This window comes from Schistocerca cancellata, chromosome 1 (genome assembly GCF_023864275.1).
Source record: "Schistocerca cancellata isolate TAMUIC-IGC-003103 chromosome 1, iqSchCanc2.1, whole genome shotgun sequence".
In the NCBI taxonomy this organism is placed as follows: Eukaryota; Metazoa; Arthropoda; class Insecta; order Orthoptera; family Acrididae; genus Schistocerca; species Schistocerca cancellata.
This window is the reverse complement of record NC_064626.1, coordinates 249,936,052-250,008,140: the sequence shown is the minus strand read 5'-3', so window position 1 is coordinate 250,008,140 and position 72,089 is coordinate 249,936,052. Positions and strand designations below refer to the sequence as shown.

The 72,089-nt window shown below is 42.5% G+C and overlaps 1 pseudogene; it reads right to left on the bottom strand.

The window, feature by feature from the left end:
- Positions 1-40,231: 40,231 nt before the first annotated feature.
- Positions 40,232-40,349, bottom strand: LOC126105374 (5S ribosomal RNA; annotated as a pseudogene).
- Between the last annotated feature and the right edge of the window lie 31,740 nt (positions 40,350-72,089).

The following is a 72,089-nucleotide window of genomic DNA, read 5'->3' as shown; positions in this document are numbered from 1 at the left end:
TTCATTCCATCTTCAGATGTTAAAGCACTATAAATAATTTACCCAAAGACGCAACACAACACAACCTACATACAAGTATGTGGGCCGTGACAGCATGGATGTCTGGTCGCTGTCTTTAATAGACTGAGTTTCCAAATCATAAGCGCAATAATAGGGACGCCTTAACTGCTTCCTCGTAGTTAATGTGCTCTCTTCTGTTGGTGTCAGGGTCACTATTATGAAATGGAAAATCGACCTATCGAAATGTACTGTCCAGATATTTGTGGAGCAAGCGCCTCGTACCTGTATGTAAATTGATTTGTGCTTGAGCGATAATATAAGACGGAACGAACACATTTCTCAACTGAATTAAGAAAGATATTTCAGTAGAAACACAGAGATGGCCTCTTGATAACATATTCCAAATTGCAAATCGGTTCTATGACGGTTTTGTAAAGCTGTGACATCGCGGTGAATTAGGATCTTCTCTATCTCTCTCCCCCCAAATGAATTTACACGCAATATGCTGCATGTGTTGGTGTTGGGTGGCAACTGTTAATTTCTGCATTCACTTCTTTTCCTCTATAGAAATTTCTGCATTCCATTACAATTTTCTGCCCTTTAGACTTTCTTACGTTCGACAGTATCGTCAACGAAGGACCTCATAGAGCCGTCACTGCTATTCACCTGGCAGTTTATATACGTCGTGAACTGTAACGATGCTATAACAGTCTCTTGAGATACCACCGAAGATTTCATCACACCTGACCATACCTCCCTAACGATATCTCCCTTCTGAGAAGAGGGTAAAATGAAATTTCGCGAGGAGGTAGCTTCCTTCTGGGAATACAGCTCACTTTAATACCGGTTAAGTGTCAGTATGAGAGCCAGTAAGGTTCTTACCCTCATATGAGAACTTCGCTTCCTAGGAACGACTTCCCGTTTCGGATCCTTAGAAATATCTCTGCAGATTTCGACATTCACTGCACACTCTTCTATTAATGCAGCGGTTGCTCTGACTGAGATGTTAACTTTAAAGAACAGCACAGGAGGAAGTCAGAACGATTTAGATTCAAATATGATAAAAAATAGCTACTACTATTTAAATGCGGTTCACGCTTTGACACTCCCAAATCATCTACAGTTATACTGTGGAAGACAAACGCAACGTGATCAGTATGAGATGTATCACATTAGATAAAGGGTTGTGGTGAAGTGGAAATTTCGACTTAGAGAAAGTAAACCTCAAATTCATTTCGTAACTTATACAAGTGATCAAATGTATTTTCTCAATGAAGACAGTGAGCCCGGCGATTACATCGCTGAATGAAGCCACCTTTAGCCGCCACAGAGTCTTTGGGAGACATGTAGACTATTTAAAAGTGTACTTCTAATTTATCTGCAGCCTCATTTCAACGAATATTTGTTGTCAAGTCAGACGATCGGAGTTTTGTTTTTCGCCTACTCCAAGGGCATGTTATAGACTCCTGACACTATCACCTGGAGTCAGAATGTGTATTCAACAGCTACGGAATGTGTTTGGGATCACTGTGAAGTACTGTCAGTTAGTTAATTTCATGTCGCACACATCATTAGCATGATTACGCTCTGCACTATATAGAACTAATACAGTAAGCTTACATCTACGATAACTGATAACTGACGCGTTTTTTTATGTTCCCTTATGTGATCCGTATAATGCTAGTTTTCCAGGATACTGCATTTAGTTGAGATTTATTATTTCCTTACTACTGTGTTGCTCTGGAAATGGCCGGCAGAAGTGGCCGAGTGGTTCTAGGCGCTACAGTCTGGAACCGCGCGACCGCTACGGTCGCAGGTTCGAATCCTGGCTCGGGCATGGATGTGTGTGATGTACTTAAATTAGTTAGGTTTAAGTAGTTCTAAGTTTTAGGGGACTGATGACCTCAGAAGTAAGTCCCATAGTGCTCAGAGCCATTTGAGCCATTTTTGAGCTCTGGAAATGATCAAATATTTTTGTGGCTGCACTCATATTTATGAACCACTGACACCTTATCAGAGGTAATGTTTCTCGTGAGTGCACGTACAGACTCTTTTCAAATTGTGACAGATTGTTTATACCGAATGTCGTTAGATAATATATTTGGAGTTTGCGGATAGAGTGATTCACTTCTTGAGGGTACGCCTCTGAATAAGCACTGATCGCTTTCGTACCACAACTTTTTTTATTTATAAACGATAGGATAGTCCAGTGGAATTATGCAGTCACTTCTCTCGTCAGAAGGGCCAGGGAGAGGATGGTACGGCATATAGGACATGTATTAAGACATCAAGGAATAACTTGCATGGTACTAGAAGGAGCTGTAGAGGGTAAACACTGTAGAGAGAAACAGATGGGAATACATCCAGCAAATAGCTGAGGACGTAGGTTGCAAGTGCTACTCTGAGATTGGCACAGGATGCATTCGTGGCGGGATGCATTAAATCAGAGACTGAAAGAGAGAGAGAGAGAGAGAGAGAGAGAGAGAGAGAGAGAGAGAGAGTGCAAAGGTGCAAAGTAAATTAAAGTGAAACTGACAAGTATACGAAAAACTGGACCACTGCGAGCAAGACTCGCTCACTGAGATTTCCGTACGACCTTAATTAAGTATATGAACAGTTCACCCATTCCGAGAATCTAGGCTCTCGACAATATTTTCCGGTTATCGAAATTGATACTGGCAAGATATCGGTGCCAGGGTTTCCAAGACTTTAGAGAATGTTTCAATTTCAAGTTAACACTCAAATTTTTTACACCACCAGACGTAGACGTACACTGTAGACGTAAGTACGTGGCAATAAATTTGAACTTGAGACGTCTACCCGTTCCTGAGAAAAAGAAGTTTTAACAGACGGATAGGCAGATAGTCTGATAACAAATGATTAAAAAAATTCTTGTGATACAATTACATATTCACAATTTTAGGATTTTTCCTTCGATTGTAGTGTGAAACCTTGTTTCTTGGCAAATTTCATCACTCTAGGTCAACGAGAAGTATCCTGAAGGTTTTGATGAGAGACTTAGCGAGTATCGAAATATGTGACATAAATATCTGTAACTTTTGATTGCACTGACTTAGAAGGTTACATTTGTTACACCGCCAAGTATCTATAGACTGTCGTATTTCAACTTGTTATATCTACCCATTCCCGAGAAGAAAAGGGCTTAACAGACGGACTGACAGACAGTCAGATAACAAATGACGTAAATTCGAATGATATAAGTACAAATACACAATTTTCAGAAATTTTTACTTTACTTGTACAATGAAACCTTGCTTTTTGCCAATTTTCTTGATTGTAGACCAACTGGATGTACCCTATAGGCTTTGATGAGTGAGTTTGCAAGTATCTGAATATGTGCCATAAATGGCCGTATCTGTTGATGTTATTGAGTTAGAAACTTCACTTTTGTACGCCACTAAGAGACTGTAAACCTTAATATGTGACATAAATTTCAAGTTGATACTTATACCCGCTCGTGAGATAAAGGGTTTTCAAGGGTCGGACGGACGGACAGAGAGGCAGACAGACGGACAACAAAGTGATCGTGTAAGGGTTACGTTTTTACCGGTGTTGCTGCTGTTGTGGTCTTCAGTCCAGAGACTGGTTTGATGCAGCTCTCCATGCTACTCTATCCTGTGCAAGCTTCTTCATCTCCAAGTAACTGCTTAGCCTACATCCTTCTGAATCGGCTTAGTGTATTCATCTCTTGGTCTCCCTCTTCGATTTTTGCCCTTCACGCTGCCCTCCAGTACTAAATTGGTGAGACCTTGCTGCCTCAGAACATGTCCTACCAACCGATCCCCTCTTCTAGTCTACTTGTGCCACAAATCCCTCTTCTCCCAAATTCTGTTCAGTGCCTCCTCATTAGTTACGTTAACTACCCATCTAATTTTTTCGGTATTCTTCTGTACCACCACATTTCGAAAGCTTTTATATCTTCTTGTCTAAACTATTTCTCGTCCATGTTTCACTTCCGTACATGGCTACACACCATACAAATACTTTCAGAAAAGACTTCCTGACACTTAAATCTATACTTGATGTTAACAAATTTCTCTTCTTCGGAAACGCTTTCCCTGCCATAGCCTGTCTACATTTCATGTTCTCTCTACTTCGACTATCATGAGTTATTTTGCTTCCCAGATTGCAAAACTCCTTTACTACTTTAAGTGTTTCATTTCCTAATCTAATTCCCCCAGTGTCACCTGATTTCATTATCCTAGTTTTGCTTTTGCTGATGTTCATGTTATATCCTCCTATCAAGACTCTGTCCATTCTACTCAACTGCTGTTCTAGGTCCTTTGCTATCTCCGACAGAATTACAATGGCACCGGTAAAACTCAAAGTTTTTATTTCTTCTCCACTGAATTTAGTTCCTACTCCAAATTTTTCTTTTGTTTCCTTTACTGCTTGCTCGATATACAGATTGAATCACATTGGGGCTAGGCGACAACATTGTCTCACTCGCTTCTGAAACACTGTTTCCCTTTCATGCCCCTCGACTCTAACAACTGCCACCTGGTTCCTGTACAAACTGTAAATAGCCTTGCGCTCCGTGTATTTTAACGCTGCCACCTTCAAAATTTGAAAGAGAATACTCGAGTCAACATTGTAAAAAGCTTCCTGTAAGTCTACAAAGGCTAGAAACGTGGGTTTAGTTATCCATAATCTACCTTCTAAGATAATTCGTAGGGTCAGTATTGCCTCACGTGTTCCAACATTTCTACGGAATGCAAACTGATCTTCCCCGAGGTCGGCTGCTACCATTTTTTTCATTCATCTGTAAAGAATTCATGTTAGTATTTTGCAGCCGTGACTTATTAAACTGATAGTTCCGTAACTTTAACATCTGCCAACACCTGCTTTCTTTGGGATTGCAATTATTAAATTCTTCTTAAAGTCTGAGGGTATTTCCCCTGTCTCATACATCTTCTTCACCAGATGGTAGAGTTTTGTCAGGGCTGGCTCTCCCAAGGCTATCATTAATTCTACTGGAATGTTGCCTACTCCGGGCTTTCAGTGCTCTGCGAAATTCTTCAAGCAGGATGATATCTCCCGTTTCACCTTCATCTACGTCCTCTTCCATTTCCATAATATTGCCCTCCAGTACATCGCCCTTGTATAGACTCTCTACATATTCCTTTCACCTTTCTGCCTTCCCTTCTTTACTTAGGACTGGTTTTCCATCTGAGCTCTTGATATTTATACAAGTGGTTCTCTTTTCTCCAAAGGTCTCTTTAATTTTCCTGTAGGCAGTATCTATTTTACCCCTAGTGATATATGCCTCTACATCCCTACATTTGTTTACTAACCATCCCTGCTTATCCATTTTGCACTTCCTGTCGATTTCATTTTTGAGACGTTTGTATTCCCTTTTGTCTGCTTCATTTGCTGCGTTTTTATATTTTCTCCTCTCATCAATTAAATTCAGTATCTCTTCTGTTACCCAAGGATTTCTACTAGCCCTCGTCTTTTTACCTACTTGATCCTTTGCTGCCTTCACTATTTCATCTCTCAAAGCTACCCATTCTTCTTCTAGTGTATTTCTCTCCCCCATTCTTATCGTTCCTTAATGCTCTCTCTGAAACTCTCTACAACCTCTGGTTCTTTCAGATTATCCAGGTCTCATCTTCTTTAATTCGCATCTTTTTGCAGTTTCTTCAGTTTTAATTAAATTTTTACCGATTGAGGTACGGAATAGTAGGAACAGTAGTTGATGAACTAGACTGTTTGAGAAGCACAATAATATGCCTCTTCTAGTTTATATTTTCATCAGCATGTCTATCGTTGGTGCTATTCTGCTTGCTTTTGTTGTTAATATGGCTCTGCCAAATGTTTCCCATTTCTCTACAAGACTGCCATATGAACACGTTCAGATGTCGCTTCATGGCTGTCGGTTACGCTTTATTGTTACGAGGAATGTGTAAATGTGGCACTCGAATAATTTTTCATTTATTCACATTGTCTGTTTCTTCGAATATTTAGCATAAACAAGTGCAGGATTTTATTCTCTCATTGAGCTTAATGTAAAAAGTCAGCTCGACGCTGGACCTTCCTTTCAGTGATACGCAACAGAGGATGTGGAGTCAATGCATTTTACGTATGTTACAGCTTTGCGCGTGACACCCTGTAGTTGTTAAAAAATAACAGAATTGATCGACAAGGCCAAGAAATGCTTAGAACTTTACGAAGGTGACCTAAAAAGAACACGTCTGCAAGACGAAGGGCAATGATGGCGTTATTGTTTCTCATGAGACCCTGTGGCAGTAGAAAGGCTTCCGTTATCCTTACACGACGTTTCCCCAAAGAATGACTGACGCGTGTCCCTGCTGAAGCCTCGGACAGCAAGTCTGACACGGGCACTGGTACATGGTCGCCTCAACACTTTGCTACCACGATCATTAGGCGACAGACCAGTCCTGCTGTCGTCGGTGGAGAGAACCCGGTGTCACTGATGGAAGTTCTTCCTACACTACTGGCCATTAAAATTGCTACACCACGAAGATGACGTGCTACAGACGCGAAATTTAACCGACAGGAATTAGATGCTGTGATATGCCAATGATTAGCTTTTCAGAGCATTCACACAAGGTTGGCGCCGGTGGCCACACTAACAACGTGCTGACGTGAGGAAAGTTTCCAACCGATTTCCCATACACAAACAGCAGTTGACCGCGTTGGTCGAGATCCAATGACTGTTATCAGAATATGAAATCGGTGGGTTCAGGAGGGTAATACGGAACGCCGTGCTGTATCCCAACGGCCTCGTAGCACTAGCAGTCGAGATGACAGGCATCGTATCCGCATGGCTGTAACGGATCGTGCAACCACCTCTCAATCCCTGAGTCAACAGATGGGGACGTTTGCGAGACAACAACCATCTGCACGAACAGTTCGACGACATTTGTAGCAGCACGGACTATCAGCTCGGAGACCATGGCTGCGGTTAGCCTTGACGCTGCATCACAGACAGGAGCGCCTGCAATGGTGTACTCAACGACGAACCTGGGTGCACGAATGGCAAAACGTAATTTTTTCGGATGAATCCAGGTTCTGTTTACAGCATCATGATGGTCGCATCTGTGTTTGGCGACATCGCGGTGAACGCACATTGGAAGCGTGTATTCGTCATCGCCATACTGGCGTATCACCCGGCGTGATGGTTTGGGGTGCCATTGGTTACACGTCTCGGTCACCTATTGTTCGCATTGACGGCACTTTGAACGGTGGGCGTTACATTTCAGATGTGTTACGACCCGTGGTTCTACCCTTCATTCGATCCCTGCGAAACCTTACATTTCAGCAGGATAATGCACGACCGCATGTTGCAGGTCCTGTAGGGGCCTTTCTGGATACAGAAAATGTTCGACTGCTGTCCTGACCAGCACATTCTCCAGATCTCTCACCAACTGAAAACGTCAGGTCAATGGTGCCCGAGCAACTGGCTCGTCACAATACGCCAGTCACTACTCTTGATGAACTGTGGTATCGTGTTGAAGCTGCATGGGCAGCTGTACCTGTACACGCCATCCAAGGGCTGTTTGACTCAATGCCCAGGCGTATCGAGGTTGTTATTACGGCCAGAGGTGGTTGTTTTGGGTACTGATTTATCAGGATCTATGCGCCCAAATTGCGTGAAAATGTAATCACATGTCAGTTCTAGTATAATATATTTGTCCAATGAATACCCCTTTATCATCTGCATTTCTTGTTGGTGTTGCAATTTTACTGGCCAGTAGTGTACTTCTTGTTGTAGAAACTACAATTACAAAACAACACGTAGAATAGATATGATCGGAAACAGACAACATGGAAGGGAGTGACATCGATGTGAAATAGACTCGCGTAGGTCGTGGAGATACCATCAAGTCAAGAAATAGGTAGGTCACTGACGTAAATATAGTTTGGGATACTTGTACCCAAGTATATTTCGTGAAGTTACGTACACCATTTTGAGAGATGAGTAATAATTGTTTTATGATATAACTTGGGACCGATCAAGAAGATTTTTACTTGTATTTCACTTCTTGAGATCTCTAAATAGGGGCCAGTTGTGGAGAATTATAAACTGTTTTACCAAGACCAGTTCCAATAATGCTTCTAGTGAGGAGTTGATTTCGCAGGACGCTATGTAGTATACGGGGAAGATATTTTAAGCTATCGAATATATTAGTGAGTATTTGCTTCATTCTCGTTACTGATAACTTCCATGTCGCCTTTTTCCAACAGCTTGTCTCTATCGAGCGCTTTCAGGAGCTGCTGTTAAAATCGACTGTTTTGTCGGCTGCCAGTTCGAGCGCAGATGGTTGACAATGACCTCGTTCCAATTCTGAATTTCGCAAACAGTCAGCGCCTAAAGAGTCTGAACATTAATTGCTATGTAATGCAGCTCCACGTCCAAACCCTGGGGACCGAGCAATACTTGCGATCGACAATTGCTCCGAGCTGTGGCCTGTTGTAGCGGGTAATCGACGAGTGTTATCCCATTACGATCCGGTGGACGGAACAATGAGGTCACCCACGGCCATGTATGGAGTAGCCAGATAGAGTGGATGTAGGCTATCGGAACACGCCAATGGGATGTGCACCAGTCAGCGCTTTAACGTGTTTCAGGCAGCTGTGCAGGGAAGCAGAGGTAAATGAGGACGCTGGTCTATTCTGCTTAAACGAACACTGTTAAAGTAACGATTCATTCAGAAACTGCACAATTTTCTGAATGTATATTCTGATATGGACTACTGTAAAGTTATTTTCAAATGAGTTTAACTACACAGTGTCGATAGTTACCGATTTCAGTTCATTCTGTAGGACGATTTCTAGATGTGAATTCATATTAAGTTGCCATATTATGTTGCCTATGACATATATTCCATTTAACACGATTAACAAGCTGTTTGTAGCAATGTCGAATTTTATCTCATTAAAAACTTAAGATGTAAAAGTACAGTGCTTATGAAATCCAATACCGACTTGAGCAGCACAGTAGCTTACTAAAAATAACCCTAGCCGTTTTCGGACCTGTGAGCGATTTCACCTAGCTGACGGGTGGAAGTTCGACTAGTTCATGTGACATGCGAACCACGAAGTACTGTAATTCGAATTTCATGTAAACTGGCGGAAAAATCGTAGAAATGAGTGTTGATCACAGCCCATACTGTGAGCCACTAGCTGCACGTGGTATATTAGGAAAAAATTATCTTTGTCATTTACAGATACTTTCGATAAAAAAAAGTGAATTTTTGTTCCTTAGGGAAAGCGCTGTCCACTTTGTTATGCGTAATTATATACCTTAGCTCGGAAAAATTGCTGGCTAACACAGGAAACTACGAAATCCGTTACTCAGTTTTGCGCAGTGTATACTTAAGTTTATTCACTCTAATGCATAACACTCGTTGCAAATCTATTGCTTGTCTAACCGTTAGCTGAATACCTAAAGGTCTTAGTGGTCTGTGAATTCATTCTCTGTGTAAAGGTTTTACATCTACATCTACATCTACATTTATACTCCGCAAGCCACCCAACGGTGTGTGGCGGAGGGCACTTTACGTGCCACTGTCATTACCTCCCTTTCCTGTTCCAGTCGCGTATGGTTCGCGGGAAGAACGACTGTCTGAAAGCCTCTGTGCGCGCTCTAATCTCTCTAATTTTACATTCGTGATCTCCTCGGGAGGTATAAGTAGGGGGAAGCAATATATTCGATACCTCATCCAGAAACGCACCCTCTCGAAACCTGGCGAGCAAGCTACACCGCGAAGCAGAGCGCCTCTCTTGCAGAGTCCGCCACTTGAGTTTGTTAAACATCTGCGTAACGCTATCACGGTTACCAAATAACCCTGTGACGAAACGCGCCGCTCTTCTTTGAATCTTCTCTATCTCCTCCGTCAACCCGATCTGGTACGGATCCCACACTGATGAGCAATACTCAAGTATAGGTCGAACGAGTGTTTTGTAAGCCACCTCCTTTGTTGATGGACTACATTTTCTAAGGACTCTCCCAATGAATCTCAACCTGGTACCCGCCTTACCAACAATTAATTTTATATGATCATTCCACTTCAAATCGTTCCGCACGCATACTCCCAGATATTTTACAGAAGTAACTGCTACCAGTGTTTGTTCCGCTATCATATAATCATACAATAAAGGATCCTTCTTTCTATGTATTCGCAATACATTACATTTGTCTATGTTAAGGGTCAGTTGCCACTCCCTGCACCAAGTGCCTATCCGCTGCAGATCTTCCTGCATTTCGCTACAATTTTCTAATGCTGCACTTCTCTGTATACTACAGCATCATCCGCGAAAAGCCGCATGGAACTTCCGACACTATCTACTAGGTCATTTATATATATTGTGAAAAGCAATGGTCCCATAACACTCCCCTGTGGCACACCAGAGGTTACTTTAACGTCTGTAGACGTCTCTCCGTTGATAACAACATGCTGCGTTCTGTTTGCTAAAAACTCTTCAATCCAGCCACACAGCTGGTCTGATATTCCGTAGGCTCTTATTTTGTTTATCAGGCGACAGTGCGGAACTGTATCGAACGCCTTCCGGAAGTCAAGAAAAATAGCATCTACCTGGGAGCCTGTATCTAATATTTTCTGGGTCTCATGAACAAATAAAGCGAGTTGGGTCTCACACGATCGCTGTTTCCGGAATCCATGTTGATTCCTACATAGTAGATTCTGAGTTTCCAAAAACGACATGATATTCGAGCAAAAAACATGTTCTAAAATTCTACAACAGATCGACGTCAGAGATATAGGTCTATAGTTTTGCGCATCTGCTCGACGACCCTTCTTGAAGACTGGGACTACCTGTGCTCTTTTCCAATCATTTGGAACCTTCCGTTCCTCTAGAGACTTGCGGTACACGGCTGTTAGAAGGGGGGCAAGTTCTTTCGCGTACTCTGTGTAGAATCGAATTGGTTTTACGATTTTGTTACATTTGGTCTATTCAATTGTAAGATGGCAAGAACTATGCCCCTTACATGAAGTCATTAAAGATCACCTAACTCACATTGAGCGAACAGTAGGGCTGAACAAATTGACTGACAAGGCACAATGCATCTTGTAGATAGTATAGTATGGACGTATTGGAATAATTAATGTCAGGTGATGGTTTTAAGGTAATTCACACGACATGAAAACTTTGTGGAAACGAGTCGACAATAGGCAGCTTAGGGCAGCTCAAGCTCTGAGAAAGCGGTAACGCGGTGCGGCCTCCAGCCACCTTAAGATGAGTGACAGCATGGGTGGTTGACCCCGACCCCATGCTGTTGTACTGGCAAACAGACGGAGAACTTGTACGCCTGTTGATAAATTTCCGTCGTCCCGTTTTCTGTGAAACATGCGAGAAAGCCACGCAAAGCTATGGTGAGCGGTCAACAGAGGTCAAAATATGCATGTTCGTGACTATAGCAACTTCACGCTGAATTCACGGTCCGTAGAGTCTGAAGCAAATCAGGTGAAGAGCGACAGAATATAATACGCTGGCCTCCGATGGGAACGTAGGACCAAGGAATTTGAAGTACTCTCCTGGGAGTCAGAATTCCGGAAAACTTGGTGTTTGTGCAGACGCTATCCTTGATGGGTGGCCTGGGAGGAGCAAAATAGAAGTTGAGAGGAAGGGAAATTTTGTGGGACTTTGTTCACTTTCCAGAGCAGGCATTGGTCGGTGCTGAGAAGCGACGCATAATTAACGCGACTTGTGCTGCAATTGGCGTAAGTGATTTTGCTGGAGGGGAAACCGAGGCAAAGGGCAGACTGTGAGAAGTTTCCGTAGAGGTCTTCCATTCCCAGCTTGCCTAGTGCAGACGTGGCATTCTTTACTCAGCTTGCCTGAGAAAGAGTAAGCATCTCTGCAGTTTAGGACTTAGCAAATGGAACAATTGAGCTTCGAGATAGGAAGTTTTGGTTCAGCTATGTACTGAGCAAGATAGCTAGGAGTGAATAGACGAGCGCAGCCTTGCAGCACCATGAGGTCGGCCGACGTCTGCACAACGACACCGGTCCGCCATGCTGAATTCGGTGATATTGCGCCCGCTCTGGCCACTGATTAATTTGTTAGATCACGTCGGCAAAGTTTCCATGAGGGTTTCATGGGCCGTGTAGTGTAGAATTCTTCTCGCACTTTGCATTACGCCTGGGTCAGTCGAAAGGAATTACTTTTGATTTATCGTGCTTTACTCTACGCAAACGCAATTTATTACCACTGCCTGTTAGGAGAGTCATGTAATGTGTTGATTGAAGGTCGTGAGTTAAAATAAATCTGTGCTAATCGACTGCATCTGTTTTCAATCAAGTAGTTGAAATCCCAAGTCACTTTCTTAATTAATTTTATGTTCAACATTTGCATCTGGTGTTCAACAGCTGAATATAACATCAATGTGCACACCTTTTTAATTAAAAGGGATCAATTCTGAGCCAATTAATGTCAACAGTGCCACCGCAGTTCAATCAGGAGTCACAGGGCCTTATTACTTTCTTTGCGTTATCCTACATTGCGGCAGTTTTGCACTCTCTGTTGATCTGTTAGTCAATTACCTAGGGTGAACACACACCAAAACCAGATAAGTGACGGGTGGGGTGTTACACAATTACTCAAAACGTTTCCGCAGGCAGTAAAGTTCCTGAACGCTACTGGGCTGACTTTCGGAATCATCAATCTGGTGGCTGTTTTGTGAGATAATTGATACATCGCACGTTAAATCTTCTAATGTGAAGAAGCAGTAAGGAATATAATATATATGAAGTAGTAAATGTTAACGTATGTAACGCGACGTATAAAAATTTTACAATTGACCATCAGTGCCTTCTCTTTCACAGATGTATACAGAATCGTTCTTTAGTATTTTTCAAGGACATTTATAGTGTTTCATCATTTTTGATTACTCTGAGCTGGCATATGTATATTATTTGTGCAATAAAAAATAATATTTTTGCGTTGAAAATGAATCCAAAATGGTAGCAAATAAACATTTTTTAGCTGAATCGTGGAATATCTTTTTCTTATACAGCAAATACAAGCAGCATTGACTTTAGCGCACTATCCCACAATCTGGAATAATTTCAAGATCTTTAGGTGAGCTTTCGAGGTTAATTAAAAGCGAACGTAATTAGTGACCAGTTGAATGCAACAGAAAACGGTGGCCACTATGAAGCAACGTGTGTACATTGTCGAAGTTACGTCTAGCACCATTAATGCAAAACTTTTGCGGAAGGGTTTGCGCAAGAGTTTAAAGTGAAAGTGTTTGGAAAAACCTTCCACAAAGTTGTCAATACAAAACTTCGTAGCAAGAGGATACGAAACGGGCTCTGTACAGAATAAGAACCGTAACTATCAGACAAGAGTTTAAACACGAGCAAACGTTACTCGAGAAAAGGAAAGCATGGAAAAAAGTCCGACGAAATACCGACGCCGTTAATCTATGCAAATGGGCAATAAGAGATTTTCATGTCGAAATGCAAGGGGTGTCCTGAAAGTAAGTTCCGATCGGTCGCAAAATGGAAACCACAGTTCCAGTAAGACGGAGCAGCACTGTGTGTGTGGTGAGGAGACACCAATCAACAGAGGCAGTGCAGTTTCCTGGCCACCACCATCACGATTTTACCTGGGCGTAAATCGAAAGTTCAGGTATACTTCAAAAAGGATTCTCACAGAATGGAAAAGCTTCAACATAACGTTATTCAAAGCGCAAAGTTGTTACACATGTCACGCCTTTGATAAATCGAGCAAAGTGCTGCATCGACATCAGTGGTTGATCTTTCCAGTATATCCTGTGATATTCGTTAACAGGGGTGAAACGCACGGCAGTCCTGTTGTAAATGTTTTTCGGATCTATGCCCACACTGCATAATCAATATGTATCGGAGCATATGTGAAAGCGACCTACTTATTATTGAACAGTTAATGTTATTATATACACTCCTGGAAATGGGAAAAATATCACATTGACACCGGTGTGTCAGACCCACCATACTTGCTCCGGACACTGCGAGAGGGCTGTACAAGTAATGATCACACGCACGGCACAGCGGACACACCAGGAACCGCGGTGTTGGCCGTCGAATGGCGCTAGCTGCGCAGCGTTTGTGCACCGCCGCCGTCAGTGTCAGCCAGTTTGCCGTGGCGTACGGAGCTCCATCGCAGTCTTTAACACTGGTAGCACGCCGCGACAGCGTGGACGTGAACCGTATGTGCAGTTGACGGACTTTGAGCGAGGGCGTATAGTAGGCATGCGGGAGGCCGCGTGGACGTACCGCCGAATTGCTCAACACGTGGGGCGTGAGATCTCCACAGTACATCGATGTTGTCGCCAGTGGTCGGCGGAAGGTGCACGTGACCGTCGACCTGGGACCGGACCGCAGCGACGCACGGATGCACGCCAAGACCGTAGGATCCTACGCAGTGCCGTAGGGGACCGCACCGCCACTTCCCAGCAAATTAGGGACACTGTTGCTCCTGGGGTATCGGCGAGGACCATTCGCAACCGTCTCCATGAAGCTGGGCTACGGTCCCGCACACCGTTATGCCGTCTTCCGCTCACGCCCCAACATCGTGCAGCCCGCCTCCAGTGGTGTCGCGACAGGCGTGAATGGAGGGACGAATGGAGACGTGTCGTCTTCAGCGATGAGAGTCGCTTCTGCCTTGGTGCCAATGATGGTCGTATGCGTGTTTGGCGCCGTGCAGGTGAGCGCCACAATCAGGACTGCATACGACCGAGGCACACAGGGCCAACACCCGGCATCATGGTGTGGGGAGCAATCTCCTACACTGACCGTACACCACTGGTGATCGTCGAGGGGACACTGAATAGTGCACGGTACATCCAAACCGTCATCGAACCCATCGTTCTACCATTCCTAGACCGGCAAGGGAACTTGCTGTTCCAACAGGACAATGCACGTCCGCATGTATCCCGTGCCACCCAACGTGCTCTAGAAGGTGTAAGTCAACTACCCTGGCCAGCAAGATCTCCGGATCTGTCCCCCATTGAGCATGTTTGGGACTGGATGAAGCGTCGTCTCACGCGGTCTGCACGTCCAGCACGAACGCTGGTCCAACTGAGGCGCCAGGTGGAAATGGCATGGCAAGCCGTTCCACAGGACTACATCCAGCATCTCTACGATCGTCTCCATGGGAGAATAGCAGCCTGCATTGCTGCGAAAGGTGGATATACACTGTACTAGTGCCGACATTGTGCATGCTCTGTTGCCTGTGTCTATGTGCCTGTGGTTCTGTCAGTGTGATCATGTGATGTATCTGACCCCAGGAATGTGTCAATAAAGTTTCCCCTTCCTGGGACAATGAATTCACGGTGTTCTTATTTCAATTTCCAGGAGTGTAGAAGCGCAAAACAACTGAATTCAAATTAATATATGACGTGTCGCCTGGGTGCACGTTCTATTGATCAGTAGTGAACAGTAGGAACACTGAGGTGCTGCTGCTGCTTGTACGTACGTGATTCAGTAGTTTTGATTTGGGTAGTTGTTTATGTCATCCGTATTTTGTTCTGAGCTGTGCGCAAATGATCAGTGGATCTTAGTGTCATAATAACTAATAGAATCTAGACGCTCTCGAGTATGAGATTCGTACAGTAACTCTTTCTACGATGTGCGCAAGCGAATCATCGAGCAAAGCAGCGGTTTGTAAGAGGATGACAGTGTTGAGCCGTGGACGTAGATAATTTATAGAGCTAAGCGTGTGACCATAAAAACTTACTAAATAATGAGTACAAAGTGTTGTTGCAGCGATTAAGACGACCAAATGTTTGGCTTCTTTCTGATGTTGTAAATAATCAGTTATAGGCTGGTAATGATAGCCGGCCGTTGTAACCGAGAGGTTCTAGGCGCTTCAGTCTGGAACCGCGAGACCGCTACGGCCGCAGGTTCGAATCCTGGCTCGGCAATGGATGTGTGTGATGTCCTTAGGTTAGTTATGTTTAAGTTGTATGGGACTGATGACCTTAGATTTTAAGTCCCATAGTGCTCAGAGCCATTTGAACCATTTGGTAATGATACTTCACCACTCCTATCCCGTCAGTCCAAACTGTTAACAAAAAGTTGTCAAAAATTAAGACGGTCGTTTTAACGCTTCAAGTCGTTTTGCGTAGTCTCTACCCCCCCCCCCCCCCCTCCCTGCCCCGCACTAGAGTAAAAAAATCCAGCACGTTCAACAACCACGTGAAACTGTCAGGGACTTTTATACGTCTTTGCTATATTGTTCAAATAAAGGTTACAATGTCAAATATTTGACCCTTCATTTGAATTTCTGACCTTTGTCATTTTGTCTTAGGTTGGCATTGATAACACCAAGTATTCAGCTGTGACGAATTCTTCCAGACAAAAAAAATTGTCCACGTTTTGCAATTCAGTTAGGTCGCGGCAGGCGTTCACCAGTTATTGTTTTTATTCAGAAGTCAAGAGCTGCGGAAAAATTTTGCAGACAATTTTCTCTTCTTCAGAACGCTTTGTGACGGAAATGTTGACACATTGCGATCTCTACTTAACATAGTCTGCTCCCAACTGACAGGTCGAAAGCACGTATGTTGTTCACAGTTGGTAGTCCGAGCTGCCACCATAGTTACTTTGCTGACGTCGCTCATACACGAGGAATAAAATCACACTCGGATATGGGCTGCAAATATTGAAGATGGCGATAAAAGCTCTGCTGTTAACGTATGACTGTTGGTTATCTTGTTGAGTGATTTTGTGAAATTGGCGCTGGGCTTCGATGAAACCTGCGAGTTTTATATCATGCGATCTTGCAGAGAAAGACAACGTGATAAACGCTAGGATTAGTTACTCTGTTGGCAATTGCCTAGAACGCTTGTAGAAAGTATGAATTTGCATGTACAATAAATGTAATTAATGTTATCCAGCCTCAATTATAAGCCGTGTTAGGCGCTTCACGCATTACTCTAACAACTGCTAACTGTCATCCCAAAAGCATACAAGAATGTAAATACCTTGGCCAAAATCTCAGTCGTCAGTTTTCCATAATGGAAGTAGTGCGATTGTCACTTGTAACAGGTAATATATTTACGTAAGGCAGTAAACTCTGCAGGAAACGTTCCTTTGCCGCGCGTCTGCAAGCAATATCGTTTGTTTCTGTGGCAGCAGACTAACGTGACTGAGGGAGACGAAACTTTGTCCTCACGTGATGTGCTCGGTATGGCCGGGCAGTGTATCTTCTGCCGTGTGCTTTGAGGTAATTTCTCACAGCGCTCACTTAAGAAATGAAACAACGCAGCTACTGCTTCCGTCGCTTTTGGACGGCGCGATTTGTCTTTCGCGTTTAATTCACAAGAGGCGGCCGGCAGCGGTACATCTACCTTATAACCAGTCTCAGGACTCTAATGCGTTCAAGCCGCTTTTCATGTTCGTTTACTAACACTAGTTTTTTTGCAGTTACTCCAGTGTGAATTACTGGTGAGAAGTAGGTTCTCTTTTTAAGGTTTGCCACCCAACACATGCTTACATGTACGACAAGATCCAGTTTGCAGATTTAATGATAATATCAAAATTTCACCAGTTTTTTTGGATGGGGTCTCAGTATTTCCTCTGTTGGACCACCGGTCCGAAGAGTATTTATAATGTATGTTAGCAAAAAATTTATACCGAAATCTCGAATCCAGAATATGTATCATAACGGACAGATACAGTATACCGTAACTAGTTATTGTTTCGCGTCCCACAGGAATTGCTTGTCACACTTGCTAACTGCATTACAACTAACAGTGAAATTTGAGTTGTGGCGAAATTAAGGCAATAGAATCACCGTGTCAGTATTGATGGTGCATCAATCAATGGAAGATAGTTAAATCTCGTAAAAGTACTTTAAATCAGCAAGAGATCAAATACTATTACTGCAGAACTAATAGTAAATGCACTCAGTTAATCAATCAACAAACAACACCGAATACTTTGGATTTGTAGGCGGAGCTCTCAGAGAAATGGGGATGATATACGTGAAAAAGAGGGTAATATAGAATATGTGCAAAGACTAAGTCGGGACAGTAAGAATATTTATCTTTTTCCGTGCTTTCCTCTTAGTACATTTATTAAATTTCGTGAATATTTTTCTGTTTAAAAGGTTGAATCTCGTGTTTTGTAAGTTTGAATTTATTCAGTCTGTAGCGCAATACCTGCTCACTAAACAGCCAGCTACATAGCTCATTAACGCATCAGCGTCCATTAATCACACATCAGGAGGGTAGTAAGTTGTATGTCTAGGATTCTATCTGCTTTTATAGTTCACTTCTTCAGTTAGTCTTGGTAGGATAGATAAGATGGGTGTATGTTGTGTACGGATGCAGGAGGAGCTGGATGGAGTTCGCGAACAGCTGAATGGCCTGTTGGCTACGGCCACTCAGCTTCAGGCTGCTACCTCGAGCTGTAGCAGTGGAGGAGAATCTGGAGCGTCGCATGGGACACCTCAGGTGTCGGTCGTTACGCTCACGGGCTCTACTTCCGATCCACCTAGTGTACACGACGAAGTCGATCCACTCTCACAGCACAGTGAGTGGCAGATGGTAACGCGTTCGCGTCGCTCGAGGCGGAGGGCTGATGTGATAGTGGAAATTAGCCACCTGGCCTTGACCATTCACCTCGAGAATGGACAGGTGGCCGCTCCTTCATCAGTCTACGAGCAGGCATTTGGGAGGAGGGGCTTAATAGTTATCGGGAACTCCAACGTTAGCTGCGTTATCGAGACCCTTAGCCGACAGCGTTCAGGGCTGGAAAAATGTGCATTCGATAAGTCTGCATGGGGCTCATCCGAGATGTGGAGGCTGCCTCGCCTGTGGCTATGGAGCGTGCAGGGTGCAGTCAAGTTGTGGCTTATGTCGGGCACCAATGACGCCTGTCGCATGGGTTCTGAGGCCATCCTCAATTCCTACATCCGACTGCCAGAGGTCGTGAAGACTGTTGGCCTAGCGCACAGGATGCAAGCAGAGCTCGCAATTTGCAGCATTATTCCAAGAGTTAATCGGGGTCCTTTGATTTGGAGCCGAATGGAGGGGCTCAACCAAAGGCTTCGTCGGCTCTATGATGTTCTTGGCTGCAGATTTACAGACATGTATTATACAGAAGTTGGGAAGGAAAACATAGGTACAACGAAAGTAACTTCGAAGAAACCATGGGTAACAGAAAAAATATTTCAATTGATCGATGAAAGGAGGAAGTACAAAAATGTACCGGGAAACTCAGGAATAGAGAAATACAAGACGCTGAGGAACGAATTAAATAGGAAGTGCAGGGAAGCTAAGACGAAATAGCTGCAGGAAAAATGTGAGGACATCGAAAAAGAAATTATTGTCGGTAGGACAGACTCATTGAACATTAAGAGTTTAACGGGAATTCCACTGTTAAATGTAGAGGCGAAAACGGATAGGTGCAAAGAATACATTGAAAGACTATATGAGGGGGAACATTAGTCTAATGTGACAGAAGAAGGAACAGGAGTCGATTTAGAAGAGACAGGGGCTCTAGTATTAGAATCAGAATTTAAAAGAGCTTTGAAAGTCTCAAGATTAAATAAGGCAGAAGGGATAGATAACATTCCATCAGAATTTTTAAAATCATTGGGGGAAGCGGCAACAAAACGACTATTCACGTTGGTGTGTAGAACGTACGAATCTGGCGACATACCATCTGATTTTCGGAAAAGCATTAAACACACAAGAGCTGGCAAGTGCCAGAATTACCGCACAGTCAGCTTAACAGCTCATGCATCCAAATTGCTTACAAGAATAATATACAGAAGAATGGAAAAGAAAACTGAGGATGCGCTAGATGACGATCAATTTGGCTTTAGAAAAAATTAAGGCACGAGAGAGACAATTCTGACGTTGCCGTTAATAACGAAAGCAAGACTAAAGAAAAATCAATACACCTTCATAGGATTTGTCGACATGGAAAAAGCGTTAGACAATGTCAAACGGTGCGAGATGTTCGAAATTCTGAGAAACGTAGGGGTATGCTATAGGGAGTGACGGGTAATATACAATACGTACAACAGCCAAGCGGGAAAAATAAGAGTGGACGATGCATGGGGGCTTATTAAAATGAAAAATGAAAATGCAAATAATTTTTGTAGCTGTAAGTCCGATTACGCAAGTCTCGTAAACGGCCGGCCCTGACTAGTATTATTACGCAATCTGACTGCTTAGAATGAAAACAAAGAATGTAAGAAACTTTTCGTTAACACAGTTAATTAATTAAGTCCCCAGCAACTATAAAACCTACGAAACCAACAAAGCACAAGTGTCGCTGTTCTGTGTGTGGTAGTGTGACTCAACGCACATCTGGCACGGTTCTTCTTCAACAAGACAAGAATTTTTAAATAGCAATTATACTGACGTGATAAAAGAAAATTACAAATACTATAATTGTGCAAGAAAACCAAAATTACACTCTAATACAAGAACACAAGCCAGATGCTTTGTTGACTGAACCTCTAATGACACATTATTCAGGACACACAAATAATAAGAAAATAAAGAACAGTAGTTAGTTACCTTAATTTATATTGACGAAAAGCACTCAGATCATTACAATATCTCCATTGGATCAACATCTGCTATCTCTCCCATCACATAGCTGCATAACATGGAACAACACTCACTACTACCCCATCTCATTCCAACTTCAGATACAAGCAGTGTCCACCACGACTGCTCGGCAAGAACTGCCTGCCGCTACCTCTCAATATGCACTGCCAGTGGAGGCGGCGGAACAATACTCTCTCTGGCGCGATTTTTGGCGCTGTGGCTCAGTGTAGCCACCTTTCATATGCCCTTCCTCCACGGGCTAGAATTTGATGGTATTTTTGCCAGCATTGGTGGTGAAAATACCACCAAATTCGTCAAAAAAAATACAGACAAAAATAAAAGATCATATTAATACGTAAATATCATATAACTAGATAAAATTTTGGCTTTGCACTGACCTTTCAATAGCCTAATATATAAAATACACTAAGCAATACAAATTCTTTCATACCTGTGACTTTACATAATAGTTTACAGAAATATCATGTGGTTAAACAATTCAATCGATAACGTCAGCAATGACGAATATGAGCAGGTAAGAGTCTTATAACTTTTCACAAACAGTAATACACAAAAAATCAGTTAATACAAATATTCACAACAAGTAGTTCACAGTTCCAGCAGTAGCACCCAGCACTGTTGAATAGGTGCTGACAGCAACAAGTGACATCATCTCAGTAGAAGCAGTCCATCAGTGGCACCCAGCATTGTGGAACAGGTGCAGACTCCAACAGGTGACATCATTTCAGTAGAAGCAGTTCATCAGTGGCACCCAGCATTGTGGAGTAGGTTCAGACTCCAACAGGTGACATCATTTCAGTAGAAGCAGTCCATCAGTGGCACCCAGCATTGTGGAACAGGTGCAAACAGCAACAGGTGACATCATCTCAGTTGAATCAGTCCATCAGTGGCACCCAGCATTGTGGAACAGGTGCAGACTCCAACAGGTGATATCATTTCAGTAGAAGCAGTTCATCAGTGGCACCCAGCATTGTGGAGTAGGTTCAGACTCCAACAGGTGACATCATTTCAGTAGAAGCAGTCCATCAATGGCACCCAGCATTGTGGAACAGGTGCAGACTCCAACGGGTGACATCATGTCAGTAGAAGCAGTTCCATCAGTGGCACCCAGCAATGTTGAGTAGGTGCAGACACCATCAAGTGACATTATGTCAGTAGAAGCAGTTCCATCAGTGGCACCCAGCATTGTGGAACAGGTGCAGACTCCAACAGGTGACATCATTTCAGTAGAAGCAGTCCATCAGTGGCACCCAGCAATGTTGAACAGGTGCTACAGCAACAAGTGACACCATTTCAGTAGAAGCAGTTCCATCAGTGGCACCCAGCAATGTTGAACAGGTGCAGACACCAACAAGTGACATTATTTCAATAGAAGCAGTCCATCAGTGGCACCCAGCAATGTTGAGTAGGTGCAGACAGCAAGAAGTAACATCATTTCAGTAGAAGCAGTTCCATTTGTGGTACCCAGCAATGTTCAAGAGGTACACACAGCAACAAGTCACATTTCTCAGTAGAAGCAGTTCATCAATGGCACCCAGCAATGTTGAGTAGGTACAAACAGCAACAGGTGACATCATCTCAGTAGAATCAGTCCATCAGTGGCACCCAGCAATGTTGAGTAGGTGCAGAGAGCAGCATCATATTCACTATCACTGATCACACAGTTTATTAGCAGAAATTAAACATGTCGTAGTGGCACCAATCATGTAGAAAAAGTACAAGTAACAGTCCATAATTTCACCATTACTAATCAGACAGTTCAAGCATGAACAATAGTTTGAATGCACATACAAATGCTTTTACAATGCTCTTACACTAAACATACAAATCATAACAAACACACAAATGATATCAGATAATTGTCATATTACTATTACAAATACACAAACATCAGTAAACCTATAATATTTATGGGTGTCAGTGCAAGCCACTACAAACAAATAAAATAATATTTAGGAGATAGGTGGGTAGGATTAGGAAAGGAAAACACACAAAACACACTCACTCATCTTTCATCCACATTAAGTACTACTGTGTAATTGTATAGTGTTAACTGTCTGAATCCACTTCTGTCAAATTTCATGTTCATCATGTGTATCAAGTAGTAGTGACAGCAATGTATAACAGTCAATAATAGTTAAGTCAACGTCATAGTCATCATGTCAAGACCAATGTTTGCCAAGCCAGATCAAAATGTATGGTTGTTGAACAACTGTCAGTGTGCCAAGATATGCAATGCTTCCTCTCTCCAAAAAAAAGTACATACTGCTTAGTGATTTAACAAAGTGTGTGTAGACAATCTTCCTCCGATTTTAGTGTTCTAGTCTGTTATCTTCATCCTCCTTGTTCCATATAGACCAACAACAAAAAAAATATGCACCTCACTTACTTTACCTCTTATACACCATACTCCAATCAACTTCATACAATCTCAATACCTCCATAATACCTCTTCAATACGTCGATACATATAAACCTTACTGCCAGTATCATTTACCTTACCTCTTGTCCACAAAAACTCCAATATTACCAATATCATTTCACTTCCATAACAACTCTTTCCTCAGGTCAGTTTCGTCGAACAAGTACAGATAAAATCCTAATGAAAACCTCCTCATCCCATACAATCCGAAGACACACTGTCAACACACAACCTCTGTGTAATCCATCTGACCAAAATCTTCTACTCATTATGAATTATAAACAAAGAATGCATACATGACCTCTAACAGACTTAGTTCGAATAACTCTCAGTAATTAAGTACGATTACGGAGTGTGAATGATCCTAATATTTCACAGTGTGTATACCACTTCAAGAATTATGGCAAAGAGAAGCAAACATGTGGAGTATTTCTTGTGTCAAGTGTCACTTCCTATTTCAATTGCTCACGAAAAATGCAGTGTAATAACTGTGTTGGTATGTCATGTCGCCAGCTTCCTTTCTATTAGCACAAATTTATACAGATTCCATAAAACCTCCAGCTCATGTGACTTCTATGACGTTTCTTGTACTAAAGTCGCTCGTCGACTTACTGAAGTTCATTTTCTTATGTTAAAATATAAAGCACTGAGCGTAAGCAAAACAAGCAACAGCGAGTAAATATACCAGTAGAGAACAGAATGTCAACAAGTGGATGCAGCACAATTTTTACAACGAGGCTCTGCCAAGCGAACAATCTGTATATAGTACCATAGTGTAACCTAAACTCTATGTTTGTACACTGTACATCAGCATTGCTATATACCAAATTAAAGTATAGTTATGACAACAAGCAGAAATGTATAAATGTGCAATCCATACGCATAGCAGTAAACATATATCTTACGTACTAAACAGGTCATTAGCATCATATCTTAATAAGTAAACATGAAGGCGCAAGCAGATAAATCACAAAGTATAACTTACATACCTAACCACATCAGCACAATTAATCAGGTGACAATTATAATTTAAATAAATAGGCACAGCAGGCACATAATTAAAAAAAATATAACATCAGTGAAAAAGCAGTGCAGCCAAGCGATGCATAGTATACACAAGTTACAATCCAGTACATTAATAAAAATTGTCAAAATCAGTTAACGTACGCAAGCACGTCGCTTCACAAGTAATTTCATAGAACATGTAATTAGCACAAAGTATGAATCACGTAATCGCGAGCAGCAAATTACGTCTAAAGTGCGTACCTAAGTGGAAATATGTTACCTGAAAAATAAACTCAATTAATAGTTACCTTTTTTAGTTTATTACTTTCTTCTTCGAAATGACATTTTTCCTGAAATTTTCTCGATAGCAAGTCGTCTCAACGTCGGACACGCACAGAATTTACCTGAAGTTCTTAAATACCTTATAGAACCGTATCCTGAAAAATACTGAATGTTAATAACAGAATTTATCAACTCACTATAGCTTTATACTGATTTTATTCGGAGAAATTAGACTGTGTATTTATTTACGGCTGTCAGTGCATTCGCACTGAGCGCTCGATCAGCTGTAGGCGCGTGACGTAGGAAGTGATTGTTTGCGGTCAACGACTGCCCTGTGCGGCGCGCAGACTTGACTGTTGCTTTGAGTATGCGCCGCCGCCAAAACACAGCGCGGTGTCCTTGTACTCTCCGCATGTTTACATGTAGCTGTTAGTTTCTCACCCCGCATGTTTACATGTAGCTGTTAGTTTCTCAAAAGTATGTCATTCTACAAAAAATTTTTCAAAAGTACATCATTCCACAAAAATTTTAACGTTAGATATATGATGTATTCCTTTAGAGCGTCGTGATTTAAGAGTTTCTACTTCGACAGTGTTATCATGAATAATTTTGCGAATTCTATATGGACCGTTATAAAGCAGAAAAAATTTGCGACACAAGCCTTTTCCTTTGTGAGACAATCGATGAGACTTAATTAACACTTTTTGACCAACTGACAAGATTTTTGAACGACCAGGACGCTTAGCTGATTTCTCTCTTCTAGCAGCCGCAGATGCAATATTTTGTAGAGCCAGGTTGACAACTTCAGAATGCTGTAGTTTCCGTGTAGGCGGAAAAGGAACGATTTCAGAAATGCGATTTGTCGGTGCTTTGTTTTTTAATATCAGTATAGGCGGTAAAGAAGTTGAGTCATTAGGAAGTTCATTCAGAATGTTTTGAAAAATATGAAGATACTGATCCCACGTTCTGTGATTCTGATGACAATAAAGACGACACAATTTATTGATTTCCTTCATCCATCTCTCTGAAGCGTTAGATTGGGGGTGAAAAAGTGAAATGAAAATTGGTTTAATTTTACGACGCTGTAGAGTACGAAGCCAAATTTTAGAACGAAACTGTGATCCATTATCTGATATAACCTTATCAACATGACCCACTTCTTTAAGAAAATGTTTGACTAAAGCATTAGATACTGAACGAGCTGTTGCTTTGCGTAACGGCGTAAAACACACATATTTTGATGTCAACTCCACTGCTACGAAAATGTACGCAAAACCATTAGTAGATCGAACCTCTGGACCGAAAAAATCGACTGCAGCCATGTCCTTTAATTTCGCTGGAATGATAGGAAACAATGGTGCTCTGTGAGAAACTGATGGCGGCTTAGCCTTTTGACATAATTTGCATTTGGCAAGAACAAATCGAATACGTTTTTCCATATTATTGAAGTAGCAATTTTCTCGTAATTTATGAAAGCATTTTCTGGGACCAATGTGTGCATAACTGAAATGCGTATACCAAATCAGCTTATTAACCCACTCATCAGGAATACAAACTAACCAAACAGAGTTGTCGACCGATTTTCGTTTGAAAAGAATGTCATTGCGAACTAAATAATGCTGTCTAATCGCTACGCTTTCCTTTCTCCTCCACTTCTCCTTAATGTCCTTCCAGATTGGATCCTTATTTTGCTCCTTAGCAATGTCCTGGAGCGAAGATGAAATAAAGTTGTCAAACGCAACACCTTGAATATACATCAAACAATAATTGTTTTCCTTGCAGTCCTCTTCAGCACTTTGTTTCAAACCCATAGGTGCACGTGATAAAGCATCGGCAACAATATTTGAAGAACCCTGTATGTAAACAATACTAAAATCAAATTCCTGTAGGTACAACGCCCATCGTGACAATCTGCCGTGAGTTAATTTTGTTGACATAAGAAATTCCAGAGCTCGATGATCTGTGTAAACCTTAGTATGTCTGCCAAACAAGAATGTCCGAAATTTTGTAAAAGCCCAAACAACAGCCAAAGCTTCGAGTTCCGTAATCGAATAATTCTTTTCTGATTTAGAGAGAACACGACTTCCAAATGCAATAGTCTTTTGTACTACAACGCCGTCTTCTTCTATCTCTTGAAATAAATGTGCACCTAGTCCTTTGTATGATGAGTCCGTCGCCAAACAAAAATCTTTAGATAAATCCGGGTGTGAAAGAAGTGGAGCAGCAACTAAAGCATCACGAAGTTGTTCAAATTCTGACTGAGCTTCCTCATCCCAACACCAATTAGATTTCTTTCCGGATAGTTCACATAAACGAGGTGTGGCCAAATCGTCCAATCTAACATAGCGTCTAAGAAAATTACAGACACCAAGGAAACTACGAACATCACGTTTTGTGGTAGGAACAGCATAATTACGAATAGCGTCAAGTTTTTCTGGATCAGGAAGAATACCTTCTGTAGAAATAATGTGACCGAGAAATTTCACCTGAGAACGACCAAATTCGGATTTTTCTAAGTTCACTGTAATGCCAACTCTTGCAAAGATACGTAATAATGAATCCAAAATTTTGTTGTGCTCACTCCAAGAATGTTTAGCAATAAGAATGTCGTCGACATAAGAAGTAATATTGTCACGAAGATAAACAGGTAAAATTTCATTTAAACTGCGAATGAATGCTGCTGAAGATACAGTAAGTCCAAACGGTAATTTCCGAAACTGGTAACAGTTACCAAAGGCTAAAAAGGCAGTATATTTTCTACAATCAGGGTGGAGTTCTATTTGCCAAAAACTTGCGCGCATATCAATCGTGGATAAAACTTTAATTCCATGAAAATGTTGAAGAAGTTCATCTAAATTTTGTGGACGGTCAGTTTCAGGAATGATGATATTATTTATCTGTCTGGGATCTAGAACCAAACGAATCGACCCATCTTTTTTAAGAACAACGTGTAATGGGCTGGTATAAGGACTGACTGCAGGCTCAATAATGCCCTGATCTAACATGTACTGAAGTTCATTCTTAACCTTGTCTCTGTAAGCCAAAGGAATAGCGTACGTTTTCCCGCGAAATGGTGTGTGTTCTTTTACTTTAAATAAATATTGTAAGCCTTGTATAGTTCTCGTGTGATGACTAAACACTGTAGCATGTGAAGTCAAAATTTGGTGCAGCTCTTCTCTTGCAACGTCATCTGGCACTTCAGCTTTCTTAACCTTTTCAATAATTAGTTCTTCGCTATTAATTATATCATCCATCGCGTCTCTGTATCTATTGTCATTGTCATGAATAAACACATTGTCGTCATAATGCTCAACGAAAACATCAGAAGTAAGAAACCTTAAACATTTTGTATCTGACTCAGATCTTGTTAAACACTCGAAAAATTTCAAACATTTCGGCATTCCGGCAACAGTCAAATTCACACTTCCTTCTTTAAAGTTCAAAATTGCCTTATGTGCGTTAAGAAACTCCATACCTAATATAATTTGTGTACTGAGTAATGGTACAATAATAAAATTAGCAGAAAATTCGTATCCTTGACAGTTGAAATTTAGGTTGGCCTGTTGTTTAACTTCTACACCCTTTCCAGAAATCGCTCCTCGAATTGTAGTTTTAGAAATAGGTAACACAGGACAGGCAATAGTTCTTTCACATATACGAAAAACTGATTCACTAATGACATTCAATGGGCTCCCAGAATCTAAAACTGCAGTGAACTTATTCTTACCCACACATACTTCAATAACAGGATGTAAAAATGCGTCTACATTATTTTCCTTTTCGTCTAACAAAATGTCTCTCATGTCTTCCAGGCGTACGTAGTGTAAAGTCGTAGTGTCATTACTTTCTGAACCGTCTATATTGCTGCCAGAAGCCGAAGCTGCTAGTCATTGTCGATTGTTTGCGTCACGTCTTTGATTATTCGCGTCATTTCGCGGATCCATTTCTACGATTTGCACTTGTCTCTCTGAAGTTCTGTCACGTGGAGGATGCCAATTAGGTCCCTCCTGTCTGTTAGATACAAATTCTTGGTTGTGTCTGTTATTAAAATTTCTGTTTTCCTGTCTGTCTGCATAGCTACTTCTTGTGTAATTTCGACTGTCACTTCTGAAATTATTGTTGTATCTACTATCCGGATTATTTCTGTAGTAAGAATTTCTATTACTGTTTGAATAATTTCTGTCTTGATAATACCGATTACTGTTTCTGTATGATTGATCATTCCGGTACGAATTACCGTTATTATAATTGTCTGTGTAATTTCTGTTAGAACGTCCGTTATTGTCATAAGGCTGGTATCTATTGTCCTGTCTGTTTCGTCTGTCATTCTCAAAATTACCGCTATAACGTCCGTTCCGATCACTATCCCTTTTCTCTGAAAATCTATCATAATTACTGTTACTGAAAAAATTACAGGTAGTCCCGTCGTCATTGTCGTACTCGAGTTCTTGTAGCAAAGTCTTAAAAGTCTCAATGTCGTCTTTACAACTTCCGGCTAAAGCAATTTGTCTTATGGGTTGTGGCAGCTTGGTTAAACAAATGCGAATTAATTCCGTCGGGCTATAAGGGTTGGAAAGGAACTGATTCTTTCGAATCATGTCTTCAAAATATTCCGCTGGCGTGCGGAATTCAGACTGTTTGAAATTACGCTGCATGATAAGACTGTGTTTGACTCTGTCTTGCGTGTTTTCGGACCAATATGCCGATAGAAATGCATGATAAAAATCATTTAGGCTATTACAATCTCTAATGATTGCGCGCAGCCGCGTCGCCGGTTCGTTTTCTAAATACCCACACATAAATTCCAGTTTGTGACTTAGTGGCCAATTTGGTGGAAGTGCGTACATAACTTGATCTAACCATGAACATGGATGTATGTCATTCTTAGAATTGCGGAAGATCTTAAATTTCCGAACAGTCAAAAAGTGTTTATAGTCAAAATTTTCGCCTCGTGGCGACAAAGACCTACCGCGTCTGTCCCAGTCCCAAGGTCGATTATTGTCAAGTTCGCGCGCCTGGCGATCTCTTGTTGCATCCCGTAAATGAAACAAATTATTTTCTTCAAACCCCTCTGCTATCTGTGATTCTAAATTTCTTCTACTGTCTTTACCTACAATTTCGCCTTCAATTTGTTTCACTTGCTTTCGTAATGCCTCAACTTCCCTTTTAACGCGTTCATTAAATTTTCCCTGATTTTCAACATGCTTATTTATGTTCTGGTACTCTTCGGTTTCTAAAAATGGCAATGGAGCTGTGTCATCTGAATCTCTGTCCCCATTTAAACAAAGATTTGTTAATTTATCTGAAATCTCCTCCACTCTTTCCGATAAGTCGCCAATTTGTTCTTTCTGTTTATTTACGTCTTCCGTAAGTGTCGCGACTCGCGTTTCAGTATTAACGCATTTAGTAGTTAACTGTTCATACTGTTGTGTTAGGTTATTTAGTCTGTCATTTGGTACGGATTCCTCGATTCTCTCAAATATTTCTTCCTTATCTTTTGCACGTTGTAAATTTAACTCTGAAAATTTCTGTACTATCACGCGATCTCTTTCCTCCTGTTCTCTATCCTGTTCCTTTTGTCTAATCTCTACTGCAACTAATCTATTATTGTGAGCATTCAAAATCGGTTGTACTTCTTCTCGAATTTCTTTCTTTAATTCATCTTTCATGTTTTTGAAACATGTCCCTATTCGTGAGTCTAACCGTGCTTCCAAAGTTCCAATCTCTGTTTTAAATTCAGATCCTAACAGTGATCCCAATGAGTCTAACCGTGTTTCCATTGTTTCCCTATCTGTTTTTAATTCAGATCTAAACTGAGTTTGCATTGTTCCCATATCAGTTTTAATTGTTCCCATCTCAGTTTTAATTGTTCCTATCTCTGTTTTTAATTCAGATCTAAACTGAGTTTGCATTGTTCCCATATTTAATATAGCACTTATCAACTGCTTCTAAGTAACTGTTTCAAAATTCTTTTCACCCCTCACATTTCCCACAAAACCAACTTCCTTCTGCATAGCCATAAGGCCATCTGTGTTCGATACTATTCCAGAATCTTCTGTCGTTAATCTCGAATTCTGTTGTGAATTTTCTGATTGAGAAAAATTTTGAAATGGTTCCGGACTATTTTCTCGACTTATTACATTGTTTTCCACTTTATTACTCATCATACTGTTCTCCTGTGTTGGCGAGTTCGCCATGTCAACAATTTCGTTATTCTCACTATTCATCATTTTTGCCTTTTTCATCGATCGCGTAATCATTTACAAAATATACAAAACTCGTCACTATATGAAAATTGCACACAATGACACTTTATCTCCAACAATACCATTCACACGAAATGTTTCCTTCAAACACGATTGACCAACAATTGAAATAATTGCACTAAATTGTCAAACGCGTATACAAGACAACAACAAAAAAAATAAATTTTGGAAAATACCATTAGAAGAATGACAATTACAAAATCTACACATGCAATCTAGACTACAATTACTAAACTACAAATTACTACAACAATACTACTGTCTACTATTTTTACAATCAGAAGAATTCCAAGGGACGATCCTGGCAGGGTCGCCACGTGCATGGGGGCTTATTAAAATGAAAAATGAAAATGCAAATAATTTTTGTAGCTGTAAGTCCGATTACGCAAGTCTCGTAAACGGCCGGCCCTGACTAGTATTATTACGCAATCTGACTGCTTAGAATGACAACAAAGAATGTAAGAAACTTTTCGTTAACACAGTTAATTAATTAAGTCCCCAGCAACTATAAAACCTACGAAACCAACAAAGCACAAGTGTCGCTGTTCTGTGTGTGGTAGTGTGACTCAACGCACATCTGGCACGGTTCTTCTTCAACAAGACAAGAATTTTTAAATAGCAATTATACTGGCGTGATAAAAGAAAATCACAAATACTATAATTGTGCAAGAAAACCAAAATTACACTCTAATACAAGAACACAAGCCAGATGCTTTGTTGACTGAACCTCTAATGACACATTATTCAGGACACACAAATAATAAGAAAATAAAGAACAGTAGTTAGTTACCTTAATTTATATTGACGAAAAGCACTCAGATCATTACAATATCTCCATTGGATCAACATCTGCTATCTCTCCCATCACATAGCTGCATAACATGGAACAACACTCACTACTACCCCATCTCATTCCAACTTCAGATACAAGCAGTGTCCACCACGACTGCTCGGCAAGAACTGCCTGCCGCTACCTCTCAATATGCACTGCCAGTGGAGGCGGCGGAACAATACTCTCTCTGGCGCGGTTTTTGGCGCTGTGGCTCAGTGTAGCCACCTTTCAACGACCAAGAACGAAGTGCTCGTATTAAAAAGGGTGTAAGACAAGGATGTAGCCTTTCGCCCCTACTGTTCAATCTGTTAATTGAGGATGAAATGATGGGAATAACAGAAAGGTTCAGCAGTGGAATTAAAATTCAAAGTAAGAGAATATCAATGATACGATTCACTGATGACATTCCTATCCTGTGTGAAAGTGAAGAAGAATTACATGATCTGCTGAACAGAATGAGCAGTCTAATGATTACACAGTATGGATTGAGAGTAAATCGAAGAAAGACAAAGGTAATGAGAAGTAGTAGAAATGAGAACAGCGAGAATCTTAATATCAGGATTGATGGTCAGGATTGATGGTCTCGAAGTAGATGAAGTTAATGAATTCTGATATCTAGACAGTAAAATAAACAATGATGGACGGAGCAAGGAGGACATCAAAAGCAGACTAGCTGTGGCAAAATAAGTATTCTTGGCAAAGAAAAGTTACTAATATCAAATATCGGCCTTAATTTGAGGAAGAAATTTCTGAGAATATACGACTGGACTACAGCATAGTATGGTTGTGAAACATGGACTGTGGGAAAACCGGAACAGAAGAGAATCGAAGCATTTGAGATGTGGTGCTACAGACGAATGTTGAAAATTAGGTGTACGGATAAGGTAAAGAATAAGGAGAACGCAGAAGTGCTGCACAACGACGTGGCATGCACTCGACTAATGTCTGAAGTAGTGCTGGAGGGAATCTTGCAGGGCTGTCCATAAATCCGTAATAGTACGAGGGGGTGGAGATCGGTTATGAACAGCACATTGCAAGGCATTCCAGATATGCTCAATAATGTTCATGTTTGGGGAGTTAGTGGCCAGCTGAAATGTTTAAATACAGAAGAGTGTTCCTGGAGCCACTCCATAGAAATTCTGGACGTGTGGGGCTTTGTGTTGTCCTGCTGGAATTTCCCATGTCCATCGGATTGCACTATGGATATGAATGGTGCTGGTGATCAGACAGGATGCTTACGTACCCGTCACCTGTCAGAGTCGTATCAGGGGTCCCATATCACTCCAACTGCACACGCCCTACACCATTTCAGAGCCTCCAGCAGCTTCAAAGCTTCATCAGTTCCCTACCTGTTTACGTATGTCTGTATTTGAATACGCAAACCTATATAAGTTTCTTTGGCGCTTCAGAGTGCAACAGACGGTTCAGAAGAACCGTCTAGTTTATACATGATGGAGCTCCATACCGATGGAGTTTGAAACATTTTACGTAAATCAACCGTGCAATCAATACTAAGGAGTTATTCCAGTGTCTGGAGTCAGAACCAGGAAGGAAGAACCGGCATGAGAGAAATGATTGTAGAGGATAAACACAAACTCCTGTGGCTACACGGTTCTGGATCTGAGAAATGCCGTATTGTTAATTCCATACGGTTTCCAAACCATTAGTCATGCAGAATCCAACGCTCTTGATACTCTAATGTTATACAGGGTGGCGCAGGGGAACGGGAAATTTTGAACGTACAGTTGACAGCACTGTAGCGCCGGTGGATGTTCGAAACTTTGCACAATTGATGTGAACGCATTGCCATTTAGTAGTCATGGAGAATTGGACTGGTGCGGAACGTGCAGTAGCTGTGAGAGCATTTTACAAAAATGGTGATAGTGCGACTGCCGCGCAGAGAACATTTCGACAGCATTACCAGCTTGGACGTCATGGACGTGTCCCATCTGCGCATGCGATTACAACGTGGGTGCGTAATTTTGAAGAAACAGGATCTGCCTTGAAAAAGAAACCTCCAGGTGGCATTCCAACGGTACGTACCTCAGAGAACATTGCAACTGCTAGAGTTGCAATCGAGAGAAGTCCTCGCCGCTCCGTTCGACAGCATGCATCTTCGCTAGGGATTAAGCGACGAAGCTTACAAAGAATACTGTACGAATTAGACTTCCATCCCTATAAGTTGCAGATTGTGCAACACTTACAAGAACGAGACCCAGCGTCACGTATGGAGTTTAGTAGCCAGGTATTGGATAAAATCAACGAGGACGCGAATTTCCTTGGTAACTTATGGATATCAGACGAAGCCCATTTTCACCTGAACGGATTCGTGAACAAACAGAATTTTCGTTATTGGGCACAGGACAATCCTTGTGAGTTTCACCAGCGACCACTACATAGCGCCAAGGTCACAATATGGTGTGCTGTATCATGTCATGGTGTTATCCGCCCTTATTTTTTTGAACGTGAGGATGGTAGTGCAGTGACAGTAACATCCGCTCGATATGTTGAAGTGCTTCAGACATTCTTTACACCGAGACTGTACGAGCTTAATCTTAACGTCGAAAACATGTGGTTTCAGCAGGACGGAGCCACGTCACACACTGCTCGACAATCGATGGCAGCAGTTGGTCAATTGTTTGGGAGACGCATTATTTCGCGTAAAGGTGGCATTGCATGGCCTGCGAGATCCCCTGATCTTAGTGTGTGCGACTTCTTCCTGTGAGGATACCTTAAAGGCAAGGTGTACCGTACACGTCCTGCAACAATCCATGAACTGAAGGAGAACATTGAAAACGAAATCACTGCCATTCCCCAAGATTCGCTACACCGCGCATTCCACATTTAGAGTGTGAACGCCGAATGGGAGCACATCTTTCCGATGTCATCTTTAAAAAGTAAAGAGATACTTTTGGACATTTTGATTGTAAAGACATACTGAATAATGGCATACTGAACACATTCACTTTCGTTAATAAATTACTAGTTTTATGAATTTATTCATGGAAATGACGTTATTTCGAAATTTCCCGTTTCCCTGCGCCACCCTGTATTTATTCAGTATCACAATTACAACCACCCTGCAAGTTCCCTATCCCGATCACTACGGTGGCAAACATTTAAATGATGAAACTATATCCTTCTACACTATTTTGGTGTCCAAACTAAGACGGCATCGTCAGTGTATATCCACAGTATCCACAGGTCGAGCTGCTTATAAACCAACTAGAACTAAGTCCGGAGACTGCTGCTCTGTCTCTTAGGAAATAAATGGATTTTATACGTCTTTTTTAAGTCGGAAACATCCGATCAGGCAACGTGTTTCCAGTCATGAACAGTCCTATGTCAGTGTTGACGGCCGCAGGCGAGGCGTAAAACTTTATGTCATGCAATCATCAAGGGAACACGAGTGAGCCTTCAGTTCCGAAAGACCATATCGATAAAGTTTTGTTGAATGGTTCGCACGCTGACACTTGTTGATGGCTCAGCATTTAAATCTGCATAAGTTCTGTCACACTGAACGATTCTCTTCAGTCGTCGTTGGTCCTATTCCTGCAGTATCTTTTTCCAGCCACAGCGATGTCGGAGATTTGGTGTTCTGCCCGATTCCTAGTATTCAAAATACATTCGTGAAATGGTCGTACGCGAAACTCCCCACTTCATCGCTACCTCGCAGATGCTGTGCGCCGATTATAGCAAAACGTTCAAACTCACTTAAATCTTGATAACCTGCCATTGTAACAGCAGTAGTAACCGATCTAACAACTGCGCCAGACACATTTTGTCTTATATAAACTTTGCCGACCACAGCGCAGTATTTGAATACGCTGCCTATACCAGATTATTTGGCGCTTCAGTGTATAAATAATTGCACTCTCCATCCAGCAAATAAGTTGTGTTCTGGCTGTACGATGGTGTCAGTAATGAACGTACTTTCAGTACTAAGTGTTGTACTTCATTGACGACACTGCCTTCGTACTTGGATTGATTCTTGTTTAGGCGTGACAATATTTTCATCAGGAACTCACTAGCATTTTACACGAATTTTATTAGCATGAGGCACTTGTTTTATCCTGTCCACAGTGATGAAAGTGACGTGATGTGCCATTGCTGCGTAGATCTTATTTGGTAATGTTTACAGTGAAGAAAGCCTACTATTTTGTTCGATATAAGGTCTTTTCCTCTCGCCCAGGTATGAGTGGTGGATGTTATGAGTATGAATGGTTTTATCCTATATTTGTTCAAAAAATGGCTCTGAGCACTATGGGCCTTTACTTCTAAGGTCATCAGTCCCCTAGAACTTAAACGACTTAAACCTAACTAACCTAAGAACATCACACACATCCATGCCCGAGGCAGGATTCGAGCCTGCGAACGTAGCGGTCGCGCGGTTCCAGACTGTAGCGCCTAGAACCGCTCGGCCACCCCGGCCGGTCTCCTATATTTGTTGCTTAGGTATGGAAGACAATATATTTCCTCTGAGTGTCGACACATTTCCGTCAGCACCGAGTCTGTCGTACTGTGTCTCAGTGGATCTCATGTATTACCACAAGTTAGCCCTTCCACTACCCCTTCAGCTTTTACTACGTAGTGACTACAGAAACTACAGCTTTAGTCAGAGACACGTAATTTTATTTGCGACATTTGTAAATGAAATTAAAAAAATTAACATAGCAATTGACGTTTTAACGGACTTTCCAAATATTTTTTTTGCCATCAATGTATGTGCAATATTAATCATATTTACAACACTCCCGTCTCAGTGTATCAGTTCGACTTTCCGTGAGACGGATGGGTGTGACCTGTGCGGTTTTCCAACCAATGGGAACATAATTCTTCCAAAGGTATCTGTAGGAGATCATAGTTAAGACCGAAGTTGACCGCCCGGTAGCCGTGCGGTCTAACGCACTGCTTTCCGGGTGGGAAGGCATGCCGGTCCCCGGCACGAATCCGTCCAGCGAACGAGGTCCCAGTCTTTAGATGGTTTTTAAGGTGGTTTTCCATCTGCCTCGGCGAATGCAGGCTGGTCCCCCTTATTCCGCCTCAGTTACACTATGTCGGCGATTGCTGCGCAAACACTTTCTCCCTGTATGCGTACACCGTAATTACTCTACCACGCATGGGGGGGGGGGGGGATCCATTGGGGGCCGAACCGCACAGTAACTCTAGGTTCGGTGTGGGGCGGCGGTGGGGTGAGTGGACTGCTGCAGCCTGTTGTGGGGATGTGAACCACTGAGGGCTACGGACGGGACGATACCTTTCGTCGTTTCTAGGTCCCCAGTTCAATACAATACCATACAACACAATAAGACCGCAGTTAATTCACTGGCAAAGATTTGTCTATAGAAATAACAAGGACGTTAAACTTCTATTCAACACTTCTAGTATGTGAGGTAACGGGCGAATTGTGGCTCCCTAAAAATATTCTAAGTTGGCGTGGCCGCACAGGACGCTCGTCAAAGCCGGGGCCCAGCAGCAAACACGTGGTGGCGAACGTTAGCCGGACGAGAGGGGTAGCCCCAGCGCATGGTCCAGCCGCGTGGCTGGGAATTCCAGGGTGACACCGTGTCAATGAAAGAAACTTGTATGCCGAGAGTGCCAAAGATGGTGGACTTTGTGAAACTATCATGGCAGACCTTTCACCGTTCGTATAGAAATTAATAGTAGCCAGATGGATCATGATATCTCAAAAAGAAAAATGTATATTACCATCAATTGCACGATTCTGATGGTGTAATCATATTTTCAATATCTTTATTGATTAAAATTTTTGTATCTGATGATAAATTATACAAGTAACAGCCAGCAACGAATTTCCAAAATCTAGACGGTTGATACGATTTCGTTGATCTACGCGTCTTCAGAAAGCTATTAGTGTAAACCTGAAATGGTATGAATTACGGGCATGTAACTTGAATAATACGTGAGTTATTGGAGGTCAAAGTGGCCAATTACTATCGATTGCGTCAGGCCATAAGTACTCCACAGTCACACGAAAAAACGGTAGCAGCATGCTTATAAATATATTTATTCATCTATGTCTTTGCTTATATCCGATATATACTATTCATGAAAAAATTGCTTAAATATTTATTATGTTTTAGAAAGCACAGAGACATTAGGCTACTGGCCTAGCTTTTGTTCTGTTCATTTGACATATGTTTATTTAATTTGTTTATGTATCTAATAATGTGTGTTAGTTTATGGTCCTGCCGTAGGAATATTTATATAATTTCAAGTTATTTAAATGTAAATCCAGTACTTCGAAAGTGTTTCATTATGTTTGTAATGTGCGTTCGCTTGAAGATATGGTGGGTCCGCTCTAGCCAATCACAGCGCTCATGAATATATTTATACATTTATATGTTACATTCATAATTCGCAATTTCCGAGTGATAGAAAGCTTCGACCATTCGATTCATGTGTGTATTGTTATCGTATACTGTAGACTCAGCCGTATTTGGCCTGTAATGCTGCCACTACGTATCCCAGACCCTAGACAACGAAACCAGCCAAAACTTTTAATATTGCAACTCTGAGTCGGAGGGTAAATGGTTATTTGAAAGCCGCAAGTAGTACTGACTACGACGACAGTCATGTAGTGTGACGTGTACTGAATGACGGAAATATCCTTTTCTTGTCTTTGTGAAGAAATATATGAGGAAGCAACCAATGTGTGTCTTAAAGTAAAGTAACATTTTTTCTTCTTTTGCCCTTTAGTTCTTATGTTACAGAGTAAATAAATATTGTGTACGAAAAATACAGGATATGCTTACACGGCACATTTCGGATGTACAGGGTGAGTCACGTAAGACGTAATGTCCCTATTATTTCGTGAACTGTTACACATAATTTAGAGCGTCGTGGAGCATGTAATTTTTGTTTGGTTAATGTTTTTAGCGCTGGTGTCAACAGTGATATCGAAACAAGCATATTTTTTTAAACTGTGTGCCTCGGGACCTTTGCCTTTCGGGGGCAAGTGCTCTACCGGGTGAGCTACCCAAACACGACTCACAACCTGTCCTCACAGCTTTAATTCCGCCAGTACCTCGCCTCCTACCTTCCAAACTTCACAGAAACTCTCCTGCAGACCTTGCAGAACTAGCACTCCTGAAAGAAAGGATACTGCCGAGACATGGCTTAGCCACAGCCTGGGTGTTGCTTCCAGAATGGAACTTTCACTCTGCAGCAAAGTGTGCGCCGATATGAAACTTCCTGGCAGATCGAAACTGTATGCCAGACCGAGACTCGAACTCGGGAATTTTGTCTTCCACGGGAAAGTGCAATATCCTTCCTTTCAGGAGTGCTAGTTCTGCAAGGTCTACAGGAGAGCTTCTGTGAAGTTTGGAAGGTAGGAGGCGAGGTACTGGCGGAATTAAAGGTGTGAGGACGGGTGTCAGTCGTGAGTGAGTAGCTCAGTTAGTACAGCACTTGCTCGCGAAAGGGAAAATTCACGAGTTCGAGTTTCGGTTCGGCACACAGTTTTAATCTGCCAGGAAGTTTCATGTCAGCGCACACTCCGCAGCATTTCATTCTGGAAACATTTATTTAAATGGAACCGTGTCTTTTTTATAACAGCGTTCGATAGATCTTGAGAAGGCAATTACAGTGATACAGCGTTTGTTAATTATTGATGTTGAAACTTTTAGTAGAAAATTCGAGAAATGTCCTACAGCTTGAGAGCACGGTGGCGGGAATCGGGAGTAGGGGCGCCAACACCGCAAAGCAGAGCACTTGTGCTACACTGTGTAAGAGTCAACACATTTGTCTGCACTGAGGGCCGCTCATTTCTGCTTCAACATTCTTAGCGTGCACACATGTACACCAATGAGGAGAAGTTGGATACACTACTTTTGTATGGTGAATGCAAAAGAAATGCCGTGAAAACAGGATAGCGGTGTAGGGCTATCTATACGGATCGCCAGTGTCAGAATCGCCAGGCAATTACACGAATTATTATGACGGTAGCGCGGACAGTCTGCTTGAAGGTCAGAGGACAAGAAAATGGACTGGAACTGACAGAAAACACGAAGGAGCTGTTATGCCTAATGAATCCGCACATTGGTACGAGACATATTGCCAAGGAATGTGGAATCAGCCAGAGGTGTGTCATTCGCATCCTGCATCGACAGAATTTCCATTCCTATCACGATGCACTCGACGACCGTGATTTCGAACGTCGTATAGAATTTTGTCGGTTTGTCTTTTAGCAAAGAGCTTCAGAAAACTATTGCACTTTTGTGAATCCTCCCAGATTTACGTAAGCTGAAACAGAGAAATCAACTGTTCATTCTTCAAAAATTAAGAGGTGTTATACGCTGCAAAAAGCAACTATTGCATTAAATATCTAAATGTTAGAAGGAAGAGTTGACTTATCTTTTCCTGTACGTGGCTATGAGCTTCTTAGAGGTAAAATACATGCTGCCGAACAGTGTCTCTGCCTACACTGCTCTAAATCATATAACATGGCATATTAATGGAACTAAATATTTTATTAAAAATACTTAGGTGACCACCTGTATGTTACAAATTAAATATTATCCTTAACGAAACGTTGTTTCATGTTGAACGTAAGTGCGTAATGACAGTGTTAGCAGCTACGTGCAATATACGCTTATTTGACATTGCAGTGTAATTTCGTATACTCCTACTTCAGGCCACAAGTAGCCCATCGGGACAATCCGACCGCCGTGGTATACTCAGCTGAGGATGCGGATAGGTGGGGCGTGTGGTCAGCATACCGCTCTCCCGGTCGTTATGATGGTTTTCTTTGACCGGAGCCGCTACTGTTCGGTAGAGTAGCTCCTCAGTCTGTATCACGAGGCTGAGTGCACCCCGAAAAATGGCAACAGCGCATGGCAGCCCGGATGGTCACCCATCCAAGTGCCGGCCACGCCCGACAGCCCTTAACTTCGGTGATCTCACGGGAACCGGTGTATCCACTGCGGCAAGGCCGTTGCCAACTTCGTATACACGTAATGGAAATAATTTATAAACAATGACTTGGTAACCATCCATACCATATAACATAAATTCTGTCAACTAAAAAGATAAGTTTATCCTTTATGTAAGCGTGTCTTCAAACTGTTGATCTGAAAGATACATTTGCAATCCCCGTTAGAAAAAAGATGAACAGATGTAATTACGGTGGATGATACCTGTAGAGCATGCACTGGCGATTCGATGACACACATCGTCTAGCGTAGTTGGCGCTTCGTCATAGACTGCATCTTTGAGTGCTCCCCAAAGAAATAAATCGAGGAGAGTCAAATCGAGGGATCACTCAGGCCATTTGACAACAGAATTTCGTCCCATCCAACACGCAGGAAAGTTCTCTTTCAGGATTTGCGTTGCAACATGGGACAAGTGAGCTGGACAACCATCGTGTTGCAGCCGTATACAGTGTCTAATATTCAGTGGCACCTCTTCTAGAAGAACGGGCGGAATGTTCATCAGAAAGTGTGCGTACGAATGCCGATTTAGAACCCCTGAGATGATGTAAGGTCCCACAGTGTAATTTCCTATGATGCCCCACCTTACATAAAGCTCCACGGCGGTTGATGTTGCACCTGACGAAGCCCAGTAGTGTATATTATGCAACTTTACATTAGCGTGGTTGGTAAACGTTGCTTCATCGGTAAAGAGCACGCGTAGGAAAAGCCTATGCTGTATTTGGACATACAACATTCGTAGATGAACCTGCACCTAGGTGCTAAATTGGTTCTAGAGGAAATAAACCTTTATTCTCGTAGCGCGGGCCTACCTGACGTTATACAATTATGCGGCCTGGTCGGAGACGCCTGCTTAACAATGTTTTCCACAGCAAATGCCGCTTACGGGCGCCGTGCTCTCACATTCTAGAACATTTCTCGAATTTTTTTGCGACAGGTTGAGAGGCACCCACATGCCTTGCTCATACTGTGGCATCAAGCAGTCAGGCCTGCAAGATGAGTGGTTTGGCAAGCGAGTGGATTTATTCTTATTTATCGAGTAACATCAATGACTGATTATGAGCTCTAGTACTCACAATTAAGCTTCAAATTATTCTCCTGTTTGAATATTACGCAATGGAAACGGATAACGCACATGTGACTATTAGTAATTTACACAACTCTGATTGTTCACTACGCGCTGACAATACCACATTTTCTTTCTTACCCAATGGCTTTGATTAACACGTGGCCATCGCACTGAATATGAATGGCGCACACATGATAAATTCTGGATATCATGACTACACACTATTCGAAGAACAAGGCCACCAATCTTTTTCTTTTCACTATTTTTTTATTCAGATAAACTCTATTATGATTCAAAAATAACCTAAACACACCATTACATTTTATACAACAATTACACATTAGAAACTCCGCCCAGTGGGCATGGCTTTACATTGGTGATTCTCTAACTTATGGTCTTATAATTATCTAACGCTATAGTGCACTTTCTGGATAGGATGGTGGATCTTTTGCTATATCTCACACTTCGACTCTCACACCCATCATCACGAAAATTTACTCCAGACCGAGCGGTACAAAAAGAAACATGCATAACCCATTGCCTCTGAACCTATCTTGCTACTCTCCCATGCAAACCACACATAATTAAATTACGTGAAATACATCACACTGGCAAGATAGAATACAATCACAAAGAATAGTCACAACGTTAGAATCACTTCACTTTCAGCTTACCCACTTCAATTAGTATTCATCCCAGTTTCACACGACACTGCCCCACTTCGTAACTTCCCTACTACGAACTCTGGAGGATAAATGCACGTCTTCCTGTGCAATGCAAGCCAAGTGGCGTTGCTGGATAGACGGATGACTCACCTTGCTTCTCTCTCAGAGTATTAGAGTTTGAATGAAGCGTCACATGGGAACATAACACGCAAAGTAATATTAAGATCATATTCGTCACACACGCGAGTTCTCAACTGATACCTTGGACGAGTACTTCTCTTTATCCTTTGTCTCATACAAAGATTGAGACTCACACAGTACTCACCACGTGGAAGTGCTCGTCTCTAATTTCAAGTCCTGCACACGCCATTTCTTAAATATTTCCAACTTATAGTACACACGTCAGTAATTCAGCTTAACTTTAGCACTCGGAAGTAGTTCAACTTAGTACTAACACTCGCAAGTATTTCAACTTATTGCTACACGTCGTTTCATTGTGACCGTTGGTCACTTCCGAAGATTACTATGATCCCCGTAATATTACCTGTCTGTCATTTAATTCTCCCCCCAAAAGTTCCTGAAATAGAGAAATAATTATTCCAAACTACTCTTAAATATTTCACATGCATACCATCCTTTCCACTTTTCTGTCTTTACGGAGTACACCTAAGACAGGTCTTACCAACACAAGATCCAGTGCCAGAGTGCTGAAACATGGCCGTTATTCAGGTCATCTCGCACCTCCACCGCGGTGGGGGAGCACCATGCTACCGTATTGGCCAGCCACATTTCAGGCGCCCAAAGCTCAGGTAAATTTCATCTCTTTGGTTCCACCAAAGGTGACCGAAGGACCGTCTCAAAGATGATCATATCTTGCACATTCACTATCTGCCATTAGCAGACGACCATACATTCAGCCATTTCACAGATCTCACCAAACTGGATCTAGGGATTTATTTTGTGGGAGTGCACATATGATCAATTAATAAATAAATTGTCCTTCTTTCCTACACTGGTATCCAGCTTCGGTGTATTAAGTGAAATTGTGTTATTATTACAAAACATATGTGGTTCTTACAAGAATAACGAAGAATGTTGTACCTATTTTCAATGTCGGGCGTACTGTACCTATTCAAGGTTTCTACGTGAACATTAACAAACGCTGTATCACTGTAGTTCAACGTCAACATTAACAAACGCTACATCACTGTAATTGTCTTCTCGAGAGCTATCGAATGCAGATAAAAAAATATACAATTCCATTTCAAAAACCGTACTTGCTTGAGTATCTCCGTTGATATTAGTGCTAAAAACATTAACTAAATAAGAAAATATGTGCCGCTCGACGCTCTATCATTTCCCGAAAACGGCGTTTCGATATGTGTAACCGTTCACGAAATAAAGTGGGTGTTTCTTCTTACGGATTCCTAAATATTTTACTGCTGCGTTGATATTATGGGTGTATACTTTACAGTTTTCGATGTATTAATGCGTACCGGTACGTATCTAAAAGATTATTACAGTCCCCGGTAGTGAGTTATAAAATATCGCTATTCTTCGTTGTTGGATAAGTAGGAGTACTTCTGAGGATCACGCAGAGTGGTATGCATAGCAGTCGTAAGCAACGCGCATTGGTTACTTCTTTATTGACAGTATCGGTATTACCTATGCCTCTTTTTATCACAAGCAAGAGAGATTGAGAAATCATGTAAGAGCTGAAACGGTGTGTCAACACCAGTGGATGTGATATGACCTCAATATACGATTTTATCGGGGCCTGTTGATACAGCTGACGCCTCCATTTCTGTGTGAGAACGTGAGAGGAATTGAACAGCGCAGAAGCTCTTTAGGCTATTGGTAAACTCAGTCCTGCTCTGAGGTCACGTAATACGCGAGGCGATAGAGACCACACCAGGGAACACGTCTCTCCGGAGAAATCGGCCCTCGGGAAATGTATCTGATCTGACGAAGGTGCACGGCTGCTGTTTGGTAGCTCTGCGAAGCTCTGCTCGCTTCTTCAATCCATTGTCGTTCCCAGAGTATGGAATGTTTACTTAATTTCCTGGCCCCGCCGCAAAATAGTTTACTTTTAAAGGTACGTCGACAGTCTGAAAAGCACTGTAAAGAGCCTTTTGGAAGGTAACATTTACTGTAACAACAGTTTTATTAATCGGAGGCACATGAACTGATTGAACGTCTGCGTAAAAAAAATATTGTAATCTACTTTTATTTCAAGCTTCCTGCGGAAGTGACGCCTAAGGCCTTGTGAAATATGCATTCGTAAATTCTGACGGAAATCGTGTTGGAAAGTTTTAAACATGTTTGTTCGCGTATTTGCCGGCCGGTGTGGCCGTGCGGTTCTAAGCGCTTCGTCTGGAACCGCGTGACCGCTAGAATCGCAGGTTGCATCCTGCCTCGGGCATGGATGTGTGTGATGTCCTTAGGTTAGTTAGGTTTAAGTAGTTCTACGTTCTATGGGGCTGATGACCACAGATGTTAAGTCCCATAGTGCTCAGAGCCATTTGAACCATTTTTTTTTATTCGCGTATTTAGCAGTTTAGATTCTGAGTAGTTTCTGTTCTATGTTCCCTCAGCGTTCTTGAAATATGTTCCAAGACCTGTGTTAATTTAAACTGAATTGGCTGCAAAAAAATCTGACCTGAAATACCCGCAAAACGTTTGAACTGTATCAAGTAGGAACGTTACAAGCATTTTGTTTTGACTGGGACTGAAATTTACCAGCATCTACCAATGAATCGGAAGAATCCATTTGCGTTACCCAATGCTGAGACTATATGGCTGATGTATAATTCATCTCGACGAGTTGTTCCTCGCAGAATATTTGTTATCGTGTTGATATATTGTCAATACTGGTACAATATTTACCCAGTAAAGCTTTATCATTATTAACTGACAGACAAGTCTCAAATCCCTAACCGTTACTTAATGTTTAGTAGTATTTATTTAACTGTATCTGTTTTTGCACTTTTATGACGAATTAACTCGCCACCAGTGTATAGACAGAATGCATGTTTCTAATCTATTCATTTAAGAAGTTGCATTTCAGGAAGTAAGTTGTATAGAAATTTTGTTAGGTATGTATCTGTTCCAGTTAGATGCTATTTCCGGTTCTACATTTTGTTTTCGTTTTTGCGTAGCTTCATTTCATATTTGATGTTATCTTTTCTTTGCACACAAGTATGTTTATGAGAATGTTTGTAAGTATATTTTCTATTTCGTAAATCGGTATTATGCAGAAGTTGTTGTAAATTAACTCAGGTGCCATGCGAGCTGCAAATATGTGTAATACGTGCTTTTAAGCGACAGTTAATAGTTGGAATGTAAGCACGATAGAGCAGAAAGTTTTATGAAATTTTCCAAGAAAAAATTTGAGCAGTGGTATTTTGGCGGTGACTTGCGGAGAAAGATGCATAAAAAAAGTATTTTAACTGTACAGATGAAGGTGGAGTTGGCTGTGACAGATATAGTGGAGTGATAAAGACTGAGGCTATGACGTTGTGTAAATGCGGTGCGTTAGGTATGTTTTAAGATGTTTACATTGGACTATACAAGGACTGCCGATTTATGAGAGAGAGCCAGGGAAGGGGAAAGGGCAGCTGAAGAGCGGACAGAGGTACTTACTGGTGAAAATCCACGAACTAGCAGAGAAAATTCTAGGCAATTTTCGAAACGTTCAGTGATGGGCATCGTTCGCATTAAGTGCGACAAATGGCTGATAGAGCCTGAATTAAGACACGCGGGTGGAAAAAGCGTAAAGAAACAATTACTAGCAAGAATTAATATAGATTAAGTAAACGTGAGTATGGACTGCGGCATGTGAATCGGCTGCGTCTTTGGAAAGATTGAACCTTACGTGTAAACTGGAGTTTAAAAACAGAATTAGAGCTGTTAAATAACTAAAAGGCCATAGCATAAATTTTGTGTGGAGTGAAACTCTGAACAAATATGAAAACCTTTGAACTTGCCCCCGTTCATGCAGCGGTGTACCGTAGGTCTCTAGTAGAGCGTAGCGTTCCAAAGGATTGGAAAAGGGCACAGGTCATCCCCGTTTTCAAGAAGGGACGAACAGATGTGCAGAACTATAGACCTATATCTCTAACGTCGATCAGTTGTAGAATTTTGGAACACGTATTGTGTTCGAGTATAATGACTTTTCTGGAGACTAGAAATCTACTCTGTAGGAACCAGCATGGGTTTCGAAAAAGACGGTCATGTGAAACCCAGCTCGCGCTATTCGTCCACGAGACTCAGAGAGCCATAGACACGGGTTCACAGGTAGATGCCGTGTTTCTTGACTTCCGCGAGGCGTTCGATACAGTTCCCCACAGTCGTTTAATGAAAAAAGTAAGAGCATATGGACTATCAGACCAATTGTGTGATTGGATGGAGGAGTTCCTAGATAATAGGACGCAGCATGTCATTCTCAATGGGGAGAAGTCTTCCGAAGTAAGAATTATTTCAGGTGCGCCGCAGGGGAGTGTCATAGGACCGTTGCTATTCACAATATACATAAATGACCTGGTGGATGACATCGGAAGTTCACTGAGGCTTTTTGCAGATGATGCTGTGGTGTATCGAGAGGTTGTAACAATGGAAAATTGTACTGAAATGCAGGAGGATCTGCAGCGAATTGACGCATGGTGCAGGGAATGGCAATTGAATCTCAATGTAGACAAGTGTAATGTGCTGCGAATACACAGAAAGATAGATCCTTTATCATTTAGCTACAAATTAGCAGGTCAGCAACTGGAAGCAGTTAATACCATAAATTATCTGGGAGTACGCATTAGGAGTGATTTAAAATGGAATGATCATATATTGTTGAGCGTCGGTAAAGCAGATGCCAGACAGATTCATTGGAAGAATCCTAAGGAAATGCAATCCGAAAACAAAGGAAGTAGGTTACAGTACGCTTGTTCGCCCACTGCTTGAATACTGCTCAGCAGTGTGGGATCCGATAGGGTTGATAGAAGATATAGAGAAGATCCAACGGAGAGCAGTGCACTTCGTTACAGGATCATTTAGTAATCGAGAAAGCGTTACGGAGATGATAGATAAACTCCAGTGGAAGACTCTGCAGGAGAGACGCTCAGTAGCTCGGTACGGGCTTTTGTCAAAGTTTCGAGAACATACCTTCACCGAAGAGTCAAGCAGTATATTGCTCCCTCCTACGTATATCTCGCGAAGAGACCATGAGGATAAAATCAGAGAGATTAGAGCCCACACAGAGGCATACCGACAATCCTTCTTTCCACGAACAATACGAGACTTGAATAGAAGGGAGAACCGATAGAGGTACTCAAGGTAACCTCCGCCACACACCGTCAGGTGGCTTGCGGAGTATGGATGTAGATGTAGAAATAATTACAGTCAGGGTGTACTCATTAATAATGCATAATTCCCCCCCCCCCCCCCCCCCCTATAATACCACGTCCAATCTTGTCCATTTGCCCTCCTCTGAGTTGTTTAAGACTTATTTAGTTTGACTTTGATTTGGATTACTTTCCGGAGCAATATTTTGGTGGTTTTCAACTAAATTTGTTCATATTGGGCAGCCATTTGTAGGAAGTGGTGATGAACTGCTTCGCCAGGGTAGAATAAGATGGATTTGAAAAAAAAAAAAGGTTCAAATGGCTTTGAGCACTATGGGACTTAACATCTATGGTCATCAGTCCGCTAAAACTTAGAACTACTTAAACCTAACTAATCTAAGGACATCACACAACACCCAGTCATCACGAGGCGGAGAAAATCCCTGACCCGGCCGGGAATCGAACCCGAGAACCCGGGCGTGGGAAGCGAGAACGCTACCACACAACCACGAGCTGCGGTCAATGGATTTAAATCCGGGGAATCTGGTGCTTTCTAAACTACTCACGTAAACTACGGGCTATGTGACACGTTGCGTTGTCCTGTTGCTAGATGCCATCCCGCCGAGGAAAATCTACTGCATGTCGTTCCTCAAGGATAGATTCATGCTTGGGTTGATGCATTATATCTTCTAGAATGACGAGATCAGTTGGGGGATACCAAAAAACATTCCCCAGCCCACACCGCTGCCTCATCTGTTCTGAACCCTTTCAACTATTGTATGGAGATGATACCATCATCAGCCGGCCGAAGTGGCCGTGAGGTTCTAGGTGCTGCAGTCTGGAACCGCGAGACCGCTACGGTCGCAGGTTCTAATCCTGCCTCGGGCATGGATGTATGTGATGTTCTTAGGTTAGTTAGGTTTAACTAGTTCTAAGTTCTAGGGGACTAATGACCTCAGAAGTTGAGTCCCATAGTGCTCAGAGCCATTTGAACCATTTGATACCATCATCATATAGATAAGGCTTACAGTCCAATGATCTTCTTCAGTGCGAATGTACTCATATTGCCCGAACTCTTACGGGAATCGATAGACTGACTGCCGCGAATAATGAGTATGGTGGGCAGGGGCCACAAATGTAGTGTGTGGACAGAAAGTTGGGAATTTGGGTCTCACAGGGAGCGTGTCAGAGATAATTGTCTGCAGTCGCACAATCTTCTGTGTCTTCGGTGGCTCACACCGTCAGAGCGTCTGCCGTGTAAGCAGGAGATCCCGGGTTCGAGTCCTGGTCGGGGCACACCCATTTTCAATTGTCTCCATTGATTTGTCAATGCCTGTAAGCAGCTAAAGGTCTGGATTTCATTGTAAATTCAAATCTTTCAACGATTGTTGCTTGTGTTGGCTTTCAGAAGTTTCACGCCATATATGCCACCGGACATCTCTCCGATGGATAATCTAGAGTCGTCCACCCATTGCCACTCAGTGGTCGTCCAGTTACGGTATGGGCGTGCAAATTCCTGCCTTCGTCGCCGATGAACAGCACTCAGCTTGTGGGCATGAACCTGGTGTCTGCTGTGGCGGTCCAACCGCTGCAACGTTCGTTGAACGAACGTTGAGGAGACGGGGTGGTCAGTTTCTTACGTCTATTCTCCCATACACATCTCCGCAGCCGTCATTCAGCCCTGTCATCTATGGCCCGTCGTACAACACAGTTGCCACAGGGCCGGTTTAGAATTGGGCCATTTTTACTTATACGGTATACTTTAATCGCTGCCGAACTCTTGGTCCGAATGCCCATGATCGCGCCCTTTTAGAATCGCTCCGTTTCCACATTACGACATATTGCACTGTTTATCCCCCCCCCCCTCGACACACTTCGTATAACCACCACTTTCAATGCTGCTCCTACCGTCTGTGGTCTGTGAGAGGTCGTCGAGCAAATGTGACTGGACCGTGTGTAATAGGAAGTATTTTAACAGAATAAACGTAAGAGATTTGTTACGTTGCACACATAGGAACTGTATTAGTGTGGCGTATTTGTTGCGAAACGTCTATGAGTATACAGTCATTATACCGAAACTGTCAAATGCGTTTTGCGCAGGGACATAGTCTACCCTTTAGACGCATAAATATGTACACTTCTACATACACAAGGTTTGCATGTCTTTCAATTGCGCCCCATAGTTAAAATAAGGCTGGTTCCCATCCCTCGTTCGAGGTGTCGCATGATTGTAAGGCTAGTGATAGAACTAGCCACTTTCTGCTCAGTACTTTAAAGCAGTGAATTATCTTCAGAAATGTATTTTCATGATAATGATTTCAGTTGCCTTTCTAAGTACCTTCAGAACTCGTGTACATTTCGTTACTGTGTCATTGCAGATTTGGCTGTGTTATGTCTGTGATTTCTTAATTTTTTAAAATTAATTTTTAATTGAGATTTTGGTCATAGTGTTATGTCCATGTGATACCTTGATGACTAGCTTGCGTTGTAGGTTATACAGAGTGCCCGTTTTATCAAGTTATTTTCAGGGCAGCAAAGTACTTGTATCCGATGATGTATATGTACATTAGACTAAGATTTTATGATTGTATATCCATTAGCGACCCTTAATGCTATATTTTTATTGTGGCCCTACAACTTATTTTCCCGATTTTATGTCATTGTATAAGGTGTTTTGGAAAACTGAGTGGGAATTCCGGTTTGTTTTGCCTTACTAATGCAATCTGAAAATTGTGTTAATAAAATGAGAATACACATGGTTAGGAGACAATGCTTGCACAGCCTCTAACCAACATCCAATCCCATAGAGACCTGTTGTGGCGTAACAAGACAGCCACGACACTCGGAAGTAGCCGAAAGGCACGCGTTAAGCTCACGCAGATGGGCGTGAGGTCTGAAACAGGATACGTAATGAATGCTATAAAGAAAAGTACGTAACTGCTGGAATACTTAACTTTAATCCATCATTTGTATACAGCATTCTTGATGATACAAGTGAGACTCTCTCTAGAAATGGTTAATGGCGCCTTGCTAGGTCGTAGCCATGGACTTAGCTGAAGGCTATTCTAACTGTCTTCGGCAATTGAGAGAAAGGCTTCGTCAGTGTAGTCGCTAGCAAAGTCGTCGTACAACTGGGCCGAGTGCTAGTACGTCTCTCTAGACCTGCCGTGTGGTGGCGCTCGGTCTGCAATTACTGACAGTGGCGACACGCGGGTCCGACATGTACTAATGGACCGCGGCCGATTTAAAGCTACCACCTAGCAAGTGTGGTGTCTGACGGTGACACCACAAAACCCTGCGCCACATCCGATACACTATGTAATCAAAAATATCCGGACACCTGGCTGAAAATGACTTACAAGTTCATGGCGCCCTCCATTAATAAAGCTGGAATTAAATATGATGTCGACCCATCCATAGCCTTGATAGCAGCTTCCACTCTCGCAGGCTTTCAGTCAGGTGCTCGAAGGTTTCTTGGGGAATGGCACCCCATTCTTCACGGGGTGCTGCACTGAGGAGAGGTATCGATGTCGGTCGGTGAGACTGGGACGAAGTCGGCGCTCCAAAACGTCTCTAAAATGTTCTATAGGATATAGTACAGGACTCTTTGCAGGCCAGTCCACTATAGGGATGTTATTGTCGTGTAACCACTCCGCCACATGCAGTGCATTATGAACAGGTGCTCGATGCAATCTCCATCCCCGAATTGCTCTCCAACAGTGGGAAGCAAGAAGGTGCTTAAAACATCAATGTAGGCCTACGCTGTGATAGTGCCACGCAAAACAAGGGTTTCGAGCCCCCTCCATGAAAAACACGACAGCACCATAACATCACCACGCTGGCAGATGACGTTCACCGGGAATTCGCTATAACCACACCCTGCCATCGGATCGTCACATTGTGTACCGTGATTCGTAACTCCACACAACGTTTCTCCACTGTTCAGTCGTCCAATGTCTACGCTCCTTACACAAAGCGAGGCGTCATTTGGCATTTATCGGCGTAATGTGTGGCTTATGAGTAGCCGCTCGACCATGAAATCCAAGTTTTCTCACCCCCCGCCTAACTGTCATAGTACTTGCAATGGATGCTGACGCAGTTTGGAATTCCTGTGTGACGATCTAGATATACCCTCTTCAACTGTCGGCAGTCTCTGTCAGTCAACAGACGAGGTCGACCAGTACGTTTTTGTGCTGTACGTGTCCCGTTTTCACTTCACTATCACATCGTAAACAATGGACCTAGGGATGTTTAGGAGTGTGAAAATCTCGCTTACAGAAATATACACAAGTGACACGCCATCACCGTAACCACGCTCGAAGTCCGTGAGTTCCACGGGGCGTCTCACTGTGCTCTCTCACGATGTCTAATGACTACTGAGGACGCTGATATGGAGTCCCTGGCAGTAGGTGGCAGCAGAATGCCCCTAATATGAGAAACGTATGTTTTTGGGGGTGTTCTGACACTTTTGATCACATATTATATGTGGCTGCGTAGTCTATGGAACTTCAGTAGGTCATTAGTGGAGCAGTACACTCAACCTGTGTGGGTATGAAATAAAAATTTAACAAAAAGGAGTTAAAAAGATCCTAATGTTTTGCTTAGCTTTGACATAGAGAATATATTGAACTTTGCCCAAACGTGTTTACGTCATGATTGGATAAACAAGCAGTCTAAAAAGTAACAAGCATACATAACTTCATAATTAATATTAAAAGAAAACCATTTTAATTTTGATTTCGTTGTATGTCGACAGCTTATGGTATGACGTGTGCGAGAAAAATAATGAGACTGACTTTTTATCTACCAGTCTTTTTATGTTTTTCAAACAACAGTATTGTCCTCTTCAAGTTAGTTTCCTTTGGCAGCTATACACCAGCGGAGTGGTTGTTTCCAGTATTGGTAGGGGAGTTCGAAGGTTGCAGCTGATAAGGCCTTTAACATGTCCGTCACATTCTGTTCAATGTTCTCCAGAGTCCTTTTAAGACTCTTCAATTTCGGGAAAAGAAAAGAGTCACAAGGACTCAGATCAGGTGAACAGAGGCGGCTGTAGACCAACAAAAACGACTTTTGAGGTAAAAATTTCCGTGATGGAAATGGTTGTGTGACGTAGGGTGTTCTCATAATGCAGCATCCATTCGTCTGCAATGTCCTAAAGCTTTCAAGGACATCTTTGTAAAACAAATGACGGTTTGTCCTGGAAGAACAATTTCTTTATACATGATACTCCTACTGTCACAAAGGAACATCAGCAATGTTTTGTTCTCTGATTTGCTCATTCGAGCTTTTTTCAGTCGAGGAGATGTCTCAGCGTGCCACTCCTCACTTTGCCGTTTTGTCTCAGGATCGTAGTCAAAATTCCAGGATTTATCACCTGTGATCACACGACTGAACTGTTCGTAATCACTGGAAATATTTTCAAGAAGATCAACGCACACGTTTCTTCGATTGTCCTTCAGCTCAACTGTGAGGTTTTAGGCACGATTTTGGGACAAACGTCTCGCATGTGCAAAGTTGTCAGAATTTGATGTACTGCGAAAATTTTCAAGTTTAATAGGCGACTCATCATCGTTATTGTTAAACTTCAATCTGAACTCACATCATACACACGTTCGCCGTTTACGTCGGTTTTTGAAATTGAAGGTGTCCCTGAGCGAATTTCATCTTCAACGTGTTCTCGGCCTTCCAAAAATGATTTGTGGCAGCGAAAAAGTCGTGCTCTTGATAACCAGTGCTCCCCATAGACCTGTTTCAAATTTTCAGGGGTCACACTCGGGGTTTCCCCGACTTTAATACAAAACTTGATGGCATAACGTTGCTCTAGATCCCGCTGTTCCATTTTCGTAACTCACAATAAAACTACAGCTTCATTGATGGCACTCTCAAAAATCACGTGATGACTGTACGGAGCTAAAACTCGGTCTCAGAATGTGGAAGGGAGAAACACACTGTTTTACACAAGTGGAACTACACAGCGTTGCCAGTTCACTCTCAGTATTCTCAGCCTCATTACTTTTCTTACAGACACATCGTATACTCATACCAAGAGCTAACTTTCATAACAGATTCGTCTTGTGTATTTGTGTGTGTGTGTGTGTGTGTGTGTGTGTGTGTGTGTTTACAACCTATGAACGAGAAGGGAGAAGCAGGATTTTAGAGGCGAACTGATCAGCTAGTTAATTTTTTGGGGGGAACAGTAGTATTTTGCCGCATCAGACTGACTTTCTGAATAGGCATTAAAGAAGCACCTTATTTGAGTAACCACACGGCAGTTTAACAATGACAGTGGCATTTGAATAGCAAGGAACTATAGAAACGTAAATTCTTGTTGTGAGTCTTTCCGTGTATTATATGGTGATAGCTGACTGGGTATAGTCGGTCAGCAATGCAACAGGCTTACATAGCTCCGTAACCTAACAGGAGACAGTGCGCAGATAAAGAAATACAGAAGCTATACAGACAAAATTATAACTATTGTACAATTGTACATAATTATATATTAATTGCGATTTTATAGATTTGGTTTTGAATCGTCCTAATACACTAATGTACCTTTCTGAAAGAAAATGTCTGCTCTTACGTGATGTGCCTCAGATAGGAAGACTGTATGTGGTTAAGACATCTACGTTTTTTGCATGACTTACATGGAAGTATGCTGAAAGACCAGTATCTAAAGATCATATACCTGCAGCTTAATGATGTCGCAAAAGTAACAGCTTTAGTCGAACTTTCGTACATACAAAAGTACACGCAACAAGTTTTGCTCGAAAGTGGAGGACAGAAGATACTAATCTTTCGACCACATGCAGAATACTACTTCTCCTAATCTCACAGTGCAGAAAATATTCGGTTTGAGATAGTTAATGGCTAATATATTACGCTCTACTGATCTTAAGTAACAGAAGTATCCAACGTAAGTTTTTGTTAAAATGAAGGCGGAAGGAAATCGCCACACGGAATGAAATATCTGATAACTTTAGAGGTATGTGGCGAGATAAATCGGATTTTACTTAATCTCTGACAACCGTAACAGGCCAAACAAAAACGGTTGGCTATCTTAAAAACCGAAGGCTGTCAACCGCTCAATTATCTGACACTTCCAGATACTGGGAGATTTCAAAGAATACAGAAATAACCAAGGGCACAGGTTTTTACACTGTGACCGTGGTATGTGTGAGTGTCTTGTGTTTTAATGGTGATCGACTGTGGGGTTATCAGCGCGCTGTGCCTCGACGTATTCAAGGCCCATGACATTATTGGCCACATTTTACACGACAGTACCCTATAAACGTTCGTCGCATGAGAAATGAAACCTCCGAAATAATTAATTTTTAAAATTTGTGATCTACTTTCTATATAAACTGGGACGTCAGTGGATTTTCTACAGGTGCTACAGACAGACTGTCCTGTGAAGTAAACACTTTTTTGCAAACTGTCTTGAGCAGCTAGTTTGACAATACACACGCCTTCGAAATATTTTAGAACTTGTAGCTACAAGCAAGTCTAAGCTTATCGACAGTATGAGTATAGAGATACGGACTACTGATCATGAGGTCATCATAGCGATGTTGGTTACTTAAGTTAGAAGCCGGCCTGTGGGGCCGAGCGGTTCTAGGCGCTTCAGTCTGGAATCGCACCACCGCTACTGTTGCAGGTTCGAATCCTGCCTCGGGCATGGATGTGTGTGATGTCCTTAGGTTAGTTAGGTTTACGTAGTTCTAAGTTCTAGGGGATTGATGACCTCAGATGTTAAGTCCCAAAGTGCTCAGAGCCATTTGAACCATTACTTAAGTTAATAAATCCATAAAAAAGGCTACGAGGCTATTTCTGCTAGAAATAACAGATTAGAAGTTGTGAGAATCTAACTTAGACAACGAATTAGGTACACTATGATGGACGCAGAGACATTATGGCCGAAGTTTAAACTGCTAGCATCAAGACACCGATAAAGCACTTAAGTTCCGCGGCATCTATTGGGTTCCATCTGTTACTGTAAACAAAACTCCCCTCTTCGTTAGTCCACTTCAGTATTTCATCAACTATGTTCTTTCTAAGAAACAGTCGTAAAGCTGATTATGTGGTGTCCACATTTTTTATTGCGAATTTTGTTGGGGTTGTCTTTGCTCTCTTCCACAATTTGTTCTCAGCTAGTAACTGTGCCACACTACTTCTTTGTTTTTTGACTTTATCAAACAGATAAAATGTCTGTATCGTGGCACTAGACGTTACCGCATGTACATAATAATTCATAATATAAGAAGTGCTTACCAATAAATGTCAGAAGTTTGTGTCACTCCATTTACAGGTTGAACGTTTGTATCCCCAAATCTTCTTCTGGACTTCTGTCTGATTCATGAGTATCCTCTTCTAAGACCTCCATTTCTCCCTCATGATATATAAAATATATATATCGCGCTGATATCATTATCTGAATCTCCAGAGAGATCTTGCAGTAATATTTCGAGCACTTCCTTTTCCGGAAGCTGACGAACCATTTTCAACTTAATGCAACATAAGCATACAACGAATAATTGATGGCATATGAAGCCCTGTCAACAATCACAGTTTCCAAAAATAATTCCAAGAACGTAATAAAACAAATACAACAACGATCATAGATTTTAAAACAAAATCTCAAGAGAGAAGTGGAATCGCATATGACGCTAGTGCCATTCAGTGGTTCTATCAGGATTTTCTCAAAACTAAATATTTTCAACAAATTACGTTAATACATTATGAAAATATTACTTATTTCAGGAAAAGTTCTATACGTTCATAATTTTGGGAAATATAGAGAAAGGTTTATTTTTAGAGAACGATATAAAAGGGGTAAAATAACGGATCCGCAAACTTAAAGACCAATGTCCTTAACATCGATCTTATGCAGCACTCTTGAACATATTCTCTGTTCGAATATAATAAATTACCTTAAGACAAAGAAGCTTATGTCCACAAATCACGACGAATTTAGAAAGCATCATTCGTGCAAAACACAGCTTCCCCTTATCTCACCTGATATACTGCAAACCATGGATGTAGGACAAGAAACAGATTCTACATTCTTCGTTACTGAAAAGCGTTTGTTTTTGACGCCTCACTGGCAGTTAGAATGTCCGAGCACACGGATTACGTTCCCATTTGTGTGAGTGACGCTAAGTCTTCTCTAGTAATAGCACCTAGTACGTTGCCCACGATGGCGAGTGTTCATCACATAAATTATGTGACCTACAGGGCGAGGAGCAACCTGCGGTTACTTGCTCACAAGACTTTGGTGTATGGGAAGGTGTCGTCATTGACTGACTGTAGAATGATACGAGATGACCTAGACGGACTAGCAGCTTGTTTTGAATACAGAAAAACGTAATTTAATGTAGATAAGTAGAAAAAACAATCTTGTAATGTTCGAATGCAGCTTTAATCGTGTGTTTCTTGACATAGTCAATTCGGTTAAATATCTAGGCCCCAAAGTGATATGTTATGGTGCAATCGCGCAAGCACGGTAGTAGGAAAGTCGAACGGTCGGCTTTGGTTCACTGAGAGAATTTTAGGAAAGTGTGGTTCACGTGTAGAGTCTGCATATAGGATGCTAATGCGACCAATTCTTGAATCATGCTCGAGTGTGCGGGATACTCAACTGGACAGCAGACGTCGAAGCAATTTGAAAGTGGGCTACTAGATTCCTAGGTTCGTAGGTTCGAACAATGTTACAGCCATGCTTAAGGAACTCAAATGGGATTCCCTAGAGGAAAGGCGGCTTTCTTTTCAAGGAACATTATTGAGAAAATTTACATAACGGGCGGTTGAAGCCGACTACAGAAAGATTCTGCTGCCACCAATGTACATTTCGCGTAAGGAACAGGAACATAAGACAAATTAGGGCTCGTACAGAAGCATATAGACAGTCGTTTTTCTCTCGCTCCATATGGAACAGAAAAGGAAATTACTAGTTGTAGTACAAGGCATCCTCCGACCCGCACCATATGGTGCCTTGCGGATTAGTAATGTAGATGTAACAACAGTTTCGTACCTAGAAAACGAAAGTGATCTCTTTACCACTTAGTGTGCTCCTAGAATTCAAAGCAGTACATAGAACGATCTCCATCAGTATTTTATATGAGCCGTTACTTTTCCATCGCTATGAGAACAGTAATACCACAAGAACTTTCCTGTTGCACTAGAATAAGTCGATAATAAAAGCCTCGGGATACTGTACAGATAACACAGCAGATGAATGAAGAATTGTATGGCTGGCGTACACTTCCAATGAACATAAAATTGAATTGGCGTGGCTGACGAATAGTAAAACGGATGATTGAGATAAAGGTAAATTATTAAGCGTTTCACATTTCTCAGTATTTATTGACACGTACACTGATGAGACAGAGAACATGATGACATTTTGCCCCGAGACTGAATGAGGGCACGTGCTGCGGTAAGGAATGTACGTAAATGGAGCAGAGACGAACGGAGAATCATACTAGCGACGACAGGGCTGCAAATTAATTTACACAAACGGCTTTCAGAAAGGACAGATTATTTTGGTGCTGCGCTTGAAAACGAGTTTCTCGGAAAGGGCAATGCTGGTCAGCTGTCCAGGCACTATTCTTGTGAGGATCTAAGGAGAAAGTTTGAAAGGCGGTGGAACCACGAGTGGGTGACAAGGTGTTTCATATCAACGCCTCATCACAAAACGTTCTACGAAGCAGGTTAGCCGGTGAACTTGGCAGATCTGACGACGAATTGCATTCCTGGTGCAGGCACAAGTACACTCCTGGAAATTGAAATAAGAACACCGTGAATTCATTGTCCCAGGAAGGGGAAACTTTATTGACACATTCCTGGGGTCAGATACATCACATGATCACACTGACAGAACCACAGGCACATAGACACAGGCAACAGAGCATGCACAATGTCGGCACTAGTACAGTGTATATCCACCTTTCGCAGCAATGCAGGCTGCTATTCTCCCATGGAGACGATCGTAGAGATGCTGGATGTAGTCCTGTGGAACGGCTTGCCATGCCATTTCCACCTGGCGCCTCAGTTGGACCAGCGTTCGTGCTGGACGTGCAGACCGCGTGAGACGACTCTTCATCCACTCCCAAACATGCTCAATGGGGGACAGATCCGGAGATCTTGCTGGCCAGGGTAGTTGACTTACAACTTCTAGAGCACGTTGGGTGGCACGGGATACATGCGGACGTGCATTGTCCTGTTGGAACAGCAAGTTCCCTTGCCGGTCTAGGAATGGTAGAACGATGGGTTCGATGACGGTTTGGATGTACCGTGCACTATTCAGTGTCCCCTCGACGATCACCAGTGGTGTACGGCCAGTGTAGGAGATCGCTCCCCACACCATGATGCTGGGTGTTGGCCCTGTGTGCCTCGGTCGTATGCAGTCCTGATTGTGGCGCTCACCTGCACGGCGCCAAACACGCATACGACCATCATTGGCACCAAGGTAGAAGCGACTCTCATCGCTGAAGACGACACGTCTCCATTCGTCCCTCCATTCACGCCTGTCGCGACACCACAGGGGGCGGGCTGCACGATGTTGGGGCGTGAGCGGAAGACGGCCTAACGGTGTGCGGGACCGTAGCCCAGCTTCATGGAGACGGTTGCGAATGGTCCTCGCCGATACCCCAGGAGCAACAGTGTCCCTAATTTGCTGGGAAGTGGCGGTGCGATCCCCTACGGCACTGCGTAGGATCCTACGGTCTTGGCGTGCATCCGTGCGTCGCTGCGGTCCGGTCCCAGGTCGACGGGCACGTGCACCTTCCGCCGACCACTGGCGACAACATCGATGTACTGTGGAGACCTCACGCCCCACGTGTTGAGCAATTCGGCGGTACGTCCACCCGGCCTCCCGCATGCCCACTATACGCCCTCGCTCAAAGTCTGTCAACTGCACATACGGTTCACGTCCACGCTGTCGCGGCATGCTACCAGTGTTAAAGACTGCGATGGAGCTCCGTATGCCACGGCAAACTGGCTGACACTGACGGCGGCGGTGCACAAATGCTGCGCAGCTAGCGCCAATCGACGGCCAACACCGCGGTTCCTGGTGTGTCCGCTGTGCCGTGCGTGTGATCATTGCTTGTACAGCCCTCTCGCAGTGTCCGGAGCAAGTATGGTGGGTCTGACACACCGGTGTCAATGTGTTCTTTTTTCCATTTCCAGGAGTGTATTTCGGAGCAGTCACTTCAGCTCACAGTATTAAACGTAGGGCTCAGTTGCAGGCGACCCTTACGCGTTCCCTCGGTGACCCAAAAACATCGTCAGCCACGTTTGCACTGGGCATGGGATCGTCGAGATTGGACTGTAGATCAAGGGAAACAAGTTGCCGGGCGGGCTGAACCATGTTTCTTGTCACACCAGGTCTATGGCTGTGTTCGGATATGCAGGCGACCAGCTGCTCAATAAGTGTACCGCACCACGTACTCAGGCTGGTGTGGGCAGTATTGAGCTATGGAGGAAATACACCTGGGTTTCCACGGTTGCTATGACGCTATCTGTGGGTGCCATGATGGTTCCCATTGTTATTATTGACCACTTGCATCCCTTCACGCTTCATGTCACTGACGCCGAAGGTATCTTTCAGCAGGATAACTGTCAGTGTCTCATGACCAGAATCGTTCTAAATGGTTTCAGGAGTACGATAGCTATATTGATCACGTAATTCGCCATATCTGATCCAGATGTAACATTTCTGGGAACTACTGGGGGTAATCAGCGGGCCTATGAAACACTGGCGTTAAACTTGCAGAAACGCTTGACCTGTTCGTAGACATCTGATGCCTCGTATCTCCAAAAAAAAACCTACGAACGACTTGCCGAACAATGCCACGCAGAATCGCTGTTGTACGGGAACAATGCTCTGTTGAGTAAGTGAACTTAGTGTTTTGGCTCATCAGTCAGGTCGGTGTACTGTATTTTCATCATCAGTGCACGCTTCATACAAAAGGGTTTGTGTGGTGTGCGTACTGTAAGACCTTCTGTACACACACCATCAGATTATTTGACTTGTCGCTCTAACGAAGTAGGCGAGTGTCAGCAATATGTCTCGTGGTCTTATCGTGGCGTGTTTATCTTCTGCCGTTAGGTCAGACAATAGAAATGCCACTTGCACGCTTCGAGTAGCAGATTGATGGTGACCAACTTTAAACACAACTTGATTAATTTTCACACACATTTATTAAAATAATAACAAGCATAAAAATTACTGAACTTGGTTCGGGATGCTGTTTACAATGGACAATCTGAAGTTCCTTTGGTATTGGTACGTTAATCTTATCTCTGATACTTGACAAAAGTGGCTCTGAGCACTATAGGGCTTAACTTCTAAGGTCATCAGTCCCCTAGAACTTAGAACTACTTAAACCTAACTAACCTAAGGACATCACACACATCCATGCCCGAGGCAGGATTCGAACCTGCGACCGTAGAGGTCGCACGGTTCCAGACTGTAGTGCCTAGAACCGCTCGGCCACCCCGGCCAGCTTGACAAAAGTGTCTATAGATTTATCTTCATGGCTATGTACAGGAATATGGTAAACTTGACTATAGACTGGTACAGACAAATGTAGAACTCGTACAGACTGGTACAGACTAATGCAGACTGGTACAGACTGGTGCAGACAAATGCAGCCTGACTAATCGGAGGTCTGTACACTCGTTATAATACCTCGCGCGTTCATGTATCACTGCCGGTGTGTGATCCACGAGGGGAAAAGGTTCTACGTTAGCAGCAATCTCATTGGCTGCGTTACATATTAATACGCAGATCGGCGGAAGCAGAATTTGATCCGTCTCTATGGCAGCGCCATCTCGTAGTGAGGAGACGGACGAGCGCTGCGCCTGCGGTGTTGTGCTTAGCAGGGAGCGCTCTAGTGGGAAAGTTGTGTACGTGGTGACTACACGGAATTATGTACACAACAGTATGCAAATATACAGCAAACCAGCAATGATAGTCAGGATGATCAGAAGCAGTTTAGTCAGTACAAAAATAATTTTGTTGCATACGCTTCGACAAATATTTTATTTTAAGTGATCACTAAGTTTCCAATAGCGATTCTTAAACAGTTCAATTACTGAAAATCATATCAGAGCTCAAGGAGATGTTTTCCTTTGTTATTTCTACTACCGACCCTGTATTTTGCCATAAATATTATTTTATCTTCACCTGCTATTCTCAATAATTATTAAATTTTCGTCTCCCTGTACATTATGTGTTATCATATCATGAACTCTTATCATTTTATCTTCTGATTGTGACGTTGGCATGTATTCCTGACTTATTATCGTTCACATTGGTTTACTACTGATTCTGATGAGAATAATCCTATCACTGAAAGTTTAACTGTAACCCACTCTTCCACTTGCATCACTATTTACGAGTTGCAATCCCCCATATACATTATTTTACCATACATCCTTATCTTCTCTTCATTTCACTTCAGTGACTTCTGCAGCCAGTGATAAGAAAAGTAGGGGAAGCTCAAAGATGGAAGGAATGTACAGAGAATCTATACAGGCTGAGACATATAAGACAGTCCACACCAGATACCATATGGCTATAATTAAAGAGAACTATGCCCAGACGGCCAGTATGGGCTGTATTTATCGTGTGGCAGCGAAACTTCGTAGACATTCTAATGCGTTAATGAGGAACCAATTTACGGTGGAGAAAATTAATTTCAGTTTTGACGACCAAGCGCAAGTCTGCCACTGCGAATGCAATGAAGATGTTCAGAAGCGTTTCCATATGATATGGACATGGGCGGGAAAAGTCAAACAAGTGAGAAAGGCATAATATTGGTTTTATTATAAACCGACGATTACACAACTTGTTCTACATGAGCACCGAAGGCGTCCCAGATGACGTGGCTCAAAAAATGGCTCTGAGCACTATGGGACTTAACATGACGTGGCAAACAGTAATTCCGGTGTTAGTGTTTACTGGACTACAGATCGGTTAGAGACCGAATGTGTCCCTGGTAAACGCATTCGTCCAGATATCGCCACAGCCAAAAGTCACAAGTGTTCAGATCAGGTGATCTGGCATGCCATGAAACCAGGAGAACTTCAGTAGATAGTACGTTAGTGAAAGTTTACCAGTGCCTTTCTCACTGGGCGAATCATCTTGGCTAGTCATGCATGAAAACAGTGGTTTCCACGCAGTTGCGTTCTTCCAAAGCAGTAATCATATGCTGCACGTGGAGGTTTCGATAAAGTGCAGTCGTCACGCTGCACTTGTCAGGACCTCTGGGCTCTTCCCTAGAAAGAAGAATGGACCGAGAGTAAAGGTGCTTGTGAATCCACACCACACAGTCACATACGGTGAGTTAAAAGGCTCTTTGTGCACAGTACGTGGGTTAACAGTACCCAAAAGTCAGAAGATCATTGCATTCACCGCGCCCTGTAGTGTAAAATGTGGCTTGTCACACCATATGTCATCAATTTCGATACATGCCAGAAACCGAGGAGCAAATTCAGAGCGTTGTTGCGGATCATGACGTTTCAGTTGTTGTAGCTTCTGGATCTTGTACGGGTATCAGAGTAAACTAGCCGAAGCACTGTTGCGGATCATGACGTTTCAGTTGTTGTAGGTTCTGGATCTTGTACGAGTATCAGTGTAAACCAGATCACAAAACTTTTAGTACCGTTGACCACGGAATGGTCAATTCTCGTGATACTGCACTAGCACTAGCACAACCAGCTGCACGTATTGAATGGTCAGTTACCGCAACAGCAACCTCCAACAAAATATTTTCTCACTCTGAGGAGAAAGTTAGTGATTTAAATTTCATGAGAAGATTCTGCCGTAATCAAAAACACCTTTGTTTTAATGATTGACATAAATTTATGTATGATATTCGTGACACTCTGTCCCCTATTTCGAGTTAAAACAAAACGAGCTGAACTTTTTCGATGTCCTCCCTCAGTCCTATCTGATGCGAATCCCACACAGTACAGCAATACTCCAGAGGAGGACGGACAAGCGGTAGTGTAAGCAGTCTCTCTGGTAGACCTGTTGCATTTTTTATAGGTTTCTGCCAATAAATCAGTTTTGTGTTTGCTTTCCCCACAATAACACCTACATGTTTGTTACAATTTAATTTATTCGTAATTGTAATCCCTAAGTATTTAGTTGAAATTATACCCTTTAAGTTTGTGAGATTTATCATGTAACAAAAATTTTGCGGATGCCTTTTATTACTAAATTGTATGAATTCATACTTTTCATTATGTAGACACGATTGCCACTTCGTGCACCACACAATTATCTTGTCAGAATAATTTTGCAATTGCTTTTGATCCTCTGATGACTTCACAAGACGGTAAATGACACCATCATCTACAACCAACCTGAGAGGTCTGCTCGGTTTGTCACTTAAATCATTAACGTAAAGCAAGAACAGATGAGGGCCTGTCAAACTTCGTTGGGGAGCACCAGATATTACTTCTGATTTACTCGATCACTTTCCGTCGGTTACTACGAATTGTGATCTTGTTGACAGGACATCACGAATGCAGCAAATGCAGCAGAACAACTGACAGAATAGTCCAAAGGCACGCAATTTGGTTAGCTATCGCTTGTGAGGAACAGTACCAAAAGCCATCTGGAAATCTAAAAATATGGAATCAATTTCATATTCCATGACGATAGCACTCATTATTTTGTGAGGACAAACAGTTAGTTGTGTTTCAGATGAACGATATTTTCTGAGTCCATGTGGGGTATTTGTCATTAAATCTTTTTCTTCGAGGTAATTCATAATGTTCGAACAAAGCATATGTTCAGAAGTCCTACTGCAAATCGATGTTGGTGATATGAATCTGTAATAAGTGGATTACTCCTTTTTACTTTCTTGGGTATGGACGCGAATTGTTCAACTTCCCAGTCTTTAGGTACGGATCTTTCGACGAGCTAGCGGTTGTATATGATTGACAAGTACAGAGGTATTGTGTTAGCATACTCTAAAAGGAACCTGATTGGTGTACAGTCTGGACCGGAGGCCTTACCTTTATTAACTGATTTAAACTGCTTCGCTAAACTGAGGATATATACTTCTAAGTTACTCGTATTGACAGTTGTTCTTGATTAGAATTCTGGAATATCTGCTCCGTCTTCGTAGGGGAAGAAAATTCGGAAAACCTTATAAGTAACACTTATTAGTGGTACTGTCATCAGTGGTGTGGCCGAGCGGTTCTAGGCGCTTCAGTCTGGAACAGTGCTACCGCTACGGTCGCAGGTTCGAATCCTGCCTCGGGCAAGGATGTGTGTGATGTCCTTGGGTTAGTTAGGTTTAAGTAGTTCTAAGTTCCAAGGGACTGATGACCTCAGATCTTAAGTCCCATAGTGCTCAGAGCCATTTGTCATCAGTGACCTACTCATGTTATCACTGGCACTGATTGCATCTTGCCGCTGGTGTGCTTTACGTACGACAGTGTCTCTTTGGGTTTTCTGTCTGATTTCGAGACAGACTTTCACTGTGTAAACTTAAAATGATCTCGCATCGAACTTGCTAAATTCGAGCTGTTGTAAAACTTTGCGATACTTAAGCGTTCTGCCTTCTAAAAGAAGGTGTGCTTTTTTTGGTTGCTTTTGCTATAGTGTGTTGTGTACTATGGAGGATCAGTACCATTCATTATTAATTTTTTAGTGTGTGTCTCTCAATTTCCGTCGATACAATTTATTTGAATTCAAAGCACGTTTGATTTACACTTGCATAGATTGGAAGAAGTGGAGACCCTCTCTTAGGAAGGCGTCAAGCGAATTTTTGTCTGTTTTTTAAATAGACGTAATTTGCATTTCTTTTTGGTGGGTTTGGGCAGTATGTTGTTCAGTCTTGCTACAGTGACCTTGTGGTCATTAATCTCTGTATCCGACATGGTGCTCCTTATTTGCTCAGGATTATTTATTGCTAATAGGTCAAACATGTTTTTGCAAATATATCGAGGGTAGATTGATGTACACCACTCACACATTTATAGTTGGTGGTGACCTGTTTAAAATGAGACTCAAGTTTTCTTCGAGCTGTTCAATAACTGAATCGCCTAATGTATTTTACCCCTAAGGATACAGCTGAACTCCATAATTGTTCCTATACAGTGAGTAGAATAATTGTCAAAATGGTTCAAATGGTTCTGAGCACTATGCGACTTAACTTCGGAGGTCATCAGTCGCCTAGAACTTAGAACTAATTAAACCTAGCTAACCTAAGGACATCATACACATCCATGCCCGAGGCAGGATTCGAACCTGCGACCGTGGCGGTCACGCGGTTCCAGACTGAAGCGCCTTTAACCGCACGGCCACACCGGCCGGCAGAATAATTGTCGCTACAAGTGAGAATAGAAGGTGATTTTATTTAACAGATGACTATTTTCAGGCTTGTGCCCATCTTTAGGTGGTTTACATTAAGATACTTGTTTCCATACTTAGTGTTGGAGATCACTTTTTAAACAGTGATCACTTTTTAAACAATGATTTCCAAGAATTAGTATGGAAACAAGTGCCTGAATGTAAACCACCTGAAGATGGGCACGAACTTGATACCAGTGGTCTGTTAAATAATGACTCCTCCTGGATTCCTTCTCCTCCTTACCATCCATATCCCTAAGTAGCCCCATTACACGCCTAACGTTGGAGCTCCCAACTACTTGTAATCTTCTTGCCAACCGAGAGGCTTCCTCTGAAATAGAGCAAGTAACTGCATCTGTCTCACGGACTTTGTCTGCCACAGATAGCGCCAGAAATCTGTTCGTTAGACGAACCTAGGAGACCTTCCGATCAGCATCCTGGAAATTCTTTCCGTGCCTTCCATACGTTGGAACGATATCCCACTCGACTACAAGTGAGAGATCAACATCAGTGTGGGCAATACCCAGGGCAGTCACAGTAGTGGACCGATAGGGGGATATGCTGACGTCCCTCACAGTGATGCTGAATGACAACAGCCTCAAGCTGTCTGACCAAAGTCAACACCGTCCAGAGCTGTGAGCGAAGGATCCCCAACTCAGCTCACATCTGAAAACTGCCATCACAGTTCCCATCTATACTATAAACAGCGGAAATATACTTTAGACAGGAACCTCACAGGTAACTGACAGTAAGTCGTTCCTGTTCAAAGCTCGTAAAAATAATTTACAAACGAACAGTGTACTTTCTGCTGGAGAAATGTAAGGAGCTCCCTCACTCACTGACACTAACTTTCACCAGGATAGGACGCCTTCCTCTTCCAGGTAGCAATTTCGTTACCATTTTCTTTAAATTGTTAAATGAAATCCTGCCACTCCCCAGACATTTTAGTCGGCAATACTCTTTCAATGCAAGACTGTAATTGTGCTGCTCACATGAAACAGTTTCCCTAACGGTGCACGGTCTCTCTTCTCGACAACCATACTGTTCGATTACGTTATGACTCGTAAAATGACAGTGTGGAAGTCATACCATCACACAAATAATGTACAGCACCTGATTTGCACCCGGTAGCCAAAATTGGAACCAATTTCCTTCCAGTGTAAATCGATTCCGCATTAATGAATTAGCATATCCACCAAGTTTCGTTGCCATACTTCAAATTACATCCCACACTGGGCCTCCGCGAGCACCTGTACTTGAATTTAACCACCCGATATATCCAGAGTGAATAAGTATATAGAGGTGCGGTTTTCGTTAAGTTATAACTGGCAATATGGGAAATTTCCTGAAGTTCGCAAGTAGTTTTTTGTCGCCGAATTAAGACACCAACATCGTTTTTATCTAATGAAAATGTATATTTATCTAGGCTACTTGAAATAAACATCTAAAAGGACATCAACGACACAATATGTGTGGGATTTGATCGAATAGTATCGGGACAACAGCGACACGAACCACTGTAGCGCCATCAGAATGTGATGTTCCACAGACGTCTGCCCTCTGTAATCAAGCTGTTAACTCCGGTACGTTCATGTGTTTTCTGTCGAGACTGTCATGCCAAGTGCTTAAAATATTGACCTTTAGCATTGCTACCAGCTGCAAAGAAAAAAAAAATACTGTGCACTGAATTTAATCTGGAGTTAACGGCAGCGAAGGTCCTAGTTATAAGGCATTTCACGCCTTCGGGAGTCGTCGGTGCTGCGTAACTGATCTCTTGTTTTAATTTTCTCCTCATACGAAAGGATAGATATGTTAAGTCTGATGAGTGGACAGACCGATTTGCGTTTCCTAAACGATAGTTGCAGGGCTCTTCTTATATTCCCTTAAGATGACTGTCATTGCATATGCGGACTGGGTGAGAAATCCGTAATCTTGGTACCACACTGTGGGATGTCTTCCAGTAACTGCGGCAGCAGCATGTTTTAGAAACTCAAGATAACTGAATGTATTTAGACTCCCATCATTAAAACAGGGGCCAATGACGCGGACCTTGAAAAACACGAATCAAACTTTCATGGACTATGAGCGTTGTTTTTATCCAGTTCTTCCAGTCAGCGTGGATTTTCAAGTGACCGTCAATGCTATTGCGAACATTGACTTATCGAAGGTTTGTAAACAATGCACTATCCTTAAACAAAATTTTGCATAGCTATGCCTCATGACTTCGCACTTTTCCTAGATAACTGTTACCAAAATTGGAATTCATTGCCATGAAGCTGTAGATGCAGCGAACTGTGAAGAGTAACGATGAAATGTAGGGCCCGCAGATAACTCGTTTGGTTGGTCCCCCTAGTACTCTCGAGATGTCTCTTAGTGACATTTGCGTCCTGTGTTACTAATGATAAAATGTTAGCCTCATTTCTTTCATCAGTTGCTCTTTCTCCTTGACGTATTTTATTCTTCACACTATCAGATTCAAGATTTTTTTATTTAATGGTTGCGAAGGCAGATCCTGAGTGCTTGGCACAATTTGGACACTCTTCAGCATACAACCACACAGCTGCTCTAATGGTTTGGTGACGTTCGCCATCTACAGTATTCATCTTTTCGACTCTCGTATACACTGTAAATGACTCAATAGCTTTATGAGCGAGTTAGAAATTGCTACAAAAGCAAAACACAGACCTATGGGCGTCAAGCGCACATGTAAACACAAGAAGCCTACCTGAGTTTGCTTACATTTGGTATCATAGTGTAGGCGTTTGTGGAAGCTCTTCTCCTGACAACAGGACAGTGGTCTGCGGGGCAGTATCTTGATACTATTTGATCAAGTTCCACACATGATACGTCGTCGATGCAGTCCTCTTTGTAGCATCTTTCAAATGCCACAGAAAAAGATGTATAGTTCCATTAGAGAAAATGTAGTTATTGTCGTTATTCTGGGACTATAAACGATAAATATTACTAGCAAACGTGAGAAAATTCTCCATAGCTAGGCGAAAACCTCTCGTTGAGACATTGTATTTATTAATTCTGTATATATCTGGGATGGGCTGTCTTAGCTGCCTCACCTTGTGTAAGGGAAACAAAATTGAGCATAATGTTATACACACATCCAAAAAAGTTCTGCATCACCCAGGTCCCCAGAACTCCTGCAGATAGATGTTGACTGTGGATATTGCATCACAGACACAGTCCCTTTGACTGTTCAGAGATGTCACTAAGCACGGGCGGGATTAGCCGAGCGGTATAGGCGCTGCGGTCATGGACTGTGCGGCTGATCCCGGCGGAGGTTCGAGTCCTCCCCCGGGCATGGGTGTGTGTGTGTGTTTGCCCTTAGGATAATTTAGGTTAAGTAATGTGTAAGCTTAGGGACTGATGCCCTTTACAGTTAAGTCCCATAAGATTTCACACACATTTGAACATTCTTGAGATGTCACTAAACCCGCCCAAAAATGTAAACAACTTTGCATGAGCAGTGCCTTTTAGATGGAGGGGTCCGACAGCCGATCAGATCCACTCATTCCACCAGGAAGGCGGTACATGGCTCTTGGTGTATGTAGTTCAACCATGCCTAGATGGTCAATAGCGCGGTACGATTGCGTCCGCATTGTTACTTTGTGCCAGGAAGGGCTCTCAAGAGAAGTGTACAGGCGTCTCGGAGTGAACCAAAGTGATGTTGTTCAAACATGGAGGAGATACAGAGGGACAGGAATTGTCGATGACATGCCTCGCACAGGCCGCCCAAGGGTTACTTCTTCAGTGGATTATGGCTCAGAGGAATCCTGGCAGAAACGCCACCATGTTGAATAATGCTTTTCGTGCATCCACCGGACGACTCAAACTGTGCACAATAGACTGCATGACTTGCAGCTTCATTCCTGACGTCCATGACGAGGTCCATCTTTACAATCACGACACCATGCAGCCCGGTACAGTTGCTCCCAACAACATGCCGAATAGACCGCTCAGGATTGTAATCACCTTCTCTTACCCGATGAGAGTCGCATATGCTTTCAACCAGACAATCGTCTGGAGGCAACCCGGTCAGGCTGAACGCCTTAGACACACTGTCAGGCGGTTGCAGCAAGGTGGAGGTTCCCTGCTGTTTTGGGGCGGCATTATGTAGGGCCGACGTACGCCGCTGGTGGTAATAGAAGGCACCTTAACGGCTGTACGATACGTTAATGCCATCCTCCGAACCATAGTGCAACCATATCGGCAGCATAATGGCGAGGCATTGTCTTCGTGGACGACAATTCGCGTTCCTATCGTGCATATCTTACGAATGACTTCCTTCAGGATAACGACATCGCTCGACTAGCGAAGCCAGCATATTCTCGAGACATGAACCCTATCGAACATGTCTGGGATAGACTGAAAAGGGTTGTTTATGGACGACGTCACCCACCAACCAGTCTCAGGGATCCACGCCGAATCGCCGTTGAGGACTGGGACAATCTGGACCAACAGTGCCTTGATGAACTTGTGGATAGTTTGACACTACGAATACAGGCATGCATCAAGGCAAGAGGACGTGCTACTAGGTGTTAGAAGTACCAATGTGTACAGCAATCTAGACCACCACCTCTGAAGTTTTCGCCGTATGGTGGTACAACGTACAATGTGTGGTTTTCATGAGCAGTAAAAAGGGCGGAAATGATGTTTATGTTGATCTCTATTCCAATTTCCTGTACAGGTTCCGAAACTATCTGAACCGAGGTGATTAACAACTTTTTTTGATGTGTGTAGAAAGAGAAGAGGATGAGGGTGAAGATGAGATGAGAGATATGATACTGCCATAAGAATGTTACAGAGCAGTGAAAGATGTAAGTAATAGTATGTTCCCTGGAGTAGTTGACATTCCCTCAAAATTACTGAGATCCTTGAGAGAGCCAAGGATAACAAAACTTTTCCAACTGTGTGCAAGATATATGAGACAAGAAAGTTACTCTAATACTTCAGGAAGAAAGTAATATTTCCTGTTTCGAAGAAGGCAGGTGCTGACAGGTGTGAATACTACGGAGCCACCAGTTTCATCAGTCATAGTTGCAAAATATTGACGGGAATGGAAAAACTGTTAGAAGCCGACTTTGGGAAAGATCAATTAGGATTCCGGAAAAAAGGAGGAACACACGATACGGTACTGTCCTACAACTTTCCTATAAAATATTGTATATTATATATTTTGCTCACTTGGCGGCTCCTCTAAATAAACTGCACCGAAAAGGGGTGCGTTTTGAGTGGGGACCTGCTCAAGAGGCCGCGTTTGAGCATATTAAGGCAGGCATAACCAATCCTCCCGTTCTCGGAGTGCCTGATTATACATTACTGGCCATTAAAATTGCTACACCACGAAGATGACGTGCTACAGTGCGAAATTTAACCGACAGCAAGAAGATGCTGTGATATGCAAATGATTTGCTTTTCAGAGCATTCACAGAAGGTTAGCGCCGGTGGCGACACCTACAACGTGCTGACACGAGGGAAGTTTCCAACCGATTTCGCATACACAAACAGCAGTTGACCGTCTTTGCCTGGTGAAACGTTGTTGTGATGACTCGTGTAAGAAGTAGAAATGGGTACCATCACGTTTCCGACTTAGATAAAGGTCGGATTGTAGCCTATTGCCATTGCGGTTTATCGTATCGCAACATTGCTGCTCGCGTTGGTCGAGATCCAATGACTGTTAGCAGAATATGGAATCGGTGGGTTCAGGAGGGTAATACGGAACTCCGTGCTGGATCCCAACGGCTTCGTATCACCGCAGTCGAGAGGACAGGCATCTTATCCGCATGGTTGTAACGGATCGTGCAGCCACGTCTCGATCCATGAGTCAACAGATGGGGACGTTTGCAAGACAACAACCATCTGCACGAATAGTTCGACGACGTTTGCAGCGGCATGGACTATCAGCTCGGAGACCGTGGCTGCGGTTACCCTTGACGCTGCGTCAACGACAGCTGCCTGCAATGGTGTACTCAACGACGAACCTGGGTGCACGAATGGCATAATGTAATTTTTTCGGATGAATCCAGGTTCTGTTTACAGCATCATGATGGTCGCATCCGTGTATGGCGACATCGCACATTGGAAGCGTGTATTCGACATCGCCATACTGGTGTATCACCTGGCGTGATGGTATGGGATGCCATTGGTTACACGTCTCGGTCACCTCTTGTTCGCATTGACGGCACTTTGAACAGTGGACGTTACATTTCAGATGTGTTACGACCCGTAGCTCTACCCTTCATCGATCCCTGCGAAACCCTACATTTCAGCAGGACAATGCACGACCGCATGTTGCAGGTCC